Source organism: Cetorhinus maximus, chromosome 2 (assembly GCF_964194155.1).
Source record: "Cetorhinus maximus chromosome 2, sCetMax3.hap1.1, whole genome shotgun sequence".
Lineage (NCBI taxonomy): Eukaryota > Metazoa > Chordata > Chondrichthyes > Lamniformes > Cetorhinidae > Cetorhinus > Cetorhinus maximus.
Genome location: NC_135880.1, coordinates 35,121,242 through 35,193,330, shown reverse-complemented (window position 1 = coordinate 35,193,330; position 72,089 = coordinate 35,121,242). Strand labels below are relative to the sequence as shown.

The 72,089-nt window shown below is 41.6% G+C and overlaps 2 protein-coding genes across 2 annotated transcripts in view; both read right to left on the bottom strand.

Annotated features, from left to right (window-relative positions):
• ccnb1 (cyclin B1) overlaps nt 1-1,566 on the bottom strand; it is a 15,758-nt gene extending 14,192 nt beyond the window's left edge. Inside the window, exon 1 of the mRNA XM_078563068.1 lies at nt 1,516-1,566. Coding sequence (XP_078419194.1) covers nt 1,516-1,536 — 21 coding nt within the window. The 5' untranslated portion in view covers nt 1,537-1,566. The remainder of the gene's footprint in view (nt 1-1,515) is intronic.
• Nucleotides 1,567-21,519: 19,953 nt separating this feature from the next.
• Nucleotides 21,520-64,054, bottom strand: slc30a5 (solute carrier family 30 member 5). The gene is made up of 16 exons (XM_078563055.1): nt 63,823-64,054; nt 59,803-59,925; nt 57,524-57,590; nt 54,184-54,269; nt 47,363-47,450; nt 38,929-39,016; nt 38,749-38,825; nt 36,604-36,774; nt 34,957-35,245; nt 33,776-33,984; nt 30,405-30,562; nt 29,795-29,924; nt 29,307-29,538; nt 27,504-27,730; nt 22,597-22,725; nt 21,520-21,991 (listed from the first exon to the last, which is right to left on the bottom strand). The coding sequence occupies exons 1-16, from the start codon at nt 63,891-63,893 to the stop codon at nt 21,821-21,823; spliced, it is 2,316 nt and encodes a 771-aa protein (XP_078419181.1). The 5' UTR covers nt 63,894-64,054; the 3' UTR covers nt 21,520-21,820.
• Nucleotides 64,055-72,089: the final 8,035 nt, after the last annotated feature.

Genomic DNA, 72,089 nt, shown 5'->3' with positions numbered 1-72,089 from the left:
TGATGAAGAATTCTCATATTATGGTCGCTCATTCCCAAGGGGCCTCGCACAACTAGATTGCCAATTATTCCTCATTACACAATACCCAGTCTAGGATGACCTGTTCTCTAGTTGGTTCCTCAACGTATTTGTCCAGAAAACCATCCCGTATACACTCTAGGAATTCCTCCTCTACAGTATTGTTACTAATTTGATTTGCCCAATCTATATGCAGATTAAAGTCACCCATAATTACTGATGTTCCTTTATTGCATGTGTCTCTAATTTCCTGTTTAATGCCATTCCCAACGTCACCACTACAGCTTGGGGGTCTATATACAACCCCCACTAATGTTTTTTGCCCCATGGTGTTTCTCAGCTCTACCCATACAGATTCCACATCTTCAGAGCTAATATCTTTCCTCACTATTGCGTTCATTTCCTCCTTAACCAGCAATGCAACTCCACCGCCTTTTCCCTTTTGTCTGTCCTTCTTAAATACTGAATACCCCTGGATGTTCAGTTCCTATCCATGGTCACCTTGCAGCCATGTCTCCATAATCCCGACTATATCATACCTGTTTACATCTATTTGCGCGGTTAATTCATCCACTTTATTGCGAATGCAACAATACACGACATAAGTTAAATGGTCACCTATTTTACGACCGGCCAGTTCATTGCAAACCAGGACTGTGTCGAAAACCTTAAAGGAATTCATTGCTCGGCGCAATATTCAACGCAGCGTCCCAGAGCTTTGTAGCATTGCCAAGCATGTGATGTAGTGTTAATTACAGCTAAAAGTTATCTTCCTTCCCCTTCATTCTAATACAAGGACACCCGCCCATCTACAGAAACACGTGCAAAAATTTTTTAAAAAGGGCCAGGCTATGGGTTTGATCACGCATTCAAAAGGCAGGCAAGTTTCTATGAGAGGGGGCGGAGAAAGTCACAGGAAATCCCAATGAGCCCAGTTGCAGAACAGCATTTTCAGCCTTCCCTTACCCCCCACCCCGCCCCCCAAAGGCAGTGAACGCCTATCGCCACTTTCCAGACATATGCCATTTATAAACATCGCCCTCAAAAAAAAGGGGGTGGAAAAACTAAACAAAAACGGGAATTATACACCACCATCAGACCAGAGGTTTAGATGACTAAACATTTACAGAAACCTTTCACTGGAGTTCGGCCCGTTATAACCGTGCAGCCGGTTTGACATGAAGTGGTCCCATTCAAAGCAAGCCTGCACTTTAATGTGGCAGAACTGTGATCGAAATGATAGCTCGACCCAAAGCTGAGCTCCAATAATAAAAAAAAATAACAGGTACGTTATACAGGAGCTTCCAAGTTTAAAAAAAAAAGGAAAATAAAACAGCATTTAGCTTTACGGACAAAGTTAAAACCCAAACAAAAATTTAAAAAAAATTGGTGTCGAGCTAAAGAAATAATTCCTTTAACATCCGATCCCCCCGCAAAAAAAAACTATTCGGTGCACCTCTTTACAGTGGGCGAGATTTGAAAATAAATAACTCGAACCTTGACCAGCCGGAGAGACATGTTGACCGCCTCAGCACTCGCTGCAAAATGAAATTCAGGCTGAGCCTCCGAGTTCACATTTAAAATCCCCGCCGCTCCGCGCTCATTCGCTGCCGTTCCACATTCCGCCTCCTCTGATTGGAGGAGCCCGCGCCTCTAGAATGCGTTGCCCGGGCGATGGGGTTTGTCTGACGTCAGCAATTTGTATCGGTTTGGCCGCCCGCTGCATCATTGGAAACGGGGGTTAACAGCTGGGTAGCACAGGGCGCAGGAGGGGAGCTGCTGCTGGGGCACTCTGGCCGCGATTGGGAATGGCTTGGCAGCCTTTGGTTTCACCTGTAATGTGAACTGTATTCTTCCTCTCCTTTTGAATAGAGGGGCACTTTTGTGATCATTGGTGACTGGTGATATTCGTGGCATCCAAACGGGCCAATCAGCAGAGGAGACAAAGCCGGATACTGTACAGGACTGTGCCATTTAAACAGTCCAGCCCGCCCACAAAACGGCTCTCAGTGTATTATAAATACCCCTCCCGGCAAACTCAGACACGTTGTGAAGAAGTGGTCTGTGTGAAGCGCTGTAAGCATTCGTTTTTTTTAAAACTGGAAATCTGAAATAAAGTAAATTACTGGGACTTTGCAAAAGAAAAGAAAGGTTAACATTTCAGCTCTGTACCCTTCACCAGACACTATGCTGCAAATCAATAAACACTGCTCTCTTTATCACATGTTCTAAGAATAAACAATCGTTATTAGGCGTGAACCGTTCATGGTGGGGGAAATCACCAGTTTATTCTTGAAACTGATCAAGTGATGTTGTCCCTTGTCTGTAAGAAAATAAGATTTTTTGTATCAAACAAGTTCCAGCCAAGTGAGCAGTGTGAGGTCCTCTCCTTTGGATGCTACAGACCCATGGAAAAGATCAGGGCAGGGGTGTTCCCCCAATGTCCCAGTCAATATTTTACCCTCATGAGACTAGCAGATTAATTGGCCAATTAGATCTGCAGCATGATTTGCTGTTTGTGGGACCTTGCTGTGCACAAATTGGTTGCTGCAATTGTTTATGTAAACAACAGTCACTACACTTCAAAAATAATTCATAGATAAAGCACTTTGGAATGTTCTGAGGGTGTCAAACATGTTTTATAAATATAAATTCTTTGTTCAATAAACAATTTTCCCTAATCAAAACATTCTTCCCTAGATTAAGGGGGTCTCACAGCACAGCAGGTTGTGTTAAGCATTCCACATGCCTCAAGCTTTATATGAGCACGGAGAATGTGGGTAGGGAGTTTGAGGATGATGATTTACCAATCACAAACAAAGAAGAGCAGTCGCGGAAGAGGACAATTATGGCCTATAATGTATACCTGCAGCATGGAAAGTTTAACTTACTGGGCCTGCTTTCAGATGGGAGTTAATGCAGGAGCAGAAAGTATGCATATCCTTTGCACTTGCCAGCAAGTGGTGAGAGCTCACATGGTGTTTGCAGCAGTTCACTCCATTTCTATGGGAGGGATTTGTGGACATCAGAGAGAGCAGTGGGATGACTGGTGGCTTCCAAAGCTATTTCAAGAGGGAGGGAAAAGGAGTGCACACCAGCTTTCTCTTACAAATATAGTGATTGGTACCATTGAGACTTTGGTTATTAATTTACAGATGTCTGTTATTCTTGGATTTAATAGGCTGGGAAGTTGTTTAGAAAAATCAATGACATTGGGTGGAACACAAATGGGAAAGAACATACAAATATCTCTCATGCAGATAGTTATTTAACTAGCTAGGAGTGCCCACGGATGTGAACATGACAGGAGAAGGGTTCAGTGGGGTGACTGTGTCTCAGAGTGCTCATGTACCCACTCCAGCCAAGCCTCTCAAGCCATTGACTAATTATAGGTGCTGTGTTGTCAAAATTTGGCTCAAGTTATTGTAGGACCAACTCATCATTTTGCACCCAAGGCCATCATCAAGGTCACTACCATCCTTACAGAGCTGCACCATGCAGCAACACAGTTCTTCTTGTCACTTAGAACATTGGAATAACACAGTCTTAAGTTACGAAGTAGGATAAGCACATCTTATAGTATCACTAAAGGCTTGGAGAATATTTGCAATGTACATAACATTGAATAAATATTGATCTTTTTATTTATTGGCAATGGCAAAGTGGTATTATGGCTGGACTAGTAATCTAGAGACCCAGGGCAATGCCATGGCAGATGGTGGAATTTGAATTCAATAAAAACCTGGAATTAAAAGTCTGATGATGACCATGAAACCATTGCCAATTTTTGTAAGAACCCATCTGGTTCACTAATGTCCTCTAGGGAAGGAAATCTGCTGTCCTTACCTGGTCTGGCCTACATGTGACTCCAGACCCACAGCGATGTGGTTGACTCTTAAGTGCCCTCTGAAATGGCCTAGCAAGTCACTCAGTTGTATAAAATTGCTACAAAGTCTCAAAAAAGGAATGAAACCAGACGGACCACCCGGCATTGACCTAGGCAGCGGAAATGACAAGGACAAACTTAGCCGTGTTGACCCTGTAAAGTCCTCCTTACTAACATCTGGGGGCTAGTGCCAAAATTGGGAGAGCTGTCTCACAGACTAGTCAAGTAACAGCCTGACATAGTCATCCTCACAGAATCATACCTTACAGATAATGTCCCAGACACCACCATCACCATCCCTGGGTGTGTCCTGTCCCACTGGCAGGACAGACCCAGCAGAGGTGGTGGCACAGTTGGGAGCGAGATGCCCTGGGAGTCCTTGACATCAACTCCGGATCTCATGAAGTCTCATGGCGTTAGGTCAAACATGGGCAAGGAAACCTCCTGCTGATTACCACATACCCCCCCCTCTCAGCTGATGAATCAGTGCTCCTCCATGTTGGAGGAAGCACTGAGGGTGGCAAGGACGTAGAATGTACTCTGGGTGGGAAACTTGAATGTCCATCACCAAGAGCGGCTTGGTAGCACCACTCCTGACTGAGCTGGCCGAGTCCTAAAGGACATAGCTGCTAGACTGGGTCTGGGGGAGGTGGTGAGGGAACCAACAAAAGGGAAAAACATGCTTGACCTCATCCTCACCAACCTACCTGCCACAGATGCATCTGTCCATGACAGTATCGGTAGGAGTGACCACCTCACAGTCGTGGTGGAGACGAAGTCCCTCCTTCACATTGAGGATACCCTCCATCATGCTGTGTGGTAATACCACTGTGCTAAATTGGATAGATTTTGAACAGGTCTAGCAACTCAAGACTGGGCACCCATGAGGCACTGTGGGCCATCAGCAGCAGCAGAACTGTACTGAACCACAATCTGTAATCTCAAGGCCTGGCATATCCCTCACTCTACCATTACCATCAAGCCAAGGGATCAACCTTGATTCAATGAAGGGTGCAGGAGGGCTTGCCAGGAGAAGCACCAGGCATACCTAAAAATGTGGTGTCAACCTGGTGAAGCTACAACACAGGACTACTTGCATGCCAAACAGCATAAGCAGCAAGTGATAGACAGAGCTAAGTGATCCCACAACCAACAGGTCAGATCTAAGCTCTGCAGTCCTGCCACATTCAGTTGTGAACGGTGGTGGACAATTAAACAACTCATTGGAGGAGAAGGTTCCACAAATATCCCCTTCCTCTATGATGGAGGAGCCCAGCACATCTGTGCAAAAAATAAGGCTGAAGCATTTGCTACAATCTACAGCCAGAAGTGCCGAGTGGATGATCCACCTTGGCCTCCTCCGGAGGTCCCCAGCATCACCGATGTCAGTTTTCAGCCAATTCAAGTAACTCTACGTGATATCAAGAAATGGCTGAAGGCACTGGATAGTGCAAAGGCTATGGGCCCTGACAATATTCCAGTAATACTACTGAAGACAAATCCAACCTGACCGATTACTGCCCCATCAGTCTACTCCCAATCATCAAAGTAATGGAAGGGGTCATCAACAGTGCTATCAGGCGGCACTTCCTTAGCAATAACCTGCTCACTGACGCCCAGTTTGGGCTCTGCCAGGACCACTCAGCTCCTAACCTCATTATAGCCTTGGTTCAAACATGGACAAAAGAGCTGAACTCGCTAGGTGACTTCAGGGCCACATTTGACCGAGTGAAGCATCAAGGAGCCCTAGTAAAACTGGAGTCAATGGGAATCGGGGGTAAACTCTCCACTGGTTGGAGTTATACATAGCACAAAGGAAGATGGTTGTAGTTGTTGGAGGTCAGTCATCTCAGCTCCAGGACATCACTGCAGGAGTTCCTCAGGGTAGTGTCCTAGGCCCAACCATCTTCAGCTGCTTCATCAATGACCTTCCTTCCATCATAAGGTCAGAAGTGGGAATGTGTCAGGAAGATATAAGAATGTTATTGGGATTGATTGTAAAATAATGGTATCTGTGTCTCTATGTGTCTGTGTGAGACTTAATTGGATTAGAGTCAGCTGGTCTGAAGGCTTTGATGTATTAGAAAATGAGCTAGTTTTAAAATGTTAAATAGGTAAACACGGGGAAAGTTTAGAATGTAAGGTATAAAAGGACATTTGCATTTTTAAATAAACCAGATTAGATTGTTTTCAAAGGAGGGGTGAAATGTGTCACCGAGCCAGATGAAGTTCAGAAACAGTGTGTTTATTTTTCCCAAAGATTACTGGTAAAATTGGTACTATGATATATTTTTATGATCAGGGAGGTTAAGTCCAAAGACATTGTGAAACAATGAGAATTTGCATTCAAAGGGGAAAAAATATATAAAGGGAACAAAGCTGTGTGCAAAGGCAGGCAAGTGTGAAAAGCCTTCAGGATCTACGCCTCGAGCTGCTGTCTACAATGAACTGAAGTTAAGAAAACTCACTTTGAATTGTTTCAGATTTCTAGCATCCACAGTATTTTGCTTTTATCACTTTGAATTGGATTGTTCAGGGTATCATGTTTCTTTGCCTGGGTCTTTTAAAATCTATGTGTCTTACTGTTGCCTTAACAGAGGTGTAGCTCAGAGTTAGATTAATTCGGGGATTTAGAAGTTATTATAGTAGTAATTTTTAGGCATATGTATGTGCTTAAAATCATTTCTCTTATTAATAAATGTTTAAACGAGTTTGATAAAAACCTATAAGGCGTGGTGGTCTTATTACTACTGAATTCAAAGCCTGCATCCTGAAACATACAAATTGAAAAAATAGTTGTCTCAAGTTTCCCTCTAGGATTTGAACTCAGCATTTACCATTGGCTGTGCTATAACAGGATGTTTGCTGATGATTGCACAATGTTCAGCACCATCCGCGACACCTCAGATACAGAAGCAGTCTGTGTCCAAATGCAATAAGACCTGGACAATATCCAGGCTTGGGCTGACAAGTGGCAAATAACATTCGCCCCACACAAGTGTCAGGCAATGACCATCTCCAACAAGAGAGAATCTAACCATCGCCCCTTGACATTCAATGGCATTACCATCACTGAATCCCCCACTATCAACATCCTGGGGGTTACCATTGATCAGAAATTGAACTGGACTACAATACTGTGGCTACAAGAGCAAGTCAGAGGCTAGGAATTCTGCGACAATTAACTCACCTCCTGACTCCTCAGAGCCTGTCCACCATCTACATGTTACAAATCAGGAGTGTGATGGAATACTCTCCACTTGCCTGGATGAGTGTAGCTTCCACAACACTCAAGAAGCTTGACACTGTCCAGGAAAAAACAGCCTGCTTGATTGGCACCACATCCTCAAACATTCACTCCCTCCACTACTGACGCACAATAGCAGCAGTGTGTACCATCTACAAGATGCACCGCAGGAATTCACCAAGGCTCCTTAGACAGTACCTTGAAACCCACGATCACTATCATCTAGAAGGACAAGGGCAGCAGATAGATGGGAATACCATCACCTGGAAGTTCCCCTCCAAGTCACTCACCATCCTGACTTGGAAATATATCACCATTCCTTCACTGTCGCTGGGTCAAAATCCTGGAACTGTGGGTTCCACAGTTCTGTGGGTGTGCCTACACCTCGTGGACTGCAGTGGTTCAAGTAGGCAGCTCACCACCACTTTCTCAAGGGGAACTAGGGATGGGCAATAAATGATGGCCCAGCCAGCGAAGCCATGAATGAATAATAAAAAAGAAACTTACGCTTTTGGAGCGGCTTTCATTAACATTGGACGTCCTGAAGCACTTTATAGCCAATGAGGTACTTTTTGGAGTATGGTCACTGTTGTAGTGTAGGAAATGCAGCAGCCAAGATGCACAGAGCAAGCTTCCACAAACATGCAAAGTGACAATGGCCTGATTAATCTGTTTCTGTGATGCTGTTTAATGAATTAATATTGGCCAGGATACTGGGAATAACCCTACTCTTCTTCGAAACAATTACATCCATTTGAGAGGGAAGTTGGGGCCTCAGTTTAACATCTTCCCTGAAAGATGACTAGGATAGAGGAGAGATTAGCATGTGTTGACTTACTGTCATGAGTGTGCAGGAAACAAGTTGGGGGGAAATGATAGCGCAGGATGAACTTTCCAGATGAGGAGGTCTCACTCTAGCTTCATTGCAGAAGTCAGATGAGGACTCTGATGGGCCAGGAAACAGCAGAAGTATTTGCTTAAAACCTGTCACATCTCTATCCTTTTTCAGTCCTGACAAACCTGAAATGTTAATTTTTGTTTTCATTACAGAAGGAACTTGATGAGAACTTGGTGCACTGGAAAGCTTGTGCTCAATGTCAAGGAGAATGGAAGAGTTCAGCACCAACTTGGTACAGAGCTTTGTGCAGAGTTTGTGCAGAATGACAGCATTCGTACTCCCACTCTGACACTTCCCTTGCTGTTGCCTGTCAGCCAGCCAGCCCAGACTGAGATGAGCAATCTTGCTCCAAGGTTGACTACAGCCTCCTCAATTGATGGCCAGCAGCCTTCCACAACTCATGCTGTAGCCACTGGTGCAGCTCCTCATAGGAACATTAGGAACGGCAAGGCAAATAATAGAGGCACAAGGGGAATGTACTACTGTGATTAGTTTTGTAAGAATTCTGTCATGATTGAATGTATAAATTGGGATTGGAATGTGCATTTTCTGCTGTGGTGTTAGAAAGAGGATAATGTGATAGTCAGTAAAGAGGAAAGGTGAGGAATGTGGGACAGTAGGTTGTTACAACTGGTCCCCGGGTGAGGTCCCCCAATTTGTTATGATCCAAGACGAGGTACCCCAAATTGTTATGTTCCCAGGTGAGCAGGGATGACCTGGCTCCCCTTCTTTACTCAGCCCCTTCCGTTGGTCACAAGAAGATTAATTTAAAAAGGATCCCTTCCCTCGTGGATACCTTTTCCCAGTCCAAATGTATTTATGTTTCAAAAGGAGCCAATTTAACCAAGCCGTCTTGAGTCAAAGAAAGAATGAGTTTATTGGTTAATATACGCGAGAAAAAATAATAAAAACGCAACACGCATAACCTCAAATTAGAAATGAGAAAATTGAGAAAAATAAAAATTAAAAAGATATATGAATCAGTCCTTTGGCTTGTCCATGAAGAGTCGATGATGAAATGTTACAGCTGTTAAGTTGGAGTGATTTTGGTAGCGCTGACTTTGGCAGTTGTGCAGTTGGTTTTGGAGATTCTTGGTTCTGTAGGTTCGTTGAGAAGAGTTGTCCTGCTTCCTTTTTGACTGTGGCTTTTCTGATTTGACTTGCTTCCAGCAATCAGAGAGATTTTTTTTTACCTGCAAGTGTAGAGATGTCCCAGTTGATGTTCTTCAGCTGTGACCTGCATAGCACACACACACCAGAACAGAACACCAGTCTAGCACACAGAACTAGGGTTGCAGTTGGCTTTTTCTTAAACCCCTTTCCTTGTGTATTCCTGGAAGGGAAAAAAAGTGTCCTTCACCCAGATGTGTTTTCTTTTCAACTCAGTTCATGTTCACAGTCTGAGATATAACTCAACAGGAGGTGGTTTCGGCTGAGATGGTAATCATTTTCCATTATCTTCGCCCACAGGAGATTACAGTTCAGTTTGCATTGTATCTTTTCCTTTGAAGTTATTAGTTAAGGAGTCAGTTACTGCAGTAAGGAGAGATGATATCTTGGAGGGGGCATCGAATGAAGCTTTGTAGGTAGAGTTTAGGAATAAAAAAAGGGGCAGCCACATTGTTAGGTATTTATTATAGACCTCCAGATAGCCAGCGGGAAATTGAGGAGCAAATATGTGCACAATTCACAGAGGTGTGTAAAAACAAGAATAGGGTAATTATATTAGGTGATTTCAACTTTCCCAACATTAATTGGGATAGACATAGTGTTAAGGACTTGGCTGGAGTGGATTTCTTGAAATGTGTACAGGAGAACTTTTTAGGTAAATATGGAGAGGGTCCAACAAGGGACGATGTAGTGCTGGACGTAATTCTGGGGAATGAAGCCGGACAGGTGGCTGAGGTGGTGGTGGGGGAGCATTTTAGTGATAGCAACCACAACATGGTACAGTTTAAGCTTGTTATGGACAAAGAAATAGACAAGTTGCAAAAAAATGTTTTGGTTTGGGGGAGAGTGGATTTTAGTAAAATAAGGCAGGATCTGGCCAAGGTACACTGGGAACAGCTACTTGTGGGGAAATCTACAGAAGAGCAGTGGGGGGCGTTCAAAAAGGAAATGGGGAGGGTACAGGCTCAACATGTTCCCTCTAGGATGATAGGAAGGAGTAACAAGCCCAGAGAACCATGGATGACCAGAGATATTCAGGGTACGATAAGGAGGAAAAGAGAGGCTTTTAGCAGGTACAAGGGCAATAAATCAGCGGAGTCATTAGTGGAGTACAAAAAGTGCAGGGTGGAGCTCAAGAAAGCAATTAGGAGAGCAAAGAGGGGATATGAGAAAGCTCTGGCTGGTAAAAGTAGGGAAAATCCCAAGATATTCTGTAAGTAAATCAATGGGAAGCGGATAACCAAGGAAAGAGTAGGGCCCATTAGGGACCAAGGGGGCAATCTATGGTTGGAGTCAGAGGACATCGGTAGAGTGTTGAACGAATACTTCACATCCGTCTTCACCCAAGAGAATGAGAATGAAGGTATGGAACTCGGGGAGAGAGACTGCAAGGTTCTTGAGCAAATTGATATAGGGAGTGACAAGGTATTGGAGGTGTTGGCAGGCTTAAAAGTGGACAAATCTCCAGGTCTGGATGATTTGTGTCCCAGACTGCTGAGGGAGACAAGGGAGGAGATCGCAGGGGCTCGGACCCAAATTTTTAATTCCTCTCTGGACACGGGGGAGGTGCCAGAGGACTGGAGAACAGCTAATGTGGTTCCGCTATTTAAGAAGGGTTGTAGAGATAAGCCAGGGAACTATAGACCAGCGGGTCTCACGTCAGTGGTAGGGAAACTATTGGAGAAAATTCTGAAGGAGAGAATCTATCTCCACTTGGAGAGGAATGGTTTGATCAGGGATAGTCAGCATGGCTTTGTCAGAGGGAGGTCATGCCTAACAAATTTGATTGAATTTTTTGAGGAGGTGACCAGGTGTGTAGATGAGGGTAGTGCAGTTGATGTAGTTTATATGGATTTCAGCAAAGCCTTTGACCAAGTCCCACATGGGAGACTTATAAAGAAGGCAAATGCACATGGGATACAGGGTAATTTGATAAAGTGGATTCAAAATTGGCTTAGTTGTAGGAGACAGAGGCTGATGACAGAAGGCTGCTTTCGTGACTGGAAGCCAGTGTCCAGTGACGTACCACAGGGATCTGTGCTGGGTCCCCTATTATTCGTCATTTATATAAACGACATAGATGACTATGTGAGGGGTAGGATTAGTAAATTTGCGGATGACACAAAGATTGGCTGGGTGGTTAACAGTGAGGTTGAGTGTCTTGGGCTACAGGAAGATATAGACGGGATGGTCAAATGGGCAGATAAGTGGTAGATGGAATTTAACCCTGAAAAGTGTGAGGTGATACACTTTGGAAGGAGTAATTTGACAAGGATGTATTCAATGAAAGGCATGACACTAGGAAGTTCTGAGGAACAAAGGGGCCTTGGCGTGTGTGTCCATAGATCTCTGAAGGCGGAGGGGTATGTTAGTGGGTTGGTGAAAAAGGCATATGGGACACTTGCCTTTATCAATCGAGGCATAGATTACAAAAGTAGGGAGGTCATGTTGGAGTTGTATTGGACCTTGGTGAGGCCACAGCTGGAGTACTGTGTGCAGTTCTGGTCGCCACATTATAGGAAGGATGTGATTGTACTGGATGGGGTGCAGAGGAGATTCACCAGGGTTTTGCCTGGGGTGAAACATTTAAGTTATGAAGAGAGGTTGGATAGACTTGGGTTGTTTTCGTGGGAACAGAGAAGACAGAGGGGCGACCTGATTGAGGTGTACAAGATTAAGAGGGGCATGGACAAGGTGGATAGGGAGCAGCTGTTCCCTTTAGTTGAAGGGTCAGTCACGATGGGACACAAATTCAAGGTGAGGGGCAGGAGGTTTAGGGGGGAAAGTGAGGAAAATATTTTTTACCCAGAGGGTGGTGACGGTCTGGAATGCACTACCTGGGAGGGTGGTGGAGGCGGGTTGCCTCACATCCTTCAAAAAGTAGCTGGATGAGCACTTGGCACGTCATAACATTCAAGACTATGGGCCAAGTGCTGGTAAATGGGATTAGGTAGGTAGGTCAGGTGTTTCTCATGTGTCGGTGCAGACTCAACTTCCTTCCTTCAACTCTACATTCCACCATTCCATCTTTAATAAACTGGCGTCCTTCAGTTTGATCCTTATTACTAACACTTTTACCATCGCTAGGTTTTCTATATCTCCAATTTTCTTGCTGATTTCCATATGACCCTTTTCCTGCAATCAACTGTTGTGTGAAATATCATACGGATCGGCTAAAAGGGCCTCTTCTGCACTGTGTGATTCTGTGAAGTGCCTCTGTATGAATTAGGATTTGTCACACTTTTTAGAGGTGGAATTCTATTTTCTCTAAACTAGTTGGTCAAGTAATCCACATAGGAATTTTCCAGCAAGTGGTTACCTTAGTCTCAGCCAGCTTTTGCTTGTATGTCCTTTTAAAAAAAAATACAGGTTTTACTTAAAAGTTCAATATATTCATAAGTAATTCAGGGATAGGATTCGTGATCATGAGATGAATGAGGAATTGTGGTTCAAGTTACTTGAATTATTTGATCATGTAGAGCTTGGGCAGAAAGGGGCTAAGTCATATCCCCAGTGACAGAAACATAAGGTTGAAATGGTCACAATCATTCACACTGATGGTATTAACAGCTCTGGAATTTCATTTGAATGTGAGCTTTAATGTGTTTTCCTCCCTAAATTGTCATTTGTTTATGGAGTTCAGCACTTTAGAGTCAAACGCCTCATATTAGATCAAAGGAAAAGTATACTCAAACATTTCAATGTTTTGAGTATAAGGTTAAAGAGATTTTGGGCCAAAATCACAATTCAAAGGTATTGTAAAGATAAAACAGGATTTTTCTTTGTTTGTGATGAACCAGGCTTTGCACCACCCCCTTGCAGACTAGCAGGGAGTAACTCTTTCCACCAGCTTCCAACCTGATTGGGATTGATGAATTAATTTTAGTTCATATGAATTGGTATTTAAAAATTTTGAAGAAAAAATTACCTAAAATTCAAAAGGATTCTAGGAAAACAAAAGGACATAAGCACACAGTCTAGGTGGTTTCTATGGATAAAAAAGGGGTTTCTTTTGAAGAAGAGATTAATTAAATATGAAAAGAAATCTGTAGCCCAACAGCACTGTTATTTGAAGTTGGGACAATCTTGAGATGTGAAAAGCGTAGTGTAATTTAGCAAGCTACTTTTGATAACTAGGATGCTATCCAAGATAAAAAATGTGTTGATAAACATGTGGGACTTTTAATCTGGATACAAATTTATACATGAGAAAGGGGTAGTTCTAATTTTGATAGTGTAAATTACAGTTCTTACAAAGTTTAAAAATTTGAGGTTTGGTTCCCGATAATTTCTCAAAAGGGAATTTTTGTTAACAATTGACACTAATTCAAATGCTGCAAGCTTTCTGTATTTGTAAGTCTGTTCCCAAAATATAAAGTTAAGCTCAAGACCTTGACACAGTTTGGCAGAAATCCAATTTTTGGCAGAGTTAAAGAATCTGGGATAAATTTAAATTAAAAAAAAATCTGACACAATCTAGTTATTTTTGAAAAAATAAAATGTTGTTTGAGAAGGAGGAAGCAAAACGTGTTAATGCCTGTAATCAAATAGAAATGTTTGATTTCTGTTTTGAAAATGTTATGAGAATACTTTATTGAACTGTAAAAGTCTCTCCAGACAACCCGAACGAGATAAAATGGTAGCTACTGTATGTGTAAAACGGACTGAGGAAATGATTAAGGGAGGAGATAGAGTTAGGGAAAGAGCACGCAATATACAAACTGTTTAAGAGAACTGAATTGGATAATCTGGTCATCACCTGAGACATTGGAAGATCAGCAAAAATCTAGAGACAGAGATCTCCATTGGCATGGAATGATCAATATGGCATAAAGAGTAAGGAAACATTTTAAACAATCAAGTCAATAGAGAAACTGATCTTAAGAGAATCTTAGGATGATCATGGTCAGAGGGAATAAAAAAAAACTTAAAAGGTAAAAGTATAAAGAATCTGTAGTTGAGGCAATTGAATGGTGAGGAGAAATAATACTTAACAACAGTTTACCACAAGATGGATACAGGTAAAGGGAAAGCTGGAAAAAGGTTAGTTAGATGTATTACTAACTGTTAGATATATTAATGTGCCTCCGAGCTATATAAAGTAGGACCACAGGATTAACACCATGATGACAGGCAGAGTTAAGTGGCTCCCAGACAGAACCGCCACTGGAAGTGAAGGTACTGAGCCATTGAAAGATAGGATAAGATGGTTCATTGTAGAGTTGTGTAGAATTGAGGTCCGAGGTGAGACAGCAGGAGATAGCAGCGGACCAGGAAAGGAGTGAGGGGGAGCGGCTCCCCGAGGACATGCCAGAAGTGGGAGATAAGGTAATGGTGAAAGTAATGCCTGAGAAACCAGGATTTGCACCCAAGTGGATAGAAAATTACGAGATAATAATGATTAGTGACACATATCCTGTGTGGATATGAAAGGGAAGGGGCGTTGGAAGTGTTGGTCGCAATTGAAGCATGTTACTAACTGATCTTATTTTACAGAACCAATCGCGACCAACTAGTGACGACTGGGAGATCTTGTACTTGAATCTGCAGGAATAATGCTACAACAATGCCAACTCACTTAAATGGAGGCAAAATGTCACAGTCGCAATTAACTGATCCCCTTTGTCCAGCATTGAGCCCTGGACCAGAGAATAGACTAGTGTTGATAAAAGCGGACAAAATTCTGTATGATAATGTACACCATGAGCTGGTATCCGTTGTCCTAAACATCTCTGACATTAGCTTGCCTCAGTGGTGTCCGGTTCAGACCCAAGCACTATACGCAGCTTTGGTAAAACAAGTAATAACACAGGCATCCTGGTCTAATGGTGGATGGCGGCCAACGGATGTACCCTCTGCTCAGGGGAGGTACTGATAGAAGTGTAGTCTGATAAATGATGCTACCACGGTATTCAACACAGGAACCTTGGTGGTAAATTCAATTGACTTGGCCATAGTGGATCTAAAGGTCTGGACATTAAGTTTCCAACCTAAGAAAATATTTTAAAAAGGAACCAGGGATCCAGAGCAGACAGCTCGGTATGGACCAAGTCCTGACGTGAATAGTTCAGGATCTGGTTACTGTACTAGACAGTCATGCATGGACCATTAACGAACTAATTGGTGAGGGGTGTAATATCTCAGAGGACGCAGTTAGGAATGATGTCCGTAGCACCTATAGGTCATGGATGCTTGAGCAGACACTTGAAAGTCTAAGGCAACTCCATGAGGGAGAGGTGCCCCTGTGGGTATCAAATGCATGTTTGTTCAATCTGTCACGGCATAAGGGGCATAGCCTGACCGGTTGCCAGCTCAGGGGTTTAAAGTGTGTATATAAAACTGATGCAAAATAAGTTATAAATAATGTTAATTGGCATTGTTTTGGCATACCCAGTTATATCAACACCCATTAAGACATTATATAGAGCAGAGACTATTGGGGTAATTACTGGGGTTATTATGGAAGGTATCATAGTTATACCACCAAACGCAGTAGAGATGGAAGGTAATATAGCAAGCATCACTTTAGAGAGATGCAGTGCAGTGCAGTGCCTCTTCGGTAGTGTGTCCACATCCGATATATGAGACAGAAGAAGCAAGGTGTGGGTTTAATGCTATAGCCAATTGTACGATGGGAGTTATATGGGCTATGTTGGTACCAACTCACGTTGCATATCTGGGTATGCGCAGATATTGCATTACTACGTCATAATGAGTGTGTCAATATGGGAACAATCGATCCTGTCCTATAACCAGCCATGCGGTGTGTCTATACCCACAGGTACTGGCTAGGGTGGGAAAGGTAGAACTGGTGGAAATCAATGAGAGAGAAACGGTTAATATGCAGGCGGAGAAAGGCAAAGGAAAACATGACAAAGTATCTGAGCCAGTTCTCCTATGTAATCCCAGTTACCTGAACACCTTAGTTATTCACACTGAGATCCAACAAGTGCATAGAACATATTAAACACAGCAGCAACAAGCTAGGACACTGGCTGACAATGTGGAACATTACTTGTTGGGAGGACCTTTGGAGTTGGAGATCGAATGTATAGACACACCTGTGGATTTTTAAAAAATTCATTCACAGGATGTGGGCTTCGCTGGCTGGGCCAGCATTTATTGCCCATCCCTAGTTGCCCTAGCTTCCAGGTGGTGGTGTTCCCATGTATCTGCTGCCCATGTCCTTCTAGATGGTAGTGATCGTGGGTTTGGAAGGTACTGTCTAAGGAACCGTGGTGAATTCCTGCAGTGCATCTTGTAGATGGTACACACTGCTGCTACTGTGTTGGTGGTGGAGGGAGTGAATGTTTGAGGATGTGGTGCCAATCAAGCTGGCTGTTTTTTCCTGGACGGTGTCAAGTTTCTTGAGTGTTGTGGGAGCTGCAGTCATCTAAGCAAGTGGAAAGTATTCCATCACACTCCTAACTTATGCACTGTAGATGGTGGACAGACTTTGGGGAGTCAGGAGGTGAGTTACTTGTCACAAGATTCCTAGCCTCTGACTTGCTCTTGTAGCCACAGTATTTATATGGCTAGTCCAGTTCAGCTCCTGGTCAATGGTAACCCCCAGGCGGTTGGGCACCTCATTTTTAGGTATGCCTGGTGTTACTCCTGGCATGCCCTCATGCACTCTTTGTTGAACCAGGGTTGATCCCCTGGCTTGATAGTAATGATAGAGTGGGGGATTTGTCAGGCCATGAAGTTACAGATTGTGTTCGAATACAATTCTGCTGCTGCTGATGGCCCACAGCGCCTCACGGATACCCAGTCTTGAGTTGCTAGGTCTATTCGAAATCTATCCCATTTAGCAAGGTGGTAGTGCCACACAACACAATGGAGGGTATGTTCAGTGTGAAGGTGGGACTTCGTCTCCACAACGACTGTGAGGTGGTCACTCCTACTGATACTGTCATGGACAGATGCATCTGCAGCAGAAGGACAAGGGCAGCAGATACGTAGGAACACCACAACCTGCAGGCTCCCCTCCAAGCCACACATCATCCTGACTTGGAATTATATTACCATTCCTTCACTGCTGCTGTGTCAAAATCCTGGCATTCCCTTTCCAACAGCATTGAGAGAATACCTACAGGGCTACAGTAGTTCAAGGCAGCAACTCACCACCACCTTCTCAAGGGCACTTAGGGATGGGCCATAAATGCTGGCCTAGCCAGCGAAGCCCACATCCCGTGAAAGAATAAAAAAAGGCTAATTAAATATCGGATTACAGCTAATCTGCAAACACAAAGACAGATATATGAGCAAAGCAGAACCTGCAGTTGAGAGAAACAGAGAAAGCAAGTTTAGCACAAGAGGTTCTGTATGGGTATGCTGTTTGGGTGTCAACCATATCCCAGAACTTTGGCTGCTGATGAAAGTGACTCGAGGGCTGAATCAGTTGAGAGAGAGATTGGGAGAGAGCCAGAGACTGGGTTAAAGAGCTTTTCAACTGCGTGTGGCACCATATTTGGGGGGAGTAATAAGTGCTTGCAGTCTTGTAAGATGTATCCTTGTTTTATCGACTAAAGTGAAATGTAACTTTATTTGAAGTATCATTGGCCTGTTAATTAATGCTTGAATTTTGCTGATTTTGATTTGTGCTAAAGTTTTAAAAAGTGAAATCTTTTGTTCTGTTATTTGCGTTGGGTCATTTGGGAAATTAGTGTGTTTTAAAAAAGTTATTGGTCTCTAAGGGAATCACAATAATAGCAAAGTATTAGATAGATTCAATATCGGTTTTCAATTCATTAAAATCGACTAGCTTATCCTTAAGATTTATGTTTACATTATATCCATCTGTCTAAACCATGTGCTAACAGGAGTGGTAGAAGCCATGAGTCTTAACAGCATCAAACTACTGGACAGTAGGTGAAGCAAGCATAAAACTTGACACTACCCTTAACTGAAATTCACACAAGGGAAATTGCTGAAAGAAGTGCCAGATGGCAATTAGGGCCAGAATTTTTCCGTCGGCGGGCTGGGGGCGGGGCCCGCTTGCCGACGCGAAAATGATGCGGGTGACCCCCCCGACGTCATTGCACCCCATTTAAATATTCAGGAAGGCGGGTGGACAGCGCAATGAGCTGTGCGCCCGCTGACCTGTCAATGGCCAATTGAGGCCATTGACAGGATCATTAAGCCAATTAAAGGTCCTGCCCGTCCAACCTTAAGGCTAGCGGGCAGGCCAGGAGCCCTGGTGGGCTTCTGAAAAAACATGAAACCTCATCCACTGGTGGGATGAGGTTTCATGTCTGTTTTAAAAAAGTTTAATATAGTTTTTGATATTTATTAACATGTCCCATCTCGTGTGACATTGTCACATGAGGGGGGCATGTTAATAATTTTTTTATTATTCTATTTTTGAAGTTTGAAACACTGTCAATAGTCTCCCTGAGGCAGCACTTAGTCTCAGGGAGATGTGCGCTCTTTCACGCGCATGCGCGAAAGAGCGCACTGACAGTTGGGGAATCCCTCCCCCCTGCACAGGAAGCGCATAGCGTTTCCTGTCGGGCGGCCCACTGAGCGGGCCTTAATTGGCCTGCCCACTTAAAATGGGGCCCATTTCTGCGACGGCGATCGGCTGCCCGCCCGCCGCTGAGCTGGTGGGGCCCGCCCGCCCATCAAGGGCAAAATTCTGCCCTAGGTGTGTGAGCGGTGACCAATTTTCCCCATCCTTCTCCAAAATTGTCAAGGCCAATTAAAGCAACCATGTTTCAGCAGCTAACTCTCAATAGCTGAGGACTGAACCTGGGAGTTCCACTACTTGAATGAAATGCTATAATTTTATGGAATTGTGGATAACTGCCCTTCTCTTTTTAAGATTCCAGTGCATATTGGAAGAGGGTGGGAGGTGGTGGCATAGTGGTAATGTCACTGGACGAGTAATCCAGAGGCTTGGGCTAATGCTCTGGGGACATAGGTTCAAATTCCACCATGACAGCTGGTGGAATTTAATTAATAAAGTCTGGAATTGAAAGCTAGTCTCAGTATTTGTGACCTTGAAACTATCGATTGTTGTAAAAACCCATTTGGTTCACTAATATCCTTATGGGAAGAAAATCTGCTATCCTTACCTGGTCTGGCTGACATAACTCCCCACCCACAGCAATGCGGTTGACTCTTAACTGCAATGGTCTGGCAAGCCAGCCACTCTGTTCAAGGGCAATTAGGGATGGGCCTTGTAAGTGACACCCACATCCCATGAAAGAATAAAGGAAAAAAAGACAATTTTTGTGTCAATTCTTCTCCTTAAAAATCATGGCCCAAATAATTTTTTTAAAATTTAAAACTAGTCATTATTCAGTTCAATCCTTGCATTATTTGAGTGCATTATTGCATGATAGCATAAGATTGAGATGATGTCATCATTCTTCACAATTGACCTTAGTAGAATTATATTGCTTGGTGGTGACACAATTCAACAGATCATGTCTAACAGAAGGTTTGGAGGATTCAAAATAAACATCAATTACTTTGGAGAAAAGGGACATGAAATAAAATGCCATGATATACTCTCTAAATATTACCTAATCATAACTGTGGGCCAAATCCACTTCTGAAGAAAACAGCTATTGGGGCCATCAAGCCAGCTCCATTCAGAGCTCATGTATGGTTATCCCTTCATAGATTTTTCTCTTTGCACCACTTACTGGTCTCCTAGTGCAAAGGAAAACAGTATTGTTATTGATATTTCTCATCCTCAGTAGATATTGATCAAGACATAAGGGGCAATTTTCATGTTTCAAACTGTTGAGGATGATCAGTTATGGGCATACAGTAGAGATGCAAAATCACAGCTGTCATTTTAGTCTGTCCAAAATTATTTTGTATCAAAAATATTAAATTAATTCTGATGCTATTATGGTTCAATACCTTTCCTTGTTTTATTTCAATCCAGTTACATATCCTACCTTTCCTTTTGCATGAACATGACGTACAAATGTTAGAGCTTTTTGGGGTAACTGGAGAAGTGCACTTACCACTTGTGAGGAAGAGCAAAACTAGAGGCAAGCAATATAAGATAGTCACCAAGAATCCAAATAAGAAATTCAGAGAAACTTCTCTACCTAGAGAGTGATGAGAATGCGGAACTCGCTACCACAGCGAATGGTTGAGGTGAAAAATGTGGACACATTTAAGAGAAAGCTAGATAAGTATATGAGGAAAGAAGGGAATAGAGGGCTGTGTTAATAGTTAGATAAGGAAGGATGAGTGGAGCATCAATGCCGGCATGGACTGGTTGAGCCACATGGCCTGATTCTGTGCTGTATATTCTATGTAATTGGCCAAGTATTGAGAAATAATATCAAGCAATCCAAAAGTTTTCTGGAACCCAATGTTACTTATAGCTTTCTGCACTGCTGTCCTATTCAGGACCTCAAAATGGGAGAAAACTGAATAGTTGGACAGAGTTGTTAGCATAGAAGGTTCTTCTATATTTCTGAAACACACTGAAAAGAAAGATAGCCATTTTCAGTAGAAACTACAATGTAGTATAATGTCCTATCAAATGTTTACAAAGAATTTATTAACTGGTCATTCCCATTTTAAACTCTGATACAGTATCTCCAAAAACCATTGGTTTAAAAGAAAATCTTTCTCCATGGTTAACCTTGCAACTAGAATATTGAAAGACTGAGCTCTCAGACAGGAGGCCCCAGTTAAAATACGGTTTATGCAGGGAGTGATTCTGCCAGCTTTGGCTAGGACATCTGGGAAAAGGAAGGAGTGAAATGGGAAACTTATCCAAAGAGCCATCACTTCCTTGATTACCAAAGTACAATTTTGGCAGGTTCATCAAGAAGTGATAATGAGCATGATTAGCCCACTCATTCAATGCTGGTTTAGATTAGTTACTGAATTCTGTATGGCGGTTAGGTGCTTTTTTTTTTGCTTTTGATTTTCCAAGCACCTTTATGGGGAAAAGATGATTCAGTATTTTTAACATTCATTAAATACCAGATAGAAAAAATCCACAGGATTTGGACATGAACTACTGAAGCAAAATGTCACAGAATTGTTACAGTGCAGGAGGCCATTTGGCCCATTGTATCTGCAAAATATAAACAAAAAATACAAACTGATAACATCAGTTAATTGTTGGTCCATCATTAACAACCCAATTCCACACAAAACAAACTGGACACAATTTAAAAATGGGCACAAATCTCATTCAAATGGTTGGAGTTTCTATCCATTTTGAAACTTCTAATTCTAAAGTCATTTGGAAATCCATGCAATCTTTCCATCACATACCAAAATGTACATAAAGAAAATTATAAACCTAATACTTATAGCTCAAATGTAAACATGTCAACCTCCTGTAGGCCCATTTAATATAAATTCAGAATATACTCTTTACACAATATATTTAATGATGAAATTGTCCATTCAACCGCTATTGACAGTTCAAATTTCTGTTTGCTAATCCGTAACAGAGAAAAAATACATCAGAAAACTGTTTCAAATCAAATATATAATGGATGAAATTCTGCAGTGTTTTTCTTAAAATAAATATACTATATATAAAACTCTTGATACATTGAAGTGTTGTCGCTGCTTTTCTGCAGCTTCCAGACAAATGTATTTCTGGATTTGGTCACATGATATAAGTACCATCTTTTAAAAATTTCACAGCTTCCATTTGCTGTGTTATAGTGAGGATGTCCTGGAAACCCGTACTTAGACCCGACATATGCTGGAAGTAAGACTCCTTCTCCACCTGAACGAACAAGTTGTTTACACCAACATCTTTTAAAGCAGCTGTCACCTGATCAGAACACAAAGTGATACAATCCATAAATGCAGTTTCTAATAACTTTATCAAGGCTATTGCTATACAGTTTGCATTCACTGCAAGCACAAACAAAAATCTCAATATTAATGTTTATATTTTAGGCCACTCCTATGACCCAGGAGAATTTAAGAGATGTTACATATTTTATCGGGATATGGGAGATGCTGCCAAGATTGAATTTATTGAGGGGCATTGGGCTTACTACTCCAAACATAGGAGAGCTGGGGTGGGTGTGGGGAAGAGAGGAGAGAGAAAGAGAACCGGGGATGCGGGGGTAGAGGTTACAGAATACAGCGACACATTGAAGTTGTTGATACAAGAAGGGACTGGGGCAGTTAATGTGTTTTTGACTGTGCTATTCATTGTTGGGGCTGGCCATATGGGCTGCAGTTTAATATTTTTTTAAAAAAAAGAGTCCTCTACTTTCTCATGTTCCTATTCATTCTAGATATTAGCATAATATGACACATGATTTCTATAGTAGATTTGTAAAGGAAATAGCAAACTTGACTCGTTAATATAAGGTTCATATTAAGAGCATGACAGTAGATAGACAACACAAAGAATCAGCACTATACCTGCTGTACAATTCGCTGCTCCACAACATCTGGCATGACCTGCACATGCAGGGTTCCTGCTATTACACTGGCCGAGTGGCGCCAGAAATGAGGGTCTCGATAAGACAGAACACCTTCAATTTTCTGGATCTGTAATCATTTATAACATTCAGAAAACAATTTAACTTACTTCTTTTAAATAGATTCAGAGACTTCAGAAATGTTAAAAACTTTTAATATTTTGAATATACTACAGGAATTGATACAGAAGGTAGCCATTTGACCATCTTTTTGGCAAATTCTTCACTAGAACAATCCCAAACTGATTGCTTTTCCCTGCTCTATCCCCATAGCCTTGTATCTATTTCAAATATCTATCAACATTTTCCTTAAATATTGCACTGCTCTTGGCCTTCATTGCGCTCTATGGAAAAAAATTCATGTTCCAACAACTTCTACACATTATGCTGACTTGTCCACGTTCTCATCTTTTATAGCATACTTCCTGTTTTGTTAAACTCTCTACTTTTGCACCATCAGGAAATTCTGATATCAACTACTTGCATTGATATAGTTCCTTTATTGTAGAAAAAGTAAAAGGTGCATGGTGGTATAATCAAAATATGAACGTTGAACCAAAGGACATGTTATGAGAGGTAACCTAAAGCTTGTTCAAAGAAGTGGGTTTTAAGGAGGGCCTTAAAGGACAGAGAGGCAGAGGTTTAGAGAGGAAATTTCAAAGCATAGCCAAGGTGTTCGAAGGTGCGACTGCCAATGCTGGAACAAAGTGATGAAGAGAACACAGTCATAAGTACATTGAGGCCAGAGGGATTCAAATGCAAGTTTGACAATTTTAAACTGGAGGTGCTGGAGGCCAATGTAGATATATACACACACACAAGGAAGGCTATACAAAAGATATGGACTTCACTTGAACTGTAATGCACCAACATCCTTTTGGAGAGGGTAAGTAGAGAGGTGGGAGAGGATTCAACCATATATAGTTGACTTTTCCAATCATTTGCTTCTTACCCTCTCCAGATTGTGGCATGGAGATATATCTGGAGATTGCTACTATTGAATTTTGTTGATATATAATAACGAATTCCGTAAACTATCTCTTCAAAACTAGAAACATACTTCTATGTAATTAATTTCAACATGAACCATAGGTACTATTTCTTCCTGTCCCAAATGTTTTCCACCTGCTCTGTAATGTCTTTCACTTACACTGATAGCCGGTTGAGCAACACCTCAATTTTAAAATTCTCTCCATTGTTTCTAAATCCTTCCATGGCCTTGCTCCCTTTGTATCTGTGTAACCACCACCAAACCTATATGCCTCTGAGATATCTTGAGCTCCTCCAATTCTAGCCTCTTGCACATTGTAAATTTTAACTGTTCCATTATTGGAGGCTGTGCCTTCAGCTGTCTAGGCCTTAGGCTCTTGAATTCTCTCCCTAAACTTCTCTGCCTTTCTTTCCTCCTTTAAGACACTATTTAGGTAATCTTTTGGTCATCTGCCTTAATATCTGATGTGGCTTGGTGTCAAATTTAGTTTTATAATGTTCCTGTGAAATGCCTTGGGACATTTGGCTATGTTAAAGGTGCAATATAAATACAAGTTGTTGTTGTTAGCACTAGGAGGCAACATAACATTTGGGATTCTGTTTATGATTACCAAAAAAAGATTGTTTATTCTCCCATTATCACCACTCTACTGTGATGTATCTGCTTTCCAGAGTTCCTCAGGAATACTCTCCTTCTGAGTCCAGCCCACAGTAGTCTAATATATGTGTCTATTGGACAGCTTTGATTAACTCAGGGACTCCCTGCAATTCCTATCTCCCTCTGCCGGTTCCACAGATGGCCAATGTCCTCTTCTTCCACATCTGTGTCCTGAATGGTTTCGCACTGCCTCTTGAGTGGCCACAGGGAGCGGAACAATATTGACAAGGAGGGTGTGTATGCAAGAAAAACATACATTGGATGAAAGCGTAACTAACCGTCTAAAACATATTTTCTTACAGGTTGCCTTAGTAGGAATCAATCCTGTTGTTTATAAGTGATCTGCTTATAATGTTGCTGATATCAGCAATATTAACAGTCCTGGATGCTGAGCCAGATCTTAATTTAATATTCTCATCCTTGTGTTCAAATCCTTCCATGATCTTGGCCCCTCAAACCTCTCCCAACCATATAATCCTCAGATTTCTGGGCTCCTCCAATTCTGGCCTCTTGCACATCTCTGGTTTTAATCACTCCAACACTGGCAGCCTACGGCCTAAGCTCTGGAATTCCCTCCTTTCCCCTTTCTCTCCACTTTAAAGATGCACCTTGAAACTTACCTCTTTGACCAAGCTTTTGACCATCTTCCCTAAAAGCTTCCATGTATGACTCAGTGCCAGATTACTTCTGAAGTGCCTTGGAACATTTCTCTATGCTAAAGGCTCCACATAAATGCAAGCTGTTATGTTCCAGTGCTCTTAGCATGAATTGAGGTCTTGGTGCTGTTTCCTTCAGAAAAATGTTAGGGCTACAGAGCCTGGTATGTAATCTAATGTACAGTGTGATGGCCCATGTACTTCTGGGGGGTGGGGGGAAACTATGTTGGGGGTGATGGTCCCTTTAAGAGCTAGGTTTCTGTAGGAGTTGGTTTCTGGTAAAGCACCTGGTTGCCAGTAAATGATCATATGCCCAGGAGATAAACAATAGAATAGTATAGGGTCAACACGAAGTTAATTATAGGGGTGAGTAGATTGTGGGTGTGGCTCTGGTCTCAAGCATGGCTTTTAGTTTTTAAGAACAATCTGGATGCAGAGCAGGGAACATTTCTTTCCAGCACAATTCCAGTGCAATTGTGTGTGCTGTTTAAAAAGGTTTAAACCTGATGTTAACTGAAGGACTCTTAACTGTGAGTTGGATTTCTGGGGCGAACCAAGGAGAGGGAGGAAGAGGAGTTCTAGAAACAAGGCTCTAAAGTTAAACAATATTAGAACCAGGAGAGTTCTAACCTGAGGCGTTTACGCTTAAGATGCTAGCTACGCATGTGTTCAACTGGGAGTCTATAACCATGTGATGATTATAGTAGAAATCTCAACCCTTATAGGAATCTTTGATGCGGTACTCAGGCCAAGTGATTAATCTTCCAGATTTTGAAAAGTATCTGATTAGACTTTCGGGGGTTTAAGTCAAACAGGTGTAGATGGAAATTCAAGTTAAGAAGTTTGGTTTAGAAAATAAGTAACTGTGTTCATTGTGCTTTTAATATCTTTAATGTAACTGACCATTTTGAATAAAGTGTAGTTCTGAATATTCATGTTCTTTGATTTTTGTTCAGTAAAATTCTTTTGATTCAAACCATGGATCTTGGGGCTTCATTCTTTTAGTGAATACTTTTAGTGATTTTCAAATTCTTAAAAAAAAATCTAAACACGTTACTGGTCTCTACCAAGATCATAACATAAAGTGAGAATAGACCATGGTGATTTACAGGGCATATATTTCCTTTTGTGTCTTAGTGACAAGTTTTGTTTGATAAAGTCCTATGAAACATCTTCTGATGTTTTACCAAAGTGAAGGGGCGATATAAATGCAAGTTATTGTTTTTGAGGCTGCAGGAGCTTAAAACTGATGACCATTCAAGCCAATCTAAACTACCACCACGGCTAGCAGCAATTCACAGCTTGCTAGTCACTGGCTGGCTATCCAGGGAGTTGAGTATGGATTATTATAACTAAAGTTTTGAAACAAAAGAAAGTTTCCTGATGGTAGAATTAAAGAAGAATATGACTAACATTTTGCTTTTTTAAATGTTCAATGATGTGGTGTACGTTATTCAAAGTGCAAAAATGATCAGGATTTCAGATCATCCAGTAATGAAGGCAGTTTGAGGAAGCCTATCCCGTTTTTTATTCTTTCATGGGATGTAGGGGTTGGTGGGGTCAGCATTTGTTGCCCATCCCAATTACCCTTGAACTGAGTGGCTTACTAGGCCATTTCAGAAAGTAAGTAAGAGTCAACCACATTTCTGTTGGTCTGGAGCTACATGTAGGCCAGACCAGTTAAGGGCAGCAAATTTTCTTCTCTAAAATGACATTAGTGAACCAGAAGCACTTTTATGACAATCGATGATAGTTTCATGACCACCACTGCTGAGATTAGCATTTGAATTCCAGATTTTTAATTAACCAAATTTAAATTATAACTGTTGCCATGGTGGGGTTTGAACCCATTTCCCCAGAGCAATTAGCCTGGGCCTTTGGATTATTAGTCCAGTGATGTTACCACTATGTCTTCCCTTAAATATTATCTATATTCTCATAGATAGAGATAGATTATGGGTCCAATATTTAAAAATAGCACCCATTACAATGTATTTAGAAGCACACTAAGAAATGAGAATATTTACAAGTTAAATATAAAGACTAAAGAGAAGCACATTTCTTAGGCACCAATTTACAGAAAGGACTGTTGTTCAGTGCAATAAGTACTGACGCGGTAAAAGCATTCAAAAGGAAAACAGATAAATTCTTAATTCAGTAGAGTAGAGGAATTTGGGTTTAAAGTAGAAACAGGATTAAGAATAAATAAATAAATAGCTATCTTAAGTTCTGAATCAAAATTTGGATGATTGAACAGCCTACAGGGGCTGAATATGTTTCTCGCTCCTGGTTTTGTACATCCATTTATGAAATTGTGAAACAATTAACAGTCCTAACAAGACTGCCTACAGTTTCCATTATAAAAATCTCCACATGTAGTAGAACACGGCTGTGTAATTTGTCAACACTACCTCAATATTACATTAAGTCACACTGCAGTAACTTTCAATCACTTTTCAATGTCACATTAACAAGTATGACTTTTATGGAAAAAAAATCAAACGTTTTCTGTAATTGGATGCTTAGAAGTAAACAGATTCTGACCTTATTTAGGGCACTACTGAGTTGTTTCTCATGCTCTGGTGGGGTCCGTAGCAGCAGCAATTGACAAGCATCTTTCATAAGTGGGATGACACTGAGAAATATTAACACAGCAATGAAGAGAGAGCAAATAGGATCAGCAATCAGCCATCCAAACTGACGAATTAGAAGAGATGAGATGATCACTCCAATACTGCCTAGGGTATCTGCCAGCACATGCAGAAATACTCCTGCAACAGAAAATGTACTTTTAGAAAGGAATGCACAGGGATGGAAAAGACCACTGAAGTTAATTTGATGGTCAAATGTCAGGGAAACAGATCCCAAGACACTTGCCCATCCCTCTACCAACAGTTTTTTTTGTTGTTATTCGACTGCCTTCAATCGTCGGATACAAACAGTCCCATTGTTGTTGTTGGCAGACCATTCCATATGCTCACCACTGGCTGCATAATTCAAAACCGTCTTTCTCACCTTTCCTCTTCTAAGTTTATGGCTATGCCCTTTTGTTGTAGAATATCTGACTGTTAAACACTTTGATGTTTAGAGTTTACAGGTTAAACCAAAAGGTTCGCATCTTTCCTGACTTCAGGATATCCCAAAGTACCTTTACAGCCAATGAGGCACTTTGAAATGTGGCCAATTGGCACATAGCAAGATCCCATAAACATCAATGTGATGGTGACCAGATAAGCTATTTTAGTGAAACTGGTTGAAGAATAAATATTGGTCAGAACACGGAGAACTCTCCTGCCCTTCTTCGAAGTAGTGCCACGGAATCTTTTACGTCCACCTGATAAGGCAGATGAGGCCTTGGATTAATCTTATAACTAAAGGATGGTGTCTCCAACAATGCAACAATCCCTCTGTCCTACACTGGAGTGAGAGTCTAGATTTTGTGCTCAAGCCTCTGCAGACTGACTTGAACATACAACCTTCCGTATCAGAGATGAGACTGCTACCAACTGAGCCACCACAGCTGATACCTTAAAGTTCAATGATCAGTGACATCATCAAGCAGCACTAAAATGAAGGCATCCAACATGTAAAAAACAAACCTCTCATTTTCCAATAGTTCAATGGATTAGCCAATAAGCAACTGAGTTTTATGGCGCTCAGGAAAGAGTCAACAGCTTTCAAAAGAAAGGAAGAGAGGAGATAAAGGGAAAAAAAACTTGTAGTACAAGTCCAAAGCACTCCGCTGACAATTAATTACTTGTGAAGCAGTCACTGCTCTGTAGACAAAAAAGTGATCTCAGCATGATGATAAATACACCTTTACATTCTGGTAACTTGTGGATTTTCTTTGCAGGGTTAAGCTCCCTCGAAGAGGGATTTATATTTTAAAATTTGTCTCTTTTCCAATAAGAGTGTAGTGGCAACCGCCCCTCCCCCAATGCATCTAGTCAGTCCTTCCTAATAGGGGGCTTAGAGTCAGACTAACGGCCTCTACAGATAACTGGATCTCCGTTACAGAAAAACTCAAAGTATCTTCTGCTAGACCTAAAAGCAGTGGTAGAAGTACACTGTCTTATATGTACAGCAGTCCAAGAAGTTGAAAAGACTTGAAAAATAGTCTTTAAAGTATATAAAAATCAGCCTAATGGACGACCTTGTGTCGTTGTTTAAGCTGAAATACTTGGTAATGCACTCTTTTGTTAAAAAAAATGGTATGGGGAGCTGGGATGAAAGTGGGACCATGCCTGGTATCTTGGGAAAAAATACCAGTAAATATCCTGCTTATGGTTAAATTATTTCCATTTGTATGGTTATATTCAGCAAACTTCATTCGGACTCATGCTTTACCTCTCATATTAGCATTCATTCCACCACCTGAAGATCCATGTGAGTGACCATGGTTGTGGCTGTGACTATGACCATGTCCTCCATGTCCATGGTCGCTGTGCGAATGCCCATGTCCATGACTGTGGCCATGCTCGTGTGAAGAACAGCTGCTTCGAGAACTGCCATGGGAATGTGCATGGCTAAAGGCACAGATGCCAATCAGGTTCACTATCAGACCCCCAATGGAGACTGGCTGTAAAAGATTAAGAACGATGCAATGGAATAAATAAAGTTCATTGCAATATTGAAATTAATTCCTGTTTTAATCTACAATGAAAGACATCAACTTCTGGAATAATTTTGCTTTATACTGAAACTGATTACAAATTAGATACTTCAATTGGTAAAACAATATTACAAAATTTTTCTTAACCTTCTCAAGCTAGTTTTTTTTTAACTAAAACGCTGGTTCACACACACATATCCAAGAACAAATAAGAAAAACTTACCGTTAACATTTCTGTGTCAATGTCTGGAGGATCAAAGACTCTGGCCACAGATTCAATAAAAACAAAAAATGCTATAACCATCAGGAAAAGTCCGTTAATAAATCCAGACAGAATTTCAAGACGTCCATATCTACAGAGAAGAAAAAGGAAAAGCTGAAATGTATGATCAACAAGTACTCTAATTACAACACCAGAATCAAATACAGTCTTCTACATAGTAGCTGCATCACGTCATATAACAGCTCACAACCCTCTATTTTGAAATAGCAATTCGAAACCAGTTTGAAGAAAATTTGCATAGCAGGGGCAGTATGTTTTGCCAAAACCTTATTTCACTACAGTACCAATATGTCAACTGCTGGCCATTCATTTTTGCTATTTGTGGGAACTTGCTGCTTGTGAAATAGCTGCTGCATTTATCTAACGTACAATCAGTAACTGTACCTCAAGAGTGTTCATTGCGTTTGGTGTGTTTTGAGATTTGAGAAATGTCAATTTATTCAATACCTTTCTTCTTTCAACTTTGAAAACAGTACACCTGTTTTCTACACTTGGGCACATTTGTAAATTAAGGGAAAAAAGAAGAAAAATCAACATTAGGGAAACTAACCCATAAGAGTAAATTCGAGTTGCCTTCCATCTGGTCATTAGGGCTGCAAAGAGGCCCAAGACTAGTGCTGAGCAGTCAAACAGCATGTGGAAACCATCAGAGATAAGGCCAAGACTGTTGGTCCACACACCATAGAACAATTCCACAAATGTAAAGGCCTAAAACACAAAGAAAATGGCTACTCAATGCATTGGTTGTTCAGATCCAGCTTAACATTGAAGAGAATTGCTCATTCCATGAATTATAATTGTTATATTCTTACAAATAAATAAGTTATGATCTTAAATATGTTGAATAACAATAAGGATACATGAAGTAAATGGGCAAAAATATCACAAAATATGCATAGGATGTATCAAGGCACAACTACCAAAGGTGGTCTTCTGAACACCATCACAAAGGTGGCCTTTCATTTCCATAACACTCTTTCTGTACCCCTACATTAGCCTTCTGGTGCTGAAAGGCTCATATTTGTCTCTGCCATCTCCATATTCAATTACTCCTTCTAGATGCCCTTACATCCATATCCAATGTCTAATACCTGTGTTCTTAGCCACACCAAGTCCCAGTTGTCTATCATCCCTGTCCTTGCTGAGCATCAATGGTTCCTGGTCTCCAAAGACCTCAAATTTAAAATGGCCACCCCTATGTTTAATTTACTTATGGATCTCTTCTCATCTCTTCTCCTTCAACTGTACCTTTCCACCCCTCCAAAATTTTCTAGTTCTCACATTCTGGTCCCTTTCACCCCTTTGTTTCAGCACTGATGGTTGTTCCTGTGACAGCACAGGTCCCACATTTTGGAATTCCTACCATAAAACCCTTTGCTTTCAATCACCCTCTCCTATTCAACTCTTGTTTAAACCCAGGTCTTTGACCAAGCTAATGCTCACTCCTCCTAATTGGTGTTCATTTTGCTCTTTTCTTGAAGTGCCATGATTTTTTTTTAATTAAAGGGGTTAGATAAATGCAAGTTGCTGTTGCTGTGTTTGTTCACTTCTCCTAATAAATCCTAAGATCTCAAAGGATTATTTGAGACAGAGAATGCCTGGAGATCAACTGAAGCAGCCTTTTTAAAAAAAATTGAGCAGCCTAGATGGAGAACTCATCCCATTGTGCATTACAATTGAAGAAAAGTTAAGACAAGGTAAACTTATAGTTTTAAATTTGTTTGTGAGATGTGAGCAATGTTGGGAAGAGAACATTTATTTCCAATTCTTAGTTGCCCTTGAAGACATTAAGAGCTGACTACAAATTTTCAGATATACCGAATATAATTTCACAACTTGACACAATAAAATTTTAACCCGCATTAGTTACTAGTCTAGTACTGCATACATTACAGTATCCCACACAGTGACATCAAGCTTGGTATTCAAAAGGAGCAAGAAAAGATTTAAAAAAGCAAGTTCTTCTTCATATATGCAAAGAGTGATCAATCACAAGGAATACAATTGCTGAAAATCTGGAATTATTTATGAACTAGTTAGACAGTGCATTGAAAAAGCGTCCTTTCATGGATAAACAAAGGTGGGCTGAATGAGTTTCCCCATCCAGAATTATCTGGTGATGGGACTATGTATAGGATGTTAACCAAATGAGGACCAACATAATATTTTTTAATATTCCATCATGGGGTGTGGTGCTGCTGGCAGGGCCAGCTTTTGTTGCCCATCCCTAATTGCCCCGGTGAGGGTGGAGGTGGTGAGCTGCCTTCTTGAGGTCCGTCTGGTGCAGCTACACCCGCAGTGCAGCTGGGAAGGGAATTCCAGGATTTGAATCCTGCATTGGTGAAGGAAGAGGGGCACAGTTCCGAGTCTGGTGGCACGTGGCTTGGAGGGGTGCTTGCAGATAGTGGTGTTCCCATGCATCTGCTGCCCTTGTCCTTTTAAGTGGTAGATGTCATGGGTGTGGAAGGTGCTGTCGAAGGAGTCTTGGTGAGTCACTGTAGTCACGAACATACGAATTAGGGGCAGGAGTAGGCCATTCGGCCCCTCGAGCCTGCTCCACCATTTGTTAAGGTCACGGCTTTTCTGATTGTGGCCTCTACTTTCCTGTCTACCCCCTATACCCTTTTGACTCCCTTTTCAGTCAAGAATCTATCTAACTCAGCCTTAAAAATATTCATAGACCCTGCCTCCGCAGGTTTCTTCAGAGAATTCCACAGACCAACAGCCCTCAGAGAAAAATTTCTCATCTCCATCTCAAATGGAAGATCTCATATTTTTGTGTCCCCTAGTTTTAGTCTCTCCCACATCCACCATGTCAAGTCCCTTCAGGATCTTACATATGTAAATAAGATCCCCTCATTCTTCTAAGCTCCAACTGATACAGGCTCAACCCGTCCAGCTTTTCCTCATAAGATAACCCCATCATCGCAGGAATCAGTCTCATCTTGTACATCATATAGTACATGCTGCTACCACTGTGCATTGGTGGTGGAGGGAGTAAATGTGGAGGGAGTAAGTGTTTAAGTTGATGAATTGGGTGCTGATCAAGTGGGCTGCTTTGTCCAGGATGGAGTTGAGCTTCCTGAGTCTTGTTGGGCCCGCATTCATTCAGGCAAATGGAGATTATTCCATCACACTTCTGACTTGTGTCTTGTGGTGGTGCCATTGAATGTTAAGGGGAGATGATTAGATTCTCTCTTGTTGGAGATGATCATTGTCTGGGCACTTGTGCAACATGAATGTTACTTGCCACCTATCAGCCCAAACCTGAATGCTGTCCAAATCTTGCTGCATGTGGACATGGACTACTATAGTATCTGTGGAGTTGAAATGTACTGAATAGTGTGCAATCATAAGCAAACATCCCCACTTCTGATCTTACTATGGAAGGAAGATCATATATTGATGCAGCTGAAGATGGATGGGCCTCGAACACTACCCTAAGGAACTCCGGCAGCAATGTCCTGGAACTGAGAGGAACGGCCTCCAACAGCCACAACCATCTTCCTTTGTGCTAGGTATGACTCTAACCAGTGGAGAGTTTTCCCCTGATTCCCATTGATTTCAATTTTGCCAAGACTCCTTGATGCCACACTTGGTCAAATGTTGCCTTGATGTTAAGGGCAGTCACTTGCACCTCTCGTCGAGTCCAGCTCTTTTGACCATGTTTGGGCCAAGGCTGCGATGAGGTCAGGAGCCGAGTGGCCCTGGCATAATGAATGCCAATATTATTTCACAGCAAATAAATTTAAAAGAACAAAGTCAGTTTCTGACCGAAGTTCTGTAGCCCCAGCAAGATTGTGGCTCATGTGTTAGTAACTTAGTCAAAACTACATAATGACATCTCTGTGTTCAGAAAATTTAAAATGTTTTGTTATTTCAACTGTGAAAAAGAAAACCATGTAAACATGAGATACTCACTAGGTTAAGACAGAGAAAGTAGAAGATCTGTCTGGAGTCATACTCTTCCAAGATTTGTTTCAAAGATTCTTTGATAAATCTGGGCAGTGACTGGGAAGTATGCTGTAAGGCATCACCCATAAAGTTATACAGTGGGGTACCTTCAGGTGAGTAACCAACCAGAGTACCTTTTTGGCCTTTCTTGGAAGGTGAGGATAAGATGCTGGCAGCTAGAGAGAGATAAACACAAGCGAATTAAACTTTATGAAGGTTTACATGTTTGTCTCTTTTTTCAATTTCTCAAACGCTTGAATGTTCCTATTTCTATAAGCAACATTGAATAGTGATAAAGATACAAACCTAGAAAAGTCTCAGAGCTCTACAAATACAATGACTTAGGCGACTCGTAATATCCCATAAACAATAAGTTAACAAGTAAATCCATTTTTTTGGCAGTGGTACTGTTTGGGAGGAATATCGGTTAGGAATTCGGCACCTGACTGACTACATCTATATTTGATTTTGGGTGCTAATGCATAACAGGAACTATTTTCCAGAAGTGGCATGCCTGAATTTCACTGGAATTTTTCCTCTAAAGAAAAATCTTTTTGGCCAGTTACACAAATGGTTGCACTCAAAGGAAAAAATGAGGTCATATTAGTTAACTTACTATGAAACTAATGGTTTTTGTGCAAATATCTTTCAAAAATTTATTGGAAACGTTAAATTGATCTAATCTTCTTTGCAACTTTAAAAATAACGTGGAAAACAAATACAAATTGGGGATCTTAATCATTGGAATTCAAAAGGTCAAAGACGATCTAATAACATTGTTCAGAATTAGGAAGATTAAATTAAAAGGATAAACACTAAATGATTGTTTCCACCAGTGCAATCCTTTAGGTAGTGAGGACACAGGCCAAGGATGATTACTGGAAGATAAAGGGGGTAAGTTAGAAGAAATGTTTTCACACAGGAGCTCATAGCACATGAAATGCAATATGGCTATTGAGGCAGGGAATATACCAGCATTCAATAGGGAATTGGCTAAGTGTTGAAAAAGGAAAGGTAAAGTGACACAAGGAAAGGGAAGGAAATGAAATTAGAACGAATACCTAAAACATAGCAATGGCACAAGCGCAATAAGCTGTATAGCCTTGTTCTTTGCTGACTTTATGATATTTTAAAACAAAAATACTCACCTAGTATGAAGAAAATGGCACTGACCACCACTCCACCTGACAATACATGTTCAGTGCTGTGCTGGAGGGTTTGTTTGTTGATTACACGTAGCTGATCAGTTATTGGATGTGTCCAGAAATTAGCTAGAAGTAAGGCTCCAAAAAAGACGAGAAATGAACCATATTGTGCACACTTTGGAGCTTCCATTTTGGCTGAGCATATGGATTCCACATAGAAGTCCAATATTAGCACACAGAAGATGACAGTCCCAAATGGCATGATAAGGGAAGACCAGGATTCTATTTTACTCTATGACACAAAAATAAAATATCTAATAAAAGGTATGTTTCATTATTTAAGTTACTATAATAGGTCAATATTATAGTTATTATTTACTGTAAATTTCAACAGTACTACACTACACAGCACTCAGAGGATGAATAATCACTTCACTGGAATAATCAGTTTAAGTAACTGAAATTAATACAAAGGTATTCTGAGAAAAGTGTATTACTACAACTCTCAAGAACAAAGCAGACATTACTTTAGCACCTGGGCATTTATAACTACTGAATAATCAAAATACACATATTAATGGCATTTCTCAATAGGATTGATGGGTATAAAAATATTATTTTCAATTTTAGGTGTCTAATGTAGCAACTTCTTTTTAAAGTTGTGACTATTGTAAAGCATAGGAAAATACGTGACGTAAAATGGTCTTGTAGTTCATCCGGCCAGTCTTAAACACTGGCGCCTGTCAATCGTTCACTCCCATAAATACCTATTCCATCTTTCCTTAAACTGTCTACACTGTCTCTTGAACAATCGACTCTCCATAACAACAGGTAGTTAGTTATATGCTGCGTTCAATGTAGAAATATGTTCGAAGGCAGAAAGTGTTAGCTCACTTGAAGATGGCTTTTAAGCTTGGAAATGGAGGTAGAAGGGCTGAGGGGTTTATGGAAGGAGTTCCTGAAGGTAGGGTCAGGACAGTTAAATGCCCTTCCCCAAACAAATGAGTAGAGAAGGGATTCAAACACAGCTAGAGTCAGAGGGCTTGGGAGGAGATGGAAGGCTTCATTTGATTGCTAAGCGAAGTAACAGAGATTTATAAACGACAATGTGGATTCTAAATTTGATTTATTGGGGTCTGAGACGACAGTGTAGGTCAATAAGAAAGGTGATGGCCAAGTGGCAAATGGGACTTATGGTGAAATAAAGCATGGATAGCAGAGGTTTGGACATTGTACTTTATGGAGGAAAGAAGTTGCAAGTGGTAAGACGATCATTGGAGAAATCCAGTCTAAAGGTGAAGGTATGTATAAGGGCAGCAGTAGGAAGGTTGGGACAGAAGCAGATGATGTTGTGAAGCATGAAACAGGTGGAAATGGTAATTTTATAGAATAATGGGTTTAAAGCTCAGCTCCGAATTGAACAGGGCACCAAGGTGACGGACATCTCTCTAGCCTGCTTGAAATTAAGGGAAAGGATGAAGTCAGTGACAAGGGAGGAGAGGTTCTGGTACAGAATAAAAATGATACACAATTTGTTTTAAGCCAAGGCAGCTTATTGTGCATAATTTCTTAAGACAGGTAGTGAACAAACCCTTTCATTCAACAAACTGGTAAATGTATCCATTGCAGTAAAAGCACCAAATGTATTACCTCTGTAGTTGCAGTCAATATGACTACCCATGGAAACAATAACACAGCTGAAGTTAGGGTAGATAATGTATGCAGGCGTTTAGCTCCACCGACATCCACTGACAGCTTTCTGGAAGCTGTATGAAAACCAACTTTGAAACACAACGACATCACCAGTAGTAAAACCCCGCCCTAAGACACAAAATAAAAGTTAATGAGATGGTGAACTTCCATCAACACTGCTCTTTCAAAAAGAAATGCATGATGCAAATTAAAATTTCATATGTTCAGTTTGCATGTTTCTGCTTCAGAAACAAATGCCCTCAGTCCACTTTTAAAAATGCCTTTGGAAGAACAGGAGTCACCTTAGACTGGAAACATTAACTTTGTTTCCCTCTCCACAGACGCTGCCAGAACTGCTGAGCTTCTCCAGTATTTTTTGTTTTAATTTCAGATTTCCAGCATCTGCAGTATTTTATTTTTATTTAAAAATGCCAGTTGTCATCTATTTAATTTAGCACTTTGTGCAGCAAATTCTGGCTGAAACAGTGGAGCGGCAACCTGATCAGTTCCGACTTTTACCAATGTCATTCTTACCTTTGCTGTCCTCCAAGGAACCAGTAACTAGCACGTGTGGGAAATCATTCTGGGCTCATTCTGCGCTTCTCCTGGATGAGATAGCCGAGATTGGTAGATCTTCACACAGGAAAATCAATGGTACAAATCTGCATGCTATCATTCCATAAATTGTTTACAAAACTATTTTGCCTCAACAAGCTTATTATTCTGCCAGAAAGCTAGTCATTTGAACAGCTGGAAAGAACTAGATATGTGTCACCAGATTCAATAAATATACTGGAGCTGATCAGTTACAGTCAACATCACACACGGGCAATCATATTCTAACTGTGGGATGGTAAAATGGTCTCCTACTATAGATTGAAAGTGTTGCGTTCATAGTCATGGAGCTGAAGCTTACCCATATTTCTTAGCGAGAGGTTCTACAATTGGAGGTCTCACCAAGAAGTATTAAAGCTCTGACTCCATGGCAGGAACTTTCTACAGGCTTCAAGAATCCCATGTCGGGGCCAAATGGCAGTCCCGAATCCGCATTTGGAGGGAGTTAGACCAGGGGGCTATTTTCCTGGACATGGCGTCCAAATTGGCTACTTCTGCGCATGCCGTCCAATTAAGGATGGCAGGTGGGCTCCTGATACTGCCAGCCTAGAGGGCCTCAGCTCTGGAGCTTTCAGAAGCCCCATTGGGAGAAGTAGGTGCTGCTGAGAAAGGTAGGGACCTCAGTGTCCTCAGAGGTGAAAAAATAATCATTTTATAGTGGGGGAAGGCATCAGGCCAATCAGATTAGAGGGGAAATCTCTCTCTCTTTACTTAGATTGTCAGCCTTCGATCCCTGTGACCCACCCTTCTTTGGGAGTAGAGCTTCCTGGACTGTTGCAGGGAGGCTGCCTTCATGAAGCTGGCAGCCTCCTCAACAGTGGCAGGGGGTCATTCCACCGCCAAGGTTAGAAATTGGCCCTATTTGGTGCCTTAAGTATATCATTTGCTGCCTGCCTCCGTGATGCTGGCAGCTGCTCCACATTCCTGCCCGCCCCGGAGAAACAGCCCTGGCGGCAAGAATGCATTTCAGAGCCATCCAAATGCCTCTCCTCTCTATTTTCCTGGCCGCCTGCCTACAAACCCGCCTCCACGGGTCTGGTAAAATATGCTCCATTAGTATAGAAATGACTCTCAATTTGTAACGGTACTGACAGAAAACATGGGAAACAAATAATTTTTTACAAAAATTGGGTGTGTGTTTGGGGGAGTCGGGGGGTGGGGGTGCGGTGGTGGTGGTGGAAAAACAGGCTGCTTAGAATTCCCACCAGACTTTACTTAAACCTTATAGGTAACACTGAATATTCCACAAACACTACTGAAATGGTAAACTATCGTGCATTCTTTAAACACCAAGTTTTAATTCCTGGGAAAAGTCATTCATTTTGACATGTCCAGTGTCGGACTTCATTTGACAATTTTGAACACAAATTAAAAATGTGTAAATGCTAGCTGTTTGAAACATTTCAGAATTGACTAGATTATGAATACAGCCCATTAATCCAATTGAATTGTCAGCTGATGCCATCCTTGCTATTACAAGAAAATTACCTTGTGGTCTGCCACCCCAAGAAGAGAGATGACTGTGTATAGTGCATGGGTTAAAGCACTGTCATGATGTCCCTCAGCTACAAGGTGGAATTAGGTTAAGGAACTAAACATAGCATGGTTTAAATTCTGTCTAAAATAACTCAATCATATTTCATCTTTATCCATCAGCAGAAAGGATACGGTGTTCAGCCATCTTGGCCATTAGGTCGTCATTGTCAAATAACAACAAACATATGACAGCAATAATGAAGAACGCAGCTCCTCTTGTCTAGTGATTGGGAAAAGAAAGTTTACGTATTTGGATTAATAAAATGCAAATTCCCCAGTTTAACTTTACTAAACAATAGTTTAAACCAATAGCTTTCAAACTTTTGTAGCGTGAGGAGCCCCCGACCTCCCCCGCCCCTACAAATACTAACACTATCCTCGGGATCCCTTGCCCTAATGACTTCCAAAGCACAATATCAACTGTAGAGAGGAAGAGTGCTATAGTGGAGAAAATATTAATATAAAAATTCTCAAATAATTTGTTAGTAAATTGATAACGCAAAAATACAGGAAATGCATCAGGTAATGCAATCCTGGGACCTTTCACAGGCCTCGAGGATTCAGGAGCCCTAGAATGAAAAACATGCAATTGAATTACTGTTTTCAGTAATGCTCCCCTAATGGCCAAGTACATTTACTCAGTGAGTTGCTGAGTCTCTCAGACTCGGCAGATCCAGAGCTTCAAGCCCAGTTCTGTGCAAAGACAAAGTGGTAATGGGGCAAAACCATCAACGAGAGTTTAGTCTCAATTTAGTCTACTACATTCGCTGCTCCCAATGCGGTCTCCTCTACATTGGAGAGTCCAAACGGAACAACTTGTCCGCAAGCATGACCTGGACCTCCCTGTTGCTTGCCATTTCAACACACCACCCTGCTCTCATGCCCACACGTCCATCCTTGGCCTGCTGCAATGTTCCAGTGAAGCTCAACGCAAACTGGAGGAACAGCCCTCATCTTCCGACTAGGCACTTTACAGCCTTCTGGACTTAACATTGAGTTCAACAACTCCAGATCATGAACTCTCTCCTCCATCCCCACCCCCTTTCCGATCCCCCCTTTTCTAATAATTTATATATTTTTAAAAAATATATATTTTTCTTTTCCCACCTATTTCTATTATTTTTAAATGTATTTCCATTCATTGTTTTATCTCCACCTTTTAGCCCATTTTGATCCCTTCCCCCACCCCACACCCACTAGGGCTATCTGTCACTTGCTCATCCTGCTTTCTATCCTTAATGCCACCATTAGCACATTCTATAGCTAATATCACCATCGTCAACACCCCTTTGTCCTTTTGTCTATGACATCTTTGGCAATCTCTTCTTTGCCTCCACCTATCACTGGCCCTCTATCCAGCTCCACCTGCCCCATCCCCCTCAACCAGCTTATATTTCATTTCATTTCTATTTTTCCTTAGTTCTGATGAAGAGTCATACGGACTCGAAATGTTAACTGTGTTCCTCTCCACAGATGCTGTCAGACCTACTGAATTTTTCCAGCTATTTTTGTTTTTGTTTCAGATTTCCAGCATCCGCAGTATTTTGTTTTTATCTTAACGAGAGTTTTGTGCTTCTCTAGTATGCAGTTGCCTAGAACTGCATGTGTGTGGACTTCAAGTAAGGAAACAATCAGGCATGACTGTGTTGTATTGTTATACTGAACAATTTAAGAATTCCAACTGTTTAGGTTCACACATGAAAAATAGCTACATGGACAAAGTGTTAGAGGATATCTTCATCTTCAGCAGAATGATGGGGAAGAAAAACATATTAATTTCAAAGGAAAAAAATTACAAAGATATCCATCCCTTACATAGCTGAGAAAATTTGCAAATTGAGATGGATCTATTATTTTTCCAACAACAGGTTGAGGGAGCTGGAAGCCTCTCAATAAATTACAAGACAATTATCCAACAGAAAACACACTGACATCATAAACTGTGTGTTCAAAGCATGAATGCTTTAGGTTATGTGAATCTTTCAATTGGAGTCTATCTTGAAATTTGATGACTGACGGCAGAAAACAGCTAATTTAGTGCATGTCTTTCAAAGAAAATAAGATGTACTGATATAGGCCCAAGAGATTTTGACTTTTGCAGGGCAAAAAATTGCCAAGGCTTGTTCAAGTATATTCAAGGCTAAGATACAGATTTTTGATCTCTCAAGGAAACAAGGGATATAGGGAGCTGGTGGGAAAGTAGAATTGAGGCTGAAGATCAGCCAGTACTGAATCTCCCAATGTCAGTGGCATAACAGTATTGTCACTAGACTAGTATTCCAGAGACTCAGGGTAATGCTCTGGCGACCTGGGTTCGAATCCCAGCACCGCAGATGGTGAAATTTGAATTAGATAAAAATCTGGATGATGAAATTCTGATGATGACCACAAAACCATTGCTAACTGATTCACTAATGTTCATTAGGTCTGGCCTACATGTGACTCCAGATCCATAGCAATGGGGTTGACTCTTAAATGCCCACTGAACAAGGGCAATTAGGGATGGACAACAAATGCTGGCCTGGTCAGCAATGCCCACATCCAATGAATAAAAAAACGTCTTCATTATAGAGGGCATAAGTAACAGCCCAGAAATAGCTGTAAATCAAGAAATGGGAGTGAGGAACTCAAGAAAATTACAAATCACAAGTGGCACTGAGCAAATTGTTGGAGCTGCGGGCTGACAAGTCCACCAGGTCCTGATGGGCAGATGGCTAGTGAGGTAGTTGATGCGTTGGTTTTAATTTTCCAAAATTCCCTAGATCCCATTAGATTGGAAAATAGCAAATGCAACTCCTTTATTCAAAAAGGGAGGGAGACAGAAAACCAGAAACTATAGGCCAGTTAGCTTAACATCTGTCATAGGGAAAATGTTAAAAGCTATTATTAAAGACACTATAGCAGGGCACTTGGAAAAATTCAAGGCAATCAGGCAGAGTCAACATGGTTTTGTGAAAGGGAAATCATGTTTAATCAATTTATTGGAGTTCTTTGAAGGAGTCACTTGTGCTGTTGGATTAAGGGGAACTGGTGGATGCACTGTACTTAGATTTCCAGAAGGCATTTGACAAGGTGCCAAAGGGGGAGGGCAGTGGCATATTGGTATTGTCACTAGGCCAGTATTCCAGAGACCCAGGGTAATGCTCTGGGAACCTGGGTTCGAATCCCAACACAGCAGATTTTGAAATTTGAATTCAACAAAATTCTGGAATTAGAATTCTAATTTTAGTAAAAACCCATCTGATTCACTAATGTCCTTCAGGGAAGGAAATCTGCTGTCCTTACCTGTGGCCTACTTGTGACTCTAGACCCACAGCAATGTGGTTGACTCTTGAAAAATGCCCTCTGAACAAGGGTAATTGGGGATGAGCAATAAATGCTGGCCTCGCCAGCGATTCCCACATCCCATGAATGAAATAAAAAAAACCAAGCGAGCTGCTTTGTCTGGGATGGTGTCAAGCTTCTTGAGTATTGTTGGAGCAGCACTCGTCCAAGCAAGTGGAGCGTATTCCATCAAACTCCTGACTTGTGCCTTGCACAACTGACTTTGGGGAATCAGGAGGTGAGTTACTCGCCACAGGATTCAAAGCCTCTGACCTGCTCTTGTAGCCACAGTATTTATATGACTAGTCCAGTTCAGTTTCTGGTCAATGGTAACTCCCAGGATGTTGATAGTGGGGGATTCAGCATTGGTAATACCATTGAATGTCAAGGGGCGATGGTTGGATTCTGTCTTGTTGGAGATGGTCATTGCCTGGCACTTGTGTGGCACAAATGTTACTTATCACATGTCAGCCCAAGCCTGAATATTGTCCAGGTCTTGCTGCATTTGGACATGGACTGCTCAGTATCTGAGGAGTTGCGAATGGTGTTGAACACTGTGCAAGCACCACCGAATATCCCCACTTCTGACCTTATGATGGAAGGAAGGTCATCAATGAAGTAGCTGAAGACGGTTGGGCTGAGAACACTACCCTGAGGAACACCTGCAGTGATGTCCTGGAGCTGAGATGATTGACCTCCAACTACCACAGCCATCTTCCTTTGTGCTAGGTATGACTCCAACCAGCAGAGAGTTTTCCCTCTGATTCCCATTGACTCCAGTTTTGCTAGGGCTCCTTGAAGCCACACTCTGTCAAATGCTGCCTTAATGTCAAGGGCAGTCACTCACTACAGAGATCAGTGCTGGGGCATAAACTTCTTACAATTTATATAAGTGATTTGGATGAAGGGACTGAAGGTAGAGTTGCTAAATTTGCTGATGACACGAAGATAGGTAGGAAAGTAAGTTGTGAGAAGGACTGGAGGAGGTAAAAGGGATACAGATAGGTTAAGTGAGTGGGCAAAGATTTGGCAAATGGGGTATAATGTGGGAAAATGTGAAATTGCCCATTTTGGCAGGAAGAATAAAAAAGAAGCATATTATATAAATGGTGAGAGATTGCAGAGCTCCCAGATTCAAAGGAATCTGGGAATCCTAGTGCACGAGTCGCAAAAGGTTAGTATGCAGGTGCAGCACCTAAGTAGGAAAGCTAATAGAATGTTATCGTTTATTACAAGGGGAATATAAATATAAAAGTAGGGAGGTTATGCTTCAGTTATACAGGGCATTGGTGAGGTCATATCTCTAGTACTTGTGTACAGTATTGGTCTACTTATTTAAGGAAGGATGTAAATACATTGGAAGCAGTTCAGAGGAAGTTTACTAGACTAATGCCCGGAATGGGCGGTTTGTCTTATGAGGAAAGGTTGGACAGGCTAGGCTTGTATCTGCTGGAGTTTAGAAGAATAAAAGGTGACTTGATCGAAACATATAAGGTCCTGAGGGGTTTTGACATGGTGGATGTGGAAAGGATGGTTCTTCTTTTGGGAGAATCTAGAACTAGGGGCCACTGTTTAAAAATAAAGTGTCACTCATTTAAGACTGAGGGTTGAGAGTCTTTGGAATTCTCTTCCTCAAAAGGCGGTGGAAGCAGAGTTTTTGAATATTTTTAAGGCAGATGTAGATAGATTCTTGATTAGCAAGGGGGGTGAAAGAGTATTGGGGGTAGATTGTGGAGTCGAATTTACAATTAGATCAGCTATGATCTTATTGAATGGCAGAGCATGCTCGAGGGGCCAAATGGCCTACTCCTGCTCCTAATTCATAAGTAAAAGGGCCATATTGTTTACTCCTGCTCCCATCTCATGTTCAGTAGTATATCCCAAACCTGGGACTTCACCTAGAAGGACAAGGGCAGCAGGAGGATGGAAATATCATCATCTCCAAGCTAACATACAACATGCTGAACTTCCAAATTTCTGCTGTCTGTTATCCTGCATCAAGTTCCACTCACCCATCATTTCTGTCTTTGTTGACCTACACTTGCTCCAAGTCCCCGCAAATTTAAAAATCTTGCCTTGATACTTAAAGCCTTGAATGGCCTTGCTCATCCCCATCTCTATAACCCCTGCCAAGTCCCATAATTTTCTATTCCTCTAACCCTAGCCTATTGTGTATTCTACCCCGTCTCTTATCCTAACATTTTTTGTTATGGATTCAGCCACTGAGGCCCCATTCTTTGGTATTCCCTCCCCAAACCCCCCTCTCACTTTTAAGGCCCTCCTTAAAACCATTCTTTAACCAAGCTTTTGGCCACCTTTCCAGATATCTCTTTTCTGATTATACCTCTGAAATGCCTTGGGACATTTTCTATATAAAACACATGTTGTTGTTGTATAATCAATGGATTTGGCATGCAGTACATTTATGTTATTTGTTTAGCTGGCAGCACTCTCACCACTTGATCAGAAGATAGTGGGTGTGATGGGTAGTGAGTGTATAACATGGCATCAAAGTGCACTGCAGCCAAAGATTTCATCCTTCAAATGAAATGTTAAAACATGATCCCTATGGCACTATTCCAAAAAAGGGTCTTCCTCACTCAACTAATACCACTAAAAAAGAAAGAAGCAATGATGAGCTGTGATGGAATCTGTGGTTTCAAAGCTTGCATTTTTTAAGACGGACCCTAACCAAAAAGGGAAACTGAGGAAGGAAAGAGAAAGGAAACTGACCCCCTCAGTTTCTTAGGGAACCAACACCTCTGGGCAGAATGGAACTGGTTGTACTGATATAAAGGACAGGGCTCAGCAGCAGATAATGATTTCAGTGATGCATACGTACATGGAACAGGAGTAGGCCACTTGGCCTCTCAAGCCTGCTCTGCCATTCGACAAAATCATGGCTGATCTGATTGTAACCTCTCAACTACTCTTGATAACTTTTTATCAAGAATCTATCTAGCTTTGCCTTAAAATTATTCAAGGACCTTGCTTCCATTGCCTTTTGAGGAAGAGTTCCAAGGACCCACGACCCTCTGAGAAAAAGTTGAGGAGATTCTGCAGACGTATGCCATTTTTGGTGAAGATAATGCCCATGGAACTCAAGTTGGTTGTGTGCTGCTGTTCCTGGGGATCAGGGTAGCTCCTAGAAGGATAGAAGCTGAAATTTTTTGAGAGGAAGACAGTTTTGAAGGACTTTGAAAGAGTTTGATGACCTATGCGTTAGGTGGACTGCTAAACCAATTCGTTATATCTGTCTTAGTTGTATCTGCCATTCAATGGGTAATGTATAGTTTATAATTGACCGCAATTTACTTGTTAATTCATGTTTAAATTATGTTGATTCTGGGTGTTAAAGTATAGGTGGTTAGCTAAGATAGTGTTTGCTATGTTTAACTCATGTACAGTAAAGATTCCTGTGTTTTAAACTATGGAAACTTGCGGCTCTCTTCTTTTAGTAAATATCTGGGAGCGCAACAAGAACCTAATGTATCTTGCTGCAGAAATAACACAATACCCATAAATACAACTGTTAAACTGTAATTGATGATTCACACAGTTTATAATTGGCTCCGTCAAACAAAGAGCTCTTCATACTGAAATATCCAAATGGAGTGAAGAAAATGAAAGACCTAAAAGAATAAATGTTTAGATGATGCATTACTCGACTTTTGCTCACACACTATAGGAGCTCTCTGATTATGTTATATGTGAATATAATGAAAATTATTCATGCTGAATTAATAGACAGAAGACTAATTAAAATATAAACTATAGTATCACAATCAATTTAGGGTTCCATATTATAGCATAATACATTAGATAACGATCATTAGTAGTTTGACAACGATCTAAGTTATTAAGATACAACTATTGAACTTGTCCAACACATTAAATGCTCACCCTATCAGCCAATAGGATTTCAAAGATTTAATAACTTGGCAACCTCTCATAATTCCATTTTACTTATTCATTATTTTACATTTACTTTTGGTTGCTAAACAGATATGAATGATGCCACTCCTCAAAGCATGTCATTCACTGAAATTATCAAATGTACTTCAATTGGAACAAATTCATTCAGAATTTATACTGGGTGCACTGCGCAGAATTCATTCATACTAACGACAGATACTGATTAACGTGGCATTTATTTTTCTCACAGGTCTAAATTAGGATTAAGGCTTGGTAATTTACAAGTTAAATTATGCAACTGTCTGCATGCATCGATAAGCATGCAATTCAGAAAACAGATTTTCTTGATGTCCACTACTAGATAATCTGAACTTTTCAAACTGGCAGCTAAAATTAAGTTTGAATAATTTTTCTTTTGTGGTTTTTTTGTGGTCTTTTGTGGTTTTCATAAAATGTATTTTTCAGACCTAAACATTTGATCCCATCAGTAAACTAGTCAAAAACTTGATTTTGCACCACATCCACAAACATTCACTCCCTCCACCACCGACACACAGTAGCAGCAGTGTGTACCATCTACAAGATGCATTGCAGGAATTCGCCAAGGCTCCTGAAGCAGCACTTTCCAAACCCACGAACAATACCATCTAGAAGGACAAGGGCAGCAGGTACATGGGAATGCCACCACCTGGAAGTTCCCCTCCAAGTCACTCATCATCGTGGCTTGGAAATACATTGACATTCCTTCACTGTCGCTGGGTCAAAATCGCTTCCTAATAGCACTGTGGGTGTATTTACACCACATGGACTGCAGCGGTTCAAGGCAGCTTACCAACACCTTCTCAAGGGCAACTAGGGACGGGCAATAAATGCTGGCTCAGCCAGCGAAGCCCACATCCCGTGAATGAATGAAAAAAAACATCAAAAATAAAAGTCCTGTGCTTCTTTGTTTTAAATTTAATGCAATTAATTTAATGGTTTATAAGATTCAGCACACACACCTCTACAAATACATTTGCTCACTTAAAGTCCAGGTCTCAAAGATCCATTATCTAGTATATAGAATCCTTCTCTGTTTATGAAAAGAGAATTTTAACCAACTGAAAAAAATCACCATGTATTAATGTCATTCAGAAAGTTTGTTCAGCAAAACTAAACCCAATTATAAAAATGTTTAAGTAACATTGCCTATTTATCTTGTGACATTTATCTAAAAAGTTACAGAATTTATCCCCAAAACTTACAAGGGCAATATTCTCAAGAACAATATTATCCATGTTTTTACAACAAGAGAAAATGCACAGAATGCACTAGTGATGCACAGTACCTTTGCTGGGCCTCCATCAGAGCTGGTAAACAAAACGCCAAGCAGTGAAATGACAACAATGTCACTATGTTCAAACAGGAGTACTGTTCTGTCAAGAGAAAATATAAGGGGGTGGACATCTTTAATATTCCAAGCCTTTAATTATGATCAGAACAGAGCAGTTCCACATCACAGTGGTGCACCAATACGCTACACCACAGAGCAGTGGGACAGCCTCATATTCATATAATATTCCAAAAGGATAAAATCTATAAATTCAACTGGATTATCAAAGGAAAGAAGCGAATGAATGCAAGGACACTTGCCCACATAAAGGAAAAGAGTCAAGACAAGTCAACTTAAAATCAGCACTTGCATATTTCCTTGTGCTTTGCTAAACAAGAGGCATTTGTAAAAACCTGCAAGCAAGTGATCCGCTTAGGGAAGGATGCATGGCATAAGGTGACCTAGGGCAAATCTGGGCAAACTGTGGCCCATGGGAGCTTCTGATTCTGCCAATGGCTGTGTCAGGAAGTAAGCACAGTAAATGAGCAAAACGTATTTGAAATACAAAACAATTGACAAACAATAGTCTTTTCCTCCTGATTCCTTTTAAAATGCACTAAACACCTCATGGTCCTACTGCCAGAAGTGTCCATCTCTCACAAATGCACATACAGTCCTGCCATGTTTGAATCTTGTATCCAGTACTCATGGGATCATGGGACAGGATGAATGACAATTGCTAAGAGACGGGACATGTTCTTACGGCAGAGCTCGATTTGGAGTTCAGGTTTCGGGTGCACGTCATTGAAAAGTTTCTAAACAAAATAAGTGACAGCCATTCGCTGACTCATTCCTCAGGGCAATGCCTTGACTAGTCAGAGCCAAGCTGCCTGGTTTAAGTTTCAAACACTGCTTGGCAGTTAACTCTCAGTTACCATCAGTGGTGCATTCTCCATGACAACGACACTTGCCAGCCAATCAGCACTCACTTCACATACAGTATAAATTGTTTTCCCCCTTATATTGTTATTCATGAGTGTCCTGATGAGTGCATGATGAAAAGCTTAGACACGTCTATTTTTACAGCAATACTCAAATTCTGTACTACCAAACGATTATTACATTGCTGAACAGTGTTTTAAACGTTTCCCTGTATTGATCTACATTGTTGTTTGCCAGTATTGCTTTCCATTGTTTTTTTCCCCCAAGTTCAATTCTCAGCCCCATAAAATCAGCTTTTCTCCAATCTATTAACCTGGTTTTGTCATACTTATACCCTTGCAAATGTAACCCCACTATTTAAGAAAGGAGAGAGAGAGAAAATGGGGAACTACAGACCTGTTAGTCAGACATCAGTAGTAGGGAAAATGCTAGAATCTATTATAAAGGATGTGATAACAGAACACTTAGAAAAATAATGGCAGGATTTGGCAGAGTCAATATGGATTTATGAAAGGGAAGTCACGTTTGACAAACCTGTTGGAGATTTTTGAGGATGTAACTAGCAGAATAGATAAACGGAACCAGCGGATGTGGTATATTTAGATTTTCAGAAAGCTTTTGATAAGGTCCCACACAAGAGGTTAGTAATCAAAATTACAACACATGGGATTGGGGGTGATATACTGGTATGTATTAAGAACTGGTTAACGGACACAAAACAGAGTAGGAATAAATGGGTCATCTTAGGTTGGCAGGCTGTGACTAGTGGGGTACCGCAAGGATCAGTGCTTGGGCCCCAGCTATTCACAATCTCTATCAATAATTTGGATGTGGGGATTAAATGTAACATTGCCAAGTTTTCAGATGACACAAAACTAGGTGGAAGTTGAGTTCTGAGGAGGATGCAAAGATGCTTCAATGAGATTTGGAAAGGCTAAGCGATTGGGCAAAAATCTGGCAGGTGGAATACAATGTGGAGAAATGTGAGGTTATCCACTTTGGTAGGAAAAACAAATACAGAATTTCTTAAATGGTGAGAGGCTGGGAAGTGTAGAACTTCAAGGGTACTTGGGTGTCCTTGTTCATGAGTCACTGAAAGCTAACATGCAGATACAGCAAACAATTAAGGCAAATGGTATGTTGGCCAAGAGGATTTGAGTATAAGAATAAAGATGTTTTAGTACAATTATATAGAGCCTTGGTGAGACTGCATCTGGAGTAGTGTGCACAGTTTTGGGCTTCTTACCCAAGGAAAAATATACTTACCATAGAGGGAGTGCAACAAAGGTTCACTAAGTTAATTCCTGGGTTGGAGGGGTTGTCCTAATAAGGAAAGATTAAATAGACTGGGCCTTTAGTCTCTGGAGTTTAGGAGAATGAGGGGTGATCTCATTCAAACAAAAAAAAATTCTTACAGGATTTGACAGGGTAGATGCAGGAAGTATGTGTCCCATGGCTTGTGGCCGGGGGGCGGAGGGGGGGGGGGGGGCGTCTAGAACCAGGGTACACAGGCTTAGAATAAGGGCAGACCATTTAAGACAGATGAGGAGGAATTTCTTCACTCAACGGGTGGTGAATCTTTGGAATTCTCTGCCCCAGAGGGCTGTGGAGGCTCAGTCTGAGATCAACAGATTTCTATATATTAAAAATATCAAGAGATACGGGGATAGTACAGGAAAATGATGTTCAGGTAGAAGGTCAGCAATGATCTCTCTCAATGACAGAGCAGGCTTGAAGGCCTGAATGGCCTACTCTTGCTCCTATTTCTTATGTTCTCTATTATCAGCTTGAAGTGTCTTATATTATGGTCACTATCGCCTAGATGTTCCCCATTTTTATTTCTCTTATCTGCTCAGGTTCATTCCCCATTACTAGATCCAATACAGAATTTTCCCTTCTTGGGATTTTTATGTACTGGGTTACAAAGGAGCTCGATACATATTGTAGGAATTCCATTCTCTTCTCCCCTTTATCTACCTCTTCTGCCTAATTAATCTTGGAGTAGTTGAAATTCATGATTATTATCCTAAGCTTTTTCACTAAATTCTTTAATTTGCATGCATATTTCTTCTTCTACCTTCTTTCCACTATTATCTTTCAACTCTATCAATATGGATTCTATTTTTGTCTTGTTCATAGCTGTGTCCCCTTTTCCTACTACCATTGTTATCCCTAATAATCAACTACTACACCTCCCATTTTCCCCTCTTTCTTTTCTAAATAGATTATACCCTGCAATGCTTAATTCCCAGTCCTGATTTTTCTGTAACTATATCCCAGCAATCCCCATTATGTCTCATTTCACCCAATGCATGACTGCCTCCTGCTTACCTGGACACTGTAATCATTGTACAGATAGGTTAAGTCAGTTCTTGTGACTTTAAGTTTAATTATCTTTTTAGACTCCTATTCTACAACTCTATTTATTTACTTCCATCCCATCAATGTCCTGGAAGGGGCTGTCAAAGAGACCTGGTGAGTTGCTGCAGGACATCATTAGAGGGTGCACACTGTGGCTACAGTGCGCCAGTGGTGGAGGGCGTGAATGTTTACGGTGCGTGAGGGGTGCCAATCAAGTGAACTGCTTTGTCCTCGATGGTGTCAAACTTCTTGAGTGTTGTTGGAACTGTGCTCATCCAGGCAAGTGGGTAGTATTCCATCACACTCATCATTGTGGTTTTGTCGCTGGATTACCAATCCAGAGATCCAGAGTAATGCGCTGGGGACCTTGGTTCAAATCTCGCCATGGCAGATGGTGGAATTTGAATTCAATAAAAATCTGGAATTAAAAGTCTAATGTTGTAAAAACCCATCTGGTTCACTACTGTCCTTTAGGGAAGGAAATCTGTCGTCCTTACTTGGTCTGGCCTACATGTGACTCCAGGCCCACAGTAATGTGGTTGACTCTTAAACGCCTCTGAAATAGCCTAGCAAGCCACTTAGGTGTAACAAACCACTACAAAGTCACAAAAAATGAATGAAACTGGATGGACCACCTGGCGTCAACCTAGGCACCGGAAATAACAACGGCAAGTCCTCCTTATTAACATCTGGGGGCTAGTGCCAAAATTGGGAAAGCTGTCTCACAGACTAGTCAAGCAACAACCTGACAGTCATCCTCACGGAATCATACCTTACAGATAATGCCTCAGGCAGACCCAACAGAGGTGGTGGCAGAGTGGTATACTGTCGGAAGGGAGTTGCCCTGGGAGTCCTCAACATCGACTCTGGACCTCATGAAGTCTCATGGCATCAGGTTAAACATGATCAAGGAAACCTCATGCTGGTTACCATGTACCACTCTCTCTCAGCTGATGAATCAGTGCTCCTCCATGTTGGACATCACTTGGTGGAAGCGCTGAGGGTGGCAAGGGCGCAGAATGTACTTTGGGTGGGGGGTTTCAATGTCTGTCAACAAGAGTGGCTCGGTAGCACCACTACTGCCTGAGCTGGCCGAGTCCTAAATGACATAGCTGCTAGACTGGTTCTGCGGCAGGTGGTGGGAGAACCAACAAGAGGGAAAAACATACTTGACCTCATCCTCACCACCTGCCGCAGATGCATCTGTCCATGACAGTATCGGTAGGAGTAATCACCACACAGTCAGTGACGATGAAGTCCCGTCTTCACATTGAGGATACCCTCCATCGTGTTGTGTGGTGCTACCATCGTGCTAAATGGGACAGATTTCAAACAGATCTAGCAACTCAAGACTGGGCATCCATGAGGCGCTGTGGGCCATCAGCAGCGGCAGAATTGTACTCGAACACAATCTGTAACCTCATGGCCCGGCATATCCCCAACTCTAACATTACCATCCAGCCAAGGGATCAACCCTGGTTCAAATAAGAGTGCAGGAGGGCATGTCAGGAGCAGCACCAGGCATACCTAAAAATGAAGTGTTAACCTGGTGAAGCTATAACACAGGACTACTTGCGTGCCAAACAGTATAAGCAGCAAGTGATAGACAGAGCTAAGCAATCCCACAACCAATGGATCAGGTCTAAGCTCTGCAGTTCTGCCACATCCAGTCATGAATGGTGGTGGACAACAACTTACTGGAGGAGGAGGCTCCACAAATTTCCCCATCCTCAATGATGGAGGGGCCCAGCACATCAGTGCAAAAGATAAGGCTGAAGCTTTTGCAATAATCTTCAGCCAGGAGCGCCAAGTGGATTATCCATCTCGGCCTCCTCTGGAGGTCATCCGTGATGCTGGGGATCAGTCAATTCAATTCACTCCACGTGATATCAAGAAACAGCTGAAGGCACTGGATACTACAAAGCCTATGGACCCTGACAATATTCTGTCAATTGTACTGAAAACTTGTGTTCTAGAACTTGGCGTGCCCCTAGCCAAGCTGTTCCAGTACAGCTACAATACTGGCATCTACCCGGCTATGTGGAAAATTGCCCAGGTATGTCCTGTACACAAAAAGCAGGACAAATCCGACCTGGCCAATTACCGCCCCATCACTCTACACTCGATCATCAGTAAAGTAATTGAAGGGTTCATCAACAGTGTTATCAAGTGACACTTGCTTAGCAATAACCTGCTCAATGGTGCCCAGTTTGGGTTCCGCCAGGGCCACTCAGCTCCTGACCTTATTACAGCCTTGGTTCAAACATGGACAGAAGAGCTGGACTTCCGAGGTGAGGTGAGAGTGACTGCCATTAACATCAAGGCAGCATTTGACTGAGTGTGGCATCAAGGAGCCCTAGAAAAACTGGGGTCAAAGGGAATCAGGGGGAAAACTCTCCGCTGGTTGGAGTCATGCCTAGCACAAAGGAAGATGGTTGTGGCTGTTGGAAGTCAGTTAACTCAGCTTCAGGACATCACTGCAGGAGTTCCTCAGGTTAATGTCCTCAGCCCAACCATCTTCAGCTGCTTCATCAATGACCTTCCTTCCATCATAAGGTCAGAAGTGGGGATGTTTGCTGAGGATTGTATGATGTTCGGCACTATTCGCAACTCCTCAGATACTGAAGCAGTCCATGTCCATGTCCAAATGCAGAAAGACCTGGACAATATCCAGGCTTGGGCTGACAAGTGGCAAGCAACATTCGTGTCACACAAGTGTCAGGCAATGACCATCTCCAACAAGAGAGAATCCAACCATCGTCCTTTGATGTTCAAAGTCTTTACCATCACTGAATCCCCCAGTGTCAACATCCTGGGAGTTACCATTGACCAGGAACTGAACTGAACGAGCCATATAAATACTGTGGCTACAAGAGCAGGTCAGAGGCTAGGAATCGTGCGATGAGTAACTCACCTCCTGACTCCCCAAAGCCTGTCCACCATCTACAAGGTGCAAGTCAGGAGTGTGATGGAATACTCTCCAGTTGCCTGGATGAGTGCAGCTCCCACAACACTCAAGAAGTTGGACACCGTCCAGGACAAAGCAGTGCGCTTGATTGGCACCATATCCACAAACATTCACTCCCTCTACCACCGACGCACAGTAGCAGCATTATGCACCATCTACAAGATGCACTGCAGGAATTCACCAAGGCTCCTTAGACAGACCTTCCAAACCCACGACCACTACCACCTAGAATGACAAGGGGCAGCAGACAGATGGGAACATCACCACCTGGAAGTTCCCCTCCAAGTCACTCACCATCCAGATTTGGAAATATATCACCCTTCCTTCACTGTCGCTGGGTCAAAATCCTGGAACTCTGTTTCCAACATCACCTTGGGTATACCTACACCACATGGACTGCAGCGGTTCAAGAAGGCAGCTCACCACCACCTTCTCAAGGGCAACTGTGGACGGGCAATAAATGCCTGGCCTAGCCAGCGAAGCCCACATCCCGTGAATGAATAAAAAAAAGTTATTGCTTTATGATACAAAATAAATATTTTCAGTAAATAATTTTTAAAATTACCTCAATGGTCCACAAAGTGTGAGTCCAAAGAACCACAACAGCAAAATAATACAACCACCAACTGCATGTTTACCAATCTTGACCCACTGCAAAATATAAAATCATGCATTTCAGAAACAAAGATGGCTCTTGTGCATTTTCATTTAGCTCAGTCCATATTCAAGTAAATTTTACTAGATAATTAATGATTACCATATAAATCAATGCAATTAGTAATATTTCTTCAATGAAGAGTGGGCAGAATGTCTACTGCATCAGCTCTTTGACAGAAAGTCACAACAATTAATTTAACACCAGAACTAGGCAGGCCAGCAGTTTTAAAAGGCTTGCCTCACATGGAAAGTATTTGAATCTTCAAGATCAGTGGAATTTTGCTAAAGCTACATCTGATGCTCGTCTCAGGTGGAAAACATTTTGGACACCTTTAGACAATGATGTTACCAAAGTCGAATCAGAACTTAGGATTTATTTGACAAGAGCAACCCTCCAAAGTGAAAAAGACACTGCTCAATCTTGCACTGGGAAGTCTGTTTCAAAAATACCAAGAAACATTTTTGAGATACTGGATTTTCTTATAGAATACTATTATTTCACAGGGTTTTCATATACATACATAGTTTGAAAATGGGCACAGGGAGATCATCAAAATTTGAAGTTATCAAATTTGAGATATGTATACAATGAAGATTTCAACAAACTGCAGGAGGGTATAGTGTGTGGACATAACATGTGGCAAGTACAATTCTTGCAGATAACTGTGGAAAAAAACAAGTAAACATGTGCTGATATAACATCTATCATGTTCTTAGATTGATCCAATGGATGATGTTTAAAATATAGCTACTGCTTGCAGGGGAGGCAAAATACAACACAAGATACAATTTGAATGAGGATGCAGAAATAGGGAGATCTAAGGGCACATATACTCAAATCACTGAAGGTGGGAGGGCATGTTGAGAAAGCAGTTTAAAAGGCATTTGGGATCTTGGGCTTTATATAGAGAAGGCAGGGTGAGAAAAAAAAATTGGAGTGCTATGCAGAAAAGGTAGGGAAGTAGAGCTAGCTAGATTTCTCTTGCAGAGAGCTGACAGGACATGAGAAGCTCAATGGCTTTCTTCTGTTCTGTGACCATTCTATGACTGGATAGCCCAGTTGGCACTGGATTATGCTGTTGGAAATGAGTCACAAAGGTAACCTGCAAACACCAGCTAAAGAATAAAGTTTTGTAAAGATTTTCAAAAATAATACAATATAAATCCCAGATGACTTCCAACATTAAGTTCCAGGAGACTTCATTGCACAAAGGACAAGTATAAAATATTTCAAAAGGTTTGTCTAGTGCTTTGCCTTAGCATCCAAGTGTCTAATGGCATCAACTCAAAAATGTCCTTTTTATTTTATGTACATCCTTGTAACTAGATGCATTAATAACAGTGACTTGTGTTGGGGCAAAGAAGGCTTTGATTCTGCGGTCCAGCTGCAAAAAGAGAGCATCAACGTTATTGTACCTTGCTGAAAATTCAACCTGGAAAATGGAAATCATCAGTTTTTGGACTGACAAGCATTATAATTTATAACATTTCTTCAGAGATTGGATAGCAGTGTAATAAGAAACTTGAGGTAATGATCTTAATCTTAAATAGAAACTGTGGTGGGCTGAAATGTACAAATACTAGGATGTTTCTGTAGATTCAAATGTGGTGTGCTGCAACTAGAACTTCGAGATTGACAGTTAACAAACCAAATCACACATTGCACTCCACATAAATGAGCTTCTGTTAAAATGACAAGGGCTGGTACTCGACTGGAATAAAAAGAAAAAAAATCAGACTCATTTCTTCATTAAAAATATTTGTTAAAAGATATTATGCAAGCAAAACTTGCTGGGTTGGCCATCTTTACAACTAAATATAAACCCATTCTACTTCCAAGGTAAAACCATCATTTTACTTTTTACCAAAGTCAGTGGTCGAATTATCTAATAGGTGTCAAGTCCCATAGGGACTTCAGGGTTCATGATACCCAAAATAAATCAAAAGCAACTGTTTTAGTTTTTTGGGAGATAACCTATTTATTCTCTACAAGAATCAAAAGTCATTGAATCTTATTGCCTTTCTGATCTTAAAAATACAAGGTTTGGCATCAAGTTACAGGACAATGCAATCTCAATACTTTAACCTTTCAGTGCATCAACTGTAATGTAATGTAGGACTAGATGTTAAACGGAGGTCCCATCTGCCCTCTCAGGTGGAAGTAAATAATTCCATGGCACTATTGCAAAGAAGAGATGGGGAGTTTCCCCCGTGTCCTGGCTAATATTTATCCCTCAGCCAAGGTCAAGTTAACTGGGAAAAAAGGTCTTGCATGTGTACAGCACCTTCACGACCTCAGTGCATCCCAAAGTGATTAACAGGAAATAGGCACTTTTGAAGTATAACCGTTGTTGTACAATTTGTGTACAGCTAGATCCCACAAATCCTGAAAACACTGGAACTTAGATGTGGAAACACTGGATTGTGAAATTATTTAAGTGTTCATTCTCCAACTAAATCGGTCACTACAATCTTTCTGTGACAACTGATGGATGTTTACTCATTAATACATCTGCATCAGTCAATTTTCTGTATTAATGCTCTCTGTACATTGAAGTACACTAGGATGATGGAAAAGAAAAAACAAATTTATAAGCTGCTTATCCAAACCACACCAAATTTAAATAAGTAACTTGCATCCTTTTACTTATATGCTTGTGATAACGATTGGACTGTTCATGGGAATATGAGCAGTCTTTATAGAATACGCACCATGATCTCATTCTTTAATATCATATTCACCAACAAGCTGCAATACAGAAGAGTACTTTTGACAGTATGCACATCACACTGATATATCTAACTTGTGGATCTCCATTTATTAACAGCTTTTTAAAAAAAATTACTGCCAATTTTGTACAGCGCTGTGATTTCTCCCAGCAATCCTTCCAACTTCTCTGAATGAGCTTAATGCCAAATTGCATGTTATATTGTGCTGTTAACTTGTGTTTGTTAGTAAGTGAACTGAGTAGAACAGTTCAAAGGGCTAAGGGACCTACTCTGGTTCCTTTTTTTATATACAACTAAAAGCCTTATGAGCAGCAGATACTCGTTCCATTAGTGGGCAACATCTAAAGCAATGGCTCACCCACGATATAAGGGCAGTGTCCTAATTCACAGCGCCAAATCCTACACTGACAGAATTGAAATTTATTTGGCCAACTGCAAGGCATAAATCCAGATGAACCTATGTAAAGCTGTGGTTAATGACAGCTGCAGTTAACTTCTTGGAACACAATTTAACTCACCAGCCGTCTTGATATTGGTTTCCCTGACGAAAATGGTTTTTGAAATAAAACCAAGAATATCGCAGATCTGACAACAGAGAAAACAGAATGCGTACTTTAAAATAGTCTAGTTTTTCAACCTGGATAAATAAAACAGTAGATGGATGCGGGCTGCACCATTCTTCAGTATCAGCTGAATGGGTTCATGGATACAAGGGGAATTCATTCACATAAGGGGAATTTTAAAAAATATATTGACAACCACCTTTTTCTCTTAAATTAATATCCTCATATCCACCATCTTATCTATAGCACTGATTAATGAAAACAGGGTTTCTGCTTCAGCTCAATGGAACAAGCACTCTCCAGTTGTGTACCCTCCTTTCCTGAGAAGATCTGGCAAACTTGCTTCTTTGGTAACCCCAGGTGCAAATATAGAGTATTTAACCCTGACCTCAAAAGAGCATAAACAGTTTGATTACATTACCCATAATAATCAATGCTGACCCTGTCAGAGTGACATTGCCAACTGATGTAAAATTAGGAGTTTACTTGTAGGATTGAGAATGACAAACTCATTTCACATAGGACCCTTACAGCCAGAAGATACATTCCTCCCAGCATGCCAAACTGCAGAGGTAAAAAGTTGACATCTACCCCACTGTGCCATGCAACTACTTTCTAATTAAGTCAGGTACAATTCACTAGTTTTTGTCCACTAACAGATTTTGGTAAAAGCTAAACACTGTGGCAGATATTAGAAATAACATAATCCATAGCCTTTAACGATCAAGCAGATCCTCCTAATTCTGCCCCACGGCTCAGACACAAAAATATACATTCTTGATATGCAGGCTAAAACGTAAATCATTTACAAGAACATCTTTGTTTGGCAGATTATAATACAAAAATCATATTTTACCAGCAGAATGCCTAATACTCAATTTCTTCACTGACATAAAGTTTCTTTGTTACTAATGTCATTTTTCACCTTAGTAAAGTGAGAGAATCATTCCTGCATATTTAATGTTTATGGAGTTGGATTTTGTTTGAGGGCAAGGTTTAATGGTGGCAAGAATTGACATGTGATTCCACATGGCACTTGCGCTTATCTAGTAACAAAGTAGGAGGATGATAGAAATAAAAATAGCTGGAAAAACTCAGCAGGTCTGACAGCATCTGCAGAGAGGGATACAGTTAACGTTTCGAGTCCGAATGATTCTTCATCAGAACTGAGGAAAATTAGAAATGAGGTGAAATATAAGCTGTTTGAGGGGGGTGGGACAGGTAGAGCTGGATAGAGGGTCAGTGATAGGTGGAGGCAAAGAAGAGACTGCCAAAGGTGACATAGACAAAAGGACAAAGGGGTGTTAGCGGTGGTGATATTAGCTAAGGAATGTGCTAATGGTGACATTAAGGATAGAAAGCAGGACGAGCAAGTGACAGATAACCCACTAGGGCTATCTGTCACTTGCTCGTCCTGCTTTCTACCCTTAATGTCACCATTAGCACATTCCTTAGCTAATATCACCACCGCCAATGCCCCTTTGTCTTTTTGTCTATGTCACCTTTGGCTGTCTCTTCTTTGCCTCCACCTATCACTGGCCCTCTATCCAGCTCTACCTGTCCCACCCCCCTCAACCAGCTTATATTTCACCTCTTCTAATTTTCCTCAGTTCTGATGAAGAGTCATTCGGACTCGAAACGTTAACTGTATTCCTCTCCGCAGATGCTGTCAGACCTGCTGAGTTTTTCCAGCTATTTTTATTTTAGATTTCCAGCATCCACAATATAATGCTTTTATTATAGGAGGATGATAGAACTGAATATGCTGATGGAACTCTGCCTTAATTTCTTTGAATTTTTTAATGGAACTTCAAGAAGGGTAACAGGATATTGAATTGCATTTAATAAGAAAATTGACTCCTATAAAATTTTTACAAAATCAAAGATTTAGAAATATCACATTATCCATTTTTTCCACCAAGTTCCACATTCATGCATAGGAGATCCAGATACAAAGATATCACCATGAGTTAAAATTAAGATAGTTGTACTTTCTCCCTTTCCTACCTTTTTATTGTCATTATGAAATGAAACTTTTAGGCAGAGTTTCTCATTTCTAGAAAAAATCAGTCTATGTGAACTCCTATAGTAATGTTATTACTAAGAGATTAATATATTTTTGAGCAACTGCAATGTTACAGAATCACATATGTTCAACCAATTGTCAGGTCTTAAAAAGAAAATCTGCAGTGTTGATAGAGTGATTTTGAATGATTTTCATATTCAAAACTTACCCCAGCTGGATTATGAAGACAAACTGGACAATATGGACGACTTTAAGGAGGTCATATGATTCAAAAATTCCAATAACCTTAAGGAACTTAGCCAGGCATAGCAGTGTGATGTACCGAGTTATCCTGCAGCAAAAAGGCCAAAATAGATCAGTATTTATTACATGCCCTTGAACTCAATAAGACAAATGGCAAATCATAATAATGCTCATAATTTTTGACCTGCGGATTTAGGCTCAGCTTATAGACAATCCATGCATTAACACATGGCTCTTTTTTATGCTGTACCCCCTTATTCAAAAGTTATTTTCACTCCTTTCAAAATTACCCATGCACAACATTCCACTTAGTATCATAGAATGATACAGAAGGTGGCCCTTGGACCTATTGTGTCTGCTCTTTGAAAGAGCGATCCAATTAGCCCCACTCCCTTGCCCTTTTTCAAGTATTTAACCAATTCCCTTTCGAAAGTTATTATTCAAACTGCTTCCAACTCCCTTTCTGACAGTGCATCCAAGATCCTAACACCTTGCTGCGTAAAATAAATTCTTATCGGCCCTTTGGATTTTTTTTGCCTTCAATTCTTTGTTTGGTCTTAAGACACCTGTAGTCTTTGCCCATGATGTACAAGGACATGTTTTTCTTTTATATCAATTCCCCCCCTTTCCACCATTGTGTGAAAAAACCTTTACATTCCATGTGGCTTCCTCCTTTCTTAGGATGGTCAGATAGGATGCGGAACTATGGTGCAAACCCATAACCTGCATACAATATAATTAAATGTCCATCCAAAGCCCAGAGCTGAAAAGCATTCCGTCCACATTGCCTTGATGAGGCAGCATTCTGATATGAAACAAATAATGTCAGCCAGCCAACTCTAGTCAGATTGGTAAAGTTATCGTATTTAAATAGCACTGTTTAAACTAGATGAAAATTTATTTTACTTTCCTAGCAATTGAACAGCAGAAGTATAACGTGCAGAATTATGGATCATACCAACATTTTGCTTTAAAAAAATCTGTAGTAACATGGACACAGGTATTCAAACATCATGGTTCTTGAAATAGGTGAGAAAATTGCAAATCTGCAATTCATAATTTTCCAAAGCTCTCTAAATTTGAGAATTGCACTTTTAGATTCAAAAATATGTTTAAGGGAGTGAAGGGAAAAAGCAAGTAATAGAGCAGTCAGCTTAACATCGACTCTGTGGAAGCTACTGGAATCAATCGTCAGCAACAAAATGACTGCTTGGACAAGGCTGAGCTGATCAAGGACAGTCAATGGGAGTTGTGACGGGTTAGGTCATGTCTGATCTAGTTGAATTTTTTCAGACAGTCACTGGCAAGGCGAAGAGGGGAATGTGTAAGAATGTTGTCCATGTGGACCTTCAGCAGGTATTTGAGAAGGTTCCGCACCAGAGATTATTAAAAAAGAGAGCACACAGACTTGGATGGGCCTTTCTGGCATGGTTGGGAAGTAGAAGAGAAAGAATAATGGGGATGTTCTCTGCTTGGAAGATGTGACAAAGGTGGCATTCCCTAGGAAACTGGACTCTGGTTTCAACTTTGTATCATATCTTGAAAAAAGGACATGGGATGGGGATTTAAAGTACTATTGCAATAAAGATACTAATTTCACCATAAATGTTTTGTGAGTCTCTGCTAGTCTTGAATGAAGGAATAGAGTTATGCATCAAAATTTGTAGTTAACAGCTAGGAAGCCAATAAGCTGCACAGATGGGTGAAGGAAATTAATAACATATGGATTAAATGAGTGGGCAGGAGTGAGGCAGAGATAATTCATGTGGAAAAGTGTGAAGCCATCCATTTTGGATCCAAGAAAAATAAACAATATTTTCTTAATTATAGAGACTAGGAACTGTGAAGGAACAAAGAGATTTAGGTATTCAATACGCAAATCATGAATAGCTATTGTACAGGCATAAAAGGTAATCAAAAAGGTTAATGGAATGCTGCCTTTAATCTCACGATGGTTGTAAGAGCGAGGAAGGAATGCTGCAGTTGCGCACAGCCTTGGTCAGGCCTATCTGAAATACTGTGGTCAGTTTTGGGAATCATCTCAGGAAGAATACTGTCCTTAAAAGGTGTAGAATTCAGATTCTTAAGAATATGGGGTTTAAAAGGGTAAATAAGCTATGTTGCACAAATTTGGTTTGTAGTCACTGGCGTTTAGAAGATTGAAAGGTAATCAATTTGTTTACAGCAATTAAGGGATCTGATAGGGTAGATACAGAGAAACCATTACCTCTGGTGGGGGAAATCCAAAACCTGAGGGTATAATATTAAAATTACAGCTAAGCCATTCAGGAGCAAAATCAGGAATGTACTTTTTCAGTCATTTGAGGAGAGATTGGGCCGACTAGCCCTGTATTCACTGGAGTTTAGAAGAATGAGAGGAGGTCTCATTGAAATATATAAAATTCTGACAGGGCCGGACAGACTGGATGCAGGGATGATGTTTCCTCTGGCTGGGGGCGCGGGGGAGGTCTAGAACAAGGGGACACAGTCTCAGGGTACGGGGTAGGCCATTTAGGACTGAGATGAGGAGAAACTTTTTCACTCAGAGGGTGGTGAACCTATGGAATTCTCTATCGCAGAAGGCTGTGGAGGCTACGACCTAAAATTCAAGTTCAAATGTAACAAATTTTATTTTCAAAATGTCACCCAGTCTGACATTTTTCATGATTTGCTCCACATATTTCACTATGCTTTGCTCAAAATTTAGCATTTGTTCAGATGTTGATCAAACTGCAGTACATTATAATTTTGATATTACTCTACTTCTTTTATTTTGCACACCATTTCTTCCCTTCCCTCTTCTCAAGGCCCTGAGGCCTTACTGGTGTGCAGATCCGACACCCTCCGATATCATTTCAAATGTCATTCTTCAAGTGAAGCTTTGGCAGTGAGTGTCAGCAAGTTAGATAACTGCAGCAGTAATCAGAGCCGATTCTGATCCTGTTCTCATCCAATAGCCAAAACAAAAACAGAAATACCTGGAAAAACTCAGCAGGTCTGGCAGCATCGGCGGAGAAGTGCAAAGTTGACGTTTCGAGTCCTCATGACCCTTCAACAGAACTATTTTTGTTTTTGTTTTGGATTTCCAGCATCCACAGTTTTTTGTTTTTATCTCACCCAATAGCCACACAGCACATGCACACACATCTGGCACAGAAGAAGAATCCTACTTCATATAACAGGTAGGTGTCATAACTTTGATCAGGGACTGAGTGGTCTTCTGGACTAGTTCTGTGAAGCGCTTTGGAGCATCTCACCAATACATTACATAAATGGAAGTTGTTCTTCATCACACAAGTGGGGCTGGGGGGGGGGGGGGGGGGGATGTTCTGGGTTTTTCTGCTTAATTATGCTGGGAGGTCATAGCGCGTCCCATGCAATTACAGGAGGGATGCAGTGTGCTTAGGTAATGTGATACACAAGATATCAACCTATGTGTGTGGCAGGCTGGATGCACCAATAGGTCCCTTGCTGTCTGTCATTTTTCACCTTCTGTTCTCTACATTGCACCCCCTCCCCACCCAGCTAGCTCCCCTCAACCCAGAGATACTGAAGCCCAGGGTAGCTCCTGTGACACTCTGGGTTTTGCAATCTATTACTTTTCTGCCAATTCCACAAGTTCAAATGGAAACACAGAAAATTTATGGCACAGGAGAGGCCACTCAGCCCATTGCCGGCTGAAGAGCTATCTAACCTAACCCCACCTTCCAACTCTTGGTCTGTAGCCTTGTAGGTGATGGCAGTTCAAGAGCCTAACAAAGTATATTTTTAATGCAATGGGAGTTTCTGCCTCTACCAGCTTTTCAGGCAGTGAAACTCAGACACCATCACCCTCTGGGTGAATAAATTACTTCATTTCCCTCTAATCCGACAATCCCCGATTATTGACCTCTTTGCTAAAAGGAATGAGTCCTTCCTGTTTATTCTGTCTGGTCCCCTCATAATTTCATTAATCCGATTATTGACTGTCCCAGGACACTTTTACCTGGAGCTGGGCACATCCACGGGGCCCAGCCTGGTGCTGGAGATGATGTTGTTGCTGTATTTCTCCTCCATCCTTCACCCTCGGGAAAAAAGCCCTTTCTCCCGCCGCCTCCTCCTCACCAACTGAGCTCCTCACAGATTCGCCATCAGTCACAGGCCCAAAGCCTGCGGCTCGAGTAGATGAGCCTATCGCCGCAGCCACGTCAGGGGAAGGGCACCGACAGGCCGCGCTTCAGCCTCCTGGAGAACCGGGGGCGGGAGGGTTGGAGGAGCGGATTCCGCTTCCGCACCGGAGGCTTGAAGCAGCGGCAAACAGGCCACCTAGCAACCGGGGGAAGGAAGGCAACCAACCAGCACCTACCCGGAGCCAACTCCCGACCTCCCCGCATTCCGCCCCCTACCGACCGGCAGCTCCCGACCTCCCCGCATTCCGCCCCCTACCGACCGGCATCTCCCGACCTCCCCGAATTCTGCCCCCTACCGACCGCCGCCTTCTGACCTCCCAGCATTCCGCCCCCTACCGACCGGCATCTCCCGACCTCCCCGCATTCCGCCCCCTACCGACCGCCTACTCCCGACCTCCCCGCATTCCGCCCCCTACCGACCGCCGCCTCCCGACCTCCCCGCATTCCGCCCCCTACCGACCGGCACCTCCCCGCATTCCGCCCCCTACCGACCGGCACCTCCCGACTTCCCCTGGGCTGTGCCTCCTGCTGGCACCAACCATCCTCCTCTTTCTCTAGCCTACAATACAAGACAGTGAGATTAGGTTTGGATTGCTCTCACAAAGTGTCAACACTGACATGAAGGCCAAAGTGCTGGAAATCTGAAATAAAAAGAGCAAACGCTGGAAATACTCAGCAGGTCAGGCAACATTTGTGGGGAGAGAAACAGAGTTAACAGGTCTATGACCTTTAGTCAGAACACAAAGGGCATCCCTATGCTGTTAATTTATATGGTGCTAACTCCCTTCCTGATCTCTTTCAGTTATTGGCAACTCTGTCCCTTTGCTCCAATAGCTACAGGTACCCCGTCCACACCCAATCCCCTCAGTAAGGGTGTATGAATTACAGCTTCAATCCCCCGGCCCTCCTCCATCTGATTCATCTTTGCACCAGTGACTTAAAGGCGACCTGGTTTCATGATTAGAGGCAACTCCCTTTCACAACTCCCTACTCTCCACACAGTTAAACCAACTTACATTCCTTTTAAAATAAAAAAGACAAAACTGAAGGTGCTCGAAAAAGCAGGTCAATTGGCATCCGAGGGAATGGGGTGGAAAAATACACACACTGGAAAATAACTAGAATGGCCTGTAAAAGAGTAAAGCAGAAAACAGGAGACGGTTAAATAGCAGAAATTATATTAACAGAAGACAATAAGATGCGTAATGAGAGATTATGAAAGAGTGGTCGATTTTCCATGCCCTCTGAAAGTGGCTGAGCAAGCCACTCAGTCAAGGCAATTTGGGATGGCAATAAATGCTGGCTTTGCCTGCATCCAGTAATGATTCTTTTTTAAATGAAAGAAATCAAGGAAATTAAAGAAATTGAAGAGACATAGAGAAGGTGTAAATATGTCAGGATGTGGGGGATTAGACAGAGAGAAACAGAAGTACGGAAAATTGTTTTTTACTCTTTCCCATGAGGAGTTATTGTATCCTCAGGCTGCTTGCACGCAACTTACTCTCCTGCGTTTCCTATAGACAAGCTGCTTCCCTAAGTTCCCAACCCGAGTGTTGGAGGAAGGAAGTATCTCCTGCTTAAGTATTTTTTCCATGAAATTGTGCTAACGTATTAGGAGAAATCCCATTCTAATTTTAATTTCATTCTCACCCTCATGGCAATCCAATATTTTGTTTTACAAAGATTGCTCGAGAGGTCTCAACCTATCCTTTTTGCACTGATGCTAAATTCCAAATGACTAATTGTGTTGGACTGACATTCTAGAACATAAAACTTGTTGTCTTTATGGAGCTGCTTTCTGTATGAACTCAGAAGATTCACTGTCACTCTTTTTACATTTTCACATGTAATCTACTCCAAACTCTCCACAAGACATGAGAGATTAACAATATTAAAATAATATACTTTTATTTGATAGGTGGCTGATGATGGAATATCAATGATTTTACCACCAGAATAAAACTCTTTTGATTTAACATTTAGTTTAACTCTCAATTACCTATGAAGTTGTTTCTGTCCTCCTCATGGGAAACATTTTGAAGATAAAGATATTATAATTTTTCAAAGGACGTGGACGTTGATGGATAGGCCAGCATTTGTTGCCCATCCCTAGTTGCCCTTGAGAAGGTGGTGGTGAGCTGCCTTCTTGAACGGTTGCAGTCCATGTGGTGTAAGTACACCCACAGTGCTGTTAGGAAGAGAGTTCCAGGATTTCGATCCAGCGACAGTGAGGAACGGCGATATATTTCCAAGTCAGGATGGCGTGTGACTGAGAGAGGAACTTGCAGCTGGTGGCGTTCCCATTCCCATGCATCTGCTGCCCTTGTCCTTAGAGGTGATAGAAATCGTGGGTTTGGAAGGTGCTGTTGAATAAGCCTTGCTGAGTTGCTGCAGTGCATCTTGTAGATGGTACACACTGCTGCCACTGTGGTGGAGGGAGTGAATGTTTAAGGCCAATCAAGTGGGCTTCTTTGTACTGGAGGGTGTCAATTTTGATCTAGATCTCTTGATCTTGGAGGGTGTTTGATCTCGATCATCCAAGCAAGTGAAGAACCTCCCATCACACTTCAGAATTGTGCCTTGTAGATGGTGGACGGGTTTTGGTGAGTCAGGAGGTGAGTTACTCGTTGCAGAATTCCCAGGCTCTGACCTGCTTTTGTAGCCACAGTATTTATATGGCTGTCCCAGTTCAGTTTCTGGTCAATGGTAACCTCCAGGATGCTGATGGTGGGGGATTGACCGATGGTAATGCCATTTAATGTCAAGGAGTGATGGTTAAATTCTCTCTTGTTGGAGATGGTCATTGTCTGACATTTATGTGTAGGAAATGTAACTTGCCACTTATCAGCCCAAGCCTGGATATTGTCCAGGTCTTGCTGCATATGGATATGGACTGATTCAGTATCTGAGGAGTTGTGAACTGAACATTGTGCAATCATCAGCGAACATCCCCACTTCTGATCTTACGTTGGAGGGAAAGTCATTGATGAAGCAGCTGAAAATGGCTGGGCTGAGGACACTATCCTGAGGAACTCCTGCAGTGACATCCCAGGATTGAAATGTCTGACCTCCAACAACGACAACCATCTTCCTTTGTGCTAGATATGTCTCCAACCAATGCAGAGATTTCCCCTAATTCCCACTGACATTCGTTTTGCCATGGCTCCTTGGTGCTACACTCAGTCAAATGTCACTCTCACCTCACCTCACGATAGAATAGTAATGCAATTATAAGGCACTGGTGATTTTAGTAAACAGTGAGGTTTATGAACTATTACTTTGAAGAGGATGCCAGATATTTATCACCATGCTTACCCACCTCACTCATTTTTGGAGAGAGGACCATTACCCTGCTACAACGATCCATAGTGACCTACACTCAAGCTTCTGCTAGCGCTATTCCATAACTGCCGCTGAAAGCTGCACTGTGGCAGATTGGAGTGACCTTGGCCACTGGACTTTTCTCATTCCCCGAGGGGAAAAGCTTTAGGTTCCACTTAGCAGCTCCCTCCAGTCATCCATTCAAGGTTCAGAAGATGGAGAGGGGAAGGGGAGAACTTGCAGGCATGAGTCCACATCTTACTGTTTCATGAAAATGTAATTGGAGAATCAGCATTATAATGTTTCAGTGTGGTAAGCTGTATAAAAGTGAATATTATTTAAGTTAATTATAAAAACGGTTTGCAACTTTGTCGTTCTCTTCAGGTATAGGATGTTGTTATCAAAGTTCTTTACAGTGAGGAAAAAAGAGTGGACACTGTGCAAAAGTTGAAAACAGAGAAATGATCTAATATGCTGTTGCATATGTTAGTTTTAATAGTGGATTTTATGCAATGTTGCTCATGGTAAAGTGGACGATGCATAGCTATGGCATGGAGACAGGGAAGACAAAGATCACAAAAAGCATTATTCTACACAACGAACAGTTCTGAGCACTACATCTTAGGAAGGATATATTGGTCTTAGGGGGGGTTGGGGGTGGGAAGTACAGTGAAGGTTTACTAGATTGATACCTGGACTCCAAAGGTTAAGCTACAAGGAGAGATTAAACAAACGAGCGTTGTATATGCTGGAATTTAGAAGATTATGGGGTGATTTGAAGGAAATTGTCAAGATATTAAGGGGAAATGATGGGAGAAACAATAGTTGGGGAGTCCAGGACAGCGGGGCATCGTATAAAAATTAGAGCCAAACCTTTCAGGAGTAAAATTAGGAAACAGTTCCTCACAGAAGAGGGTGGGAGAAATTTGGAACTTTCTTCCACAAATAGCAATTGATGACGGATCAATCGTTAATTTTAAAATCAAGGGTGACAAATTTTTGTTATCCAAAGAACATAAGGACATAAGAAATAGGACCACGAGTAGGCCATTCGGCCCCTCAAGCCTGCTCCACCCTTCAATAAGAGCATGGCTGATCTGACTGAGGCTTCAACCTCACTTTCTTGCCTGCACCCCCCACCCCACCCCCCTTAAACCTTGACTCCCTTGTCAATCAAAAACCTGTCTAGCTCAGCCTTGAATATATTCCATGACCCAGCCTCCACTGCTCACTGGGGAAGAGAATTCCAAACGTTAATGACCCTCTGAGAGAAGAAATTCCTCCTGCCCTTATTTTGAAGCTGTGCCCACTAGTTCTAGATTCCCCGGCAGGGGGAAACATCCCCTCAACATCTTACACATTTCAATAAGACCACCTCTCAATCTTTTAAACTCCAATGGGCAAAGGCCCTCATAAGACAAACCCCTCATCTCATGGATCAGGTATTGAAGGATGTGGGGCAAAGGTGGTTTAATGGAATTAGGTCACAGATCAGCCATGACCACATTGAATGGCAGAACACGCTCGAAGAACTAAATGGCCTCCTCCTATTCCTAAGTTCCTCGTTTTCCTTTGTTAAGGTGTCCTTCGAAGACCACAAAATCTAATTATTATTAGCAAATTTGGCTTGATACAAATCAGAGTTTAATTGTGAATTTCCAACTCCATGTCAGAAGGAAATCATCATGGAATGACTGTCTTTTTTTCCTTTTTTTTGATATAAACTCTTGGCATTTTGGTGATCATGTCTGAAGTATGACATGACATCTGAAATGTGATATAGGTGCTCTCAAAATTTTTATATAGTTAAGTTAGCACATACAGTGTATTTTTAAAGAATTGAGTAGTGTTTCCATGGTACCAGGTCACATGCTGGTAGTGCTAACATTTACATTTAGTGAATGAAGGTATGATAATGCTGGAGGATGGAACACCCTTCTACTTTTGCCAGCCTAAGTCATATCAAACGCTCTTGGATCAGAATTACCTGGAAAAACTCAGCAGGTCTGGCAGCATCGGTGAAGAAGAAAAGAGCTGACGTTTCGGGCCCACATGACCCTTCAACAGAACTGAAGTATAGTTAGGAGAGAGGTGAAATATAAGCTGGTTTAAGGTGGGGGGCGGGGGGAGAGAGAAGTTGAGGGTGGGGTGGTTGTGGGGACAAGCAAGCAGTGATAGGAGCAGATAATCAAAAGATGTCACAGACAAAAGGATCAAAGAGGTGTTGAAGGTGGTGATATTATCTAAGAAAAGTGCTAATTAAGAATGGATGGCAGGACACTCAAGGTACAGCTCTAGTTGGGGTGGGGTGGAAAGACTAACAAGGTATTAGTTGTAGATTTAAAAATAATGGAAATAGGTGGGAAAAGAAGAATCTATATAAACTATTGAAAAAAAACAAAAGGGAGGGGGAAGAAACGGGGTGGGGATGGGGGGAGGGGGAGTTTAAGATCTAAAGTTGTTGAATTCAATATTCAGCCCGGAAGGCTGTAAAGTGCCTAGTCGGAAGATGAGGTGCTGTTCCTCCAGTTTGCGTTGGGCTTCACTGGAACAATGCAGCAATCCAAGGACAGACATGTGGGCAAGACAGCAGGGTGGAGTGTTAAAATGGCAAGCGACAGGGAGGTTTGGGTGTTTCTTGCGGACAGACCGCAGGTGTTCTGCAAAGCGGTCGCCCAGTTTGCGTTTGGTCTCTCCAATGTAGAGGAGACCGCATTGGGAGCAACGAATGCAGTAGACTAAGTTAGGGGAAATGCAAGTGAAATGCTGCTTCACTTGAAAGGAGTGTTTGGGCCCTTGGACGGTGAGGAGAGAGGAAGTGAAGGGGCAGGTGTTGCATCTTCTGCTTGGGCATGGGGAGGTGCCATAGGTGGGGGTTGAGGAGTAGGGGGTGATGCTCTTTTGCCCACATGTCTGTCCTTGGCTTGCTGCATTGTTCCAGTGAAGCTCAACGCAAACTGGAGGAACAGCACCTCATCTTCTGACTAGGCACTTTACAGCCTTCCGGGCTGAATATTGAATTCAACAACTTTAGATCTTAAACTCCCCCTCCCCCCATCCCCACCCCGTTTCTTCCCCCTCCCTTTTGTTTTTTTTCAATAATTTATATAGATTCTTCTTTTCCCACCTATTTCCATTATTTTTAAGTCTACGACTAATACCTTGTTAGTCTTTCCACCCCACCCCCACTAGAGCTGTACCTTGAGTATCCTGCCATCCATTCTTAATTAGCACTTTTCTTAAATAATATCACCACCTTCAACACCTCTTTGATCCTTTTGTCTGTGACATCTTTTGATTATCTGCTCCTATCACTGCTTGCTTGTCCCCACAACCACCCCACCCTCAACTTCTCTCTCCCCCCGCCCCCCACCTTAAACCAGCTTATATTTCACCTCTCTCCTAACTATACTTCAGTTCTGTTGAAGGGTCATGTGGACCCGAAACGTCAGCTCTTTTCTTCTCCACCGATGCTGCCAGACCTGCTGAGTTTTTCCAGGTAATTCTGTTTTTGTTTTGGATTTCCAGAATCCGCAGTAGCTTTTTGTTTTTAGCTCTTGGATCAGGAATGTGAGGTCCAGATGCATAATAGAGCTCCCTCTGCTGTTACCCAAAACCATGCCTTAATTTTGGATTCAAACCTGAAGCTGTAGAGTTGGAAGAATGGTGCACTAACTCACTGAGCCATACAGTCCTCCACTTATGTTGATTGTTTCAAATGACAGAGAACTAGAAATTTAAAATAGCTGCACAACAAATTATTAGCATTTGTCTGCTGATGCTTAAACTGTTCATAATTTTTATATATGTCCTTAATACACGGAAATGGAATTTTCAGAAGAGCAGGCATAATTTTCTTGAAAGTGACAGAAGCTGATGCGCATGAAGGCATATGGAGGGTAAAATTGGCCTTGGACAGTAGCTCCGTCTGGTTTTTTTGTCCAATGACTGCAAGGGAGAAGGCAATTGGGCAGGGTTTAAAATGGTCTGTGATTTGCTATCACCTGGTTTGAGCTGCTGCCCAAGGCCTACTCATCCCAGGAGGTATTAAGAGGGCCCTTAAAGTTCCTCTATATTAAAGTATAATGAACCGTTGTAAAATTTTATTCTGATGTCATAGCTTGTGCCAGGAGGTCTTGTGGTGAGGTGATAGTGTCCCTACCTCTGAGCTAGAAGCTCTGGGTTCAAATCTGACTTCAGGACTTGATGGCCATGCAAGGTGTGCTTATAACATGACCAAACAGGTTGATTATCAGCCTGTAAATCCTTCCAATGTGCCTGATTGACAGGCAGTAAGAGCGGGGGAGTTTCCTGGTCAGCTGTACTGCGGAAGGCAACAGCAAACCACTGCAGTGCTTTGCCAAGAATAACCATGGACCTGTCCATAGCTGCCAACAGTATCTTAGGGTGTGGTATGTGAAGGGGGAAGAATTTGTACCACTGTTTTACAGCAAACTGAGTACTTGATGGCAAGCCATTGGGCATGGAATTTTTCTCATTTGTATAGGCAAACCCTACACAGCTCACTTGTTCTGAATGTGGGGCTTGTAAGTTTCTCAAGCTCTTGCGATAGATTTGACATTCCGCAGCTTGTGGTTTAAGACTCCAGATGTGGCTGAAGCGAGCTATTAATGGATTTTTAAAAAATGTCTTCAACAATCGTTGCGCTCACCATGCAGACAGGGCTACTGTGAAGGTGGCAGTGTCACCCGCTATTCCCCCGGGTCCTTCCCAAAACAAAAGTGCCCTTCAGAACTTATGA

Bases quoted from the DNA above. Each gene is read 5' to 3' on its own strand.
- slc30a5 (XM_078563055.1), bottom strand. From the start codon at position 63,893: ATGGAGGAGAAATACAGCAACAACATCATCTCCAGCACCAGGCTGGGC. The intron at 39,017-47,362 runs GTACTGTGCATC...CCCAATCACTAG, and splicing joins CTGATGGAGGCCCAGCAAAG to ACAAGAGGAGCTGCGTTCTT. The intron at 30,563-33,775 runs GTGAGTATCTCA...TTTGTGTTTTAG, and splicing joins ACTTTCTCTGTCTTAACCTA to GCCTTTACATTTGTGGAATT.